We start from the raw sequence: 72,089 nt of genomic DNA, 5'->3' as shown, positions 1-72,089 counted from the left end.
CAGTGACATCAGTGAGACGACTTGATGTGGAGCACAATGCATTCTGGGTAGCAAAAGACACAAAGCTAAGAAGTACAAGAGAAAGCTTTAGAAACTGTCTGGCGGTCAGACGGAGTGGTGAGGAAGAGCAGGGTCAGAGGACTGGATGACCTGGGGGGCTGCTTGCTGGCTATGGAGGCGGGACTTCCGGTTTCATCCAGATCAATCAAATGAGCCAGTTTTCTTCTTGTTCAGGCTTTACTCTCTGTCTGGACACTCTTCCTTTTGGGTGGCAGCTGCTGCAATGGCACGCTGTCCAGACGCTTGGTTTGATCTCAAAAGTGCAGTCTGAAAGTAAGCAGAACCGCATGAAAATAAAAGACCTCAATATATGGAATGCTATCCCAATATATATATATTTAATACGGTGGGCGGAATTCAGTTCCTGCTTAAATGTAATTATAAAACAGAGAAAATCCCCCTGAGCTCTCTGATTTCCACGAGCAGGCGCTGCTCTCCTGGAGGCTGATCTACAACCAGCTGCTCTCTGGAGCAATGAAAACATCACACACTAAAACAAAAATCTGTTTTTCAAAACCTGGTTTGATGATGGAATTATCTGAGCAAATCAAATAATAAACGAACAAGGAGCTGTAACGAATTAATCATTCAGCACAAAATCTCACTTCCACAAATAGAACATAACATTATTGTGTCAGGGATTCCAAAAGGCTTGACTCATCTATTAAAAGGATCCAAATTCAACCCACAAACTCAGAACATTGAAAATCAGATATTAATAAATAGAATGGATATAAATAAATTTTCAAATAAATTGATCAGAAACAACATTGGGCCCACAGGTGGAGCTGCAGCAGCGTCCTGCTGGAGCTCCAGGTCCGGGGGAACAGCCTGGAACCAGGCCTGGAGGCTGGAGGACAGTTCTCCGTCAAGAACAAAATCAAAGAAACAACCTTTAAAATCCTTCATAATATTGATCCAGCTAAAAAAAGCGTTGCAAAGATTTAAGTGAGACACAGACTACCACTGCTGTTTCTGTGCAAGTGAGATGAAACAATACAACACCTCTTCTGTCAGTGCTGCTTCAGTAAAGCTTTCTGGACTAAAGCTGGAGGTTTTTTTTTTATTATTATTATTATTTATCCAATAGAACCAAAGGAAGCATCGCCTCCAGGTGATCCACATTCTTTTAACATCAACTTCCACCAAAATAAGGAAACAACTTTATTAACCCAGCTAATAATACTGCTGGCGAGATTCCACATCCTCTAAACGAAACCAGACTGGAACCACTTCCTGGAAGAGACAGACTTTACATAAAAAGCTTAACATTGAGGCTGTAAAGATGACGGCTTTAATGGAGAAGTTCTGCTCCCATCTGGGCCCAGTATTTCAAACATAATCATTGGATTAAACCCAGATCTGATCCTGCTCTGGGTATTTCAAACAGCATTTAATCTTGATCATTTAAATCCAGATTAGGAAATCCAATCCTGCCTTAATCCAGATCTGAGCCTGTGTTGGGTATTTCAAAACTTCAGTCCCAGAGCTGGATCAGTTTCATCCTGAAAAACAGCGTTAAATTCCTCCTCAGGGTCGGATCAGAGTCTGATCCAGGTATCAGTCCCACAGAGACTCATCCACAGAGAGCTGTTACTGGCATGTCTCGCAATCATTAGTATAGAAAGATATTTTTAATAAATTAAACCTCTTCATGTAAAGTTTTTTTTTTTTTTGTTGAACAGAAAAAAATCCAGATTTCACAGTCGTCAGAAAAGTAATTCAAACAAAAATTTCCTCAACCCAAAATCGTAACACTAAACTTAAAGGTGTAATACAACATTTTGATTTCCGGGTGGATCACCTAAATAACTGGTGGGTCTGTTTGTCAATCATTCTGACGAGCTGCTTTCGTAAGGCGGTTCTCCGTGCTCGCGCCCAATCAGCTTCTCCCTTTTGCGCATTCAGAGTGTTTCTGTAGCCGTGAGCTTCTGAGCTAGTACTGACCGATGGCGAGTCTGACATCATGAAACTGTAGCTGTTTCGGAAAAAAAGCTTTATTTATGAGCGAGGCGGATCGCAGAAACTGTACAGAGCCGTGCACGCCGGAGAAGAGGAGATCGCGCTCGCACGCTTCCGCGTTTCCTGGGAGAAGCAGGAGAGCCGGGCGATGGTCTGGAGCATGGCGTTGTTCAAACAGTGAGTAACAGACGTGGGGCTTCGTCTTTTCGAGAAAATGGTGTATTAGACCTTTAAAGTTTTCACACTACTTCTCCACTTGGTTTTCCAGTAATTGTATTTTTAACTTGATGTGTTCCTGCTGAAGCTCGGTGAGTTTTATTGGTTCCTCAGTAGAACCTGCTGCTGTCGCTCAGTTTCCATCTTCTTCCTCCACCTTCACCACATCTGCCTGATGAAGCAGCGGGGAGAGCGGTCAGAAGAGCTTCGGCTGAGTTGGATTTTTCCTAGAAGTTCTAGGAATACTTTTGTTTTCCCTTTATGTTCAGTAAAGCTACTGGATGTCTCACATTTGTCTCATGTTTTTATTTTATTACACCAGTCTGTAATGTCCTTTTATAAAATGCATCACAAAATATGAAGGTCAGTGACAAGACAGCTGCTTAGACAGAGAACTGAAGTGAACATTGACTCCATGCAACAGGACATATTCTGAATGACTTTTGCTTTTGGTACATTCATTTATGAAAGATCTCTGTAGCCTTGAGATCTACACACACACATTCTGTCTCCTGTCTGTGACCCTGAGGGCGGCTGATCTGAGGGGCGGGACGGATTTGAAAATCTCAATCCGAGAGGATCAGGATTATTCTGATCCAATCGAGCAAAGTTTTTTTTTGTTTCAGAATAGCATTTACAACCAGATCTGAAAACAACGATTTCACCAGCAGTGGCACGAACACTGGAAATGATTCAGTTTCTATGTTTGGCCAGTGAGATGGTACTATTTTTTGTTTTTAGAATCAAACCCCACACACACACACACACACACACACACACACACACACACACACACACACACACACACACACGCGCTACAGAGAATAATACACTCTAAACAGTAACCATGGAGAACTCATACATTCATATCCACAGAACTTGGATTGTCATCAAGGTGACTGTTAGATCTAAAACCACCGATTCCAGGAGAATCTGGACTGGACCCTTAACCGGGATAGTATAGACTGGGAGCAGGACCAGGAGAATCTGGACTGGACCCTTAACCGGGATAGTATAGACTGGGAGCAGGACCAGGAGAATCTGGATGTGGACCCATCACCAGGACCAGGAGCACCATGTCTGCAGACTGAGCTCTGAGTGTTTCTGGAGAGTCGTTCTCTAACGTTTCCATGGAGACTGAGCCTTTTTCAAAAAGTTGTTTCCAGTTTTCAGCCACGCTCAGCCAGTTCTGGAATCACTGCGGAACGAAGCGGTCTCCACACTTCTGCTCCTGCTGGTTTGTCCCGCTCCGTGGCACAGCTGACCACGGTGTCTCATGAGGACGGCCTGTCTTCTTGTTTGTCCAGGACCTAATCAGAATGTGTTTATCCAGGAGAGGACGGGGGACGGAGGGGAGATGTTTATCCAGGAGAGGACGGGGGACGGAGGGGACATTAACCTGAGGCTGTCCCCAGCAGAGGGAGGAAACGTCACAGACACACTGAGTGTGAACTGGAGAGCTCTGCTGCTCCCAGTCCTTCCATTAAGGAGAAATACCTGCTGTGTGGAGAAACGACCTGCAGGACAACGCCCCTCTGATTAACACATTTACGATTTGTTTCAAACATTTAGTCAGAGAAACGTGTGTGTGATCCTCTTTAGCCATGCTGTGGGTTTCAGGCTCGCTTCACCTCACACACACTTTCCATAAATGGCAGGATCATTACTGGACACGTGTCTAAAGAGCTGGACACAAAAGGTGTCTGACTGTCCTTCAGTTTTGACCTTTCACCCCTGCTGCTCCCACCGGCCTGGCCCAAGGACCGCCTCCCTCCTCCCCCTGCTCTCCCTGATGGATGGAGCTCTGGTCCAGAGTCAGTGGAGGGTGGAGAGGTCAGGGGGTCGCAGTGCTCCGTCACCGTCCATCACTGTTCACAAAACCATCAAAAATAAAAGCCTAACTCTAACCCTGAACCTGACCTGAACCTAACGCCGGGAACGCACTGGACGCGGAAGCGTAGCGGAGGCGCCGCGCGCGCCGCGCGCGTCTCCGCGCCGGCGCTTGGCTGTTCGCACTGGAGGCGTATCTGCTGCCTGCGCTCTCCGCGCTGGTCACACATCGGCTGCACTCGGCTGGATTCGTCAGCTCTCAGTTTTCACATTTGTTCCCTCTGTCTCGCTCTGCCAGTATGGATGTGTGTGTTTTGGTGACCTGTGGAGAGACTTTTTCTCCTCCTGTCCTCTTTTTTTCTGCATCGCGTGAATGTCTGTCGCTGTATGTGTGTGTGTGTGTGTGTGTGTGTGTGTGTGTGTGTTTGGGTGCGTACATGCGTATGTCTGTTTGTGTGTCCATCTGTCTTGTGATTAGACCCAAGTGACAAATTATAGACGGACGAGCAACACCGCCCGTAACTAATCGTCATTTAATTTATTTTATTTTGAAAATTGACCGGATTCTCTTGCCTTTTATGTTTCCGACTTCCTGTCTGGTCCGATCTGCTTGATCCAGCTTGACATATGGCGCTCCCTGCGCTCGCGGCTCGCGTGAAAAATAGAACGAAGCGGAGCGGGCGCACTGCAGAGCGCGAGCCGCGGCGCGCGCGGCGCTCCACTGCGCGTTCGGTGCGGCCGGTCAGATAGGTTAACACGGGAGGCGATCAGAAGCGCCGTGGGTGGCGCTACTGCGCGCGGCGCTTCCGCGTCCAGTGCGTTCGGGCCGTTACTCAGTTTTACGCTTTTGATAAAAACCCGAGAGAGCCAATACCGGAGAGGAGAGATGGCGGCCAGCTGTTCAAAGAGCTCTGTGGCCGCGTGGTAGACCACCAGCGGACCGCCAAGACTGGCAGCGTGGAAGGCCGGCTAGCGGTGTGGATCCTGCAGGGCGGAGCCGGCCGGCCGGGGGAGGGGCTCTCTGAGCAGCGTCTCGTGGAGATGAAGGAACATTATTGATCAGACAGAAAAACTGTGAGCAGAGCCACAGACCAGGGGCCTCACCTATAAAACTCTGCGGGAAAATCTGACAATAATGGTGCGTGGGAACGCAACGCAAACTTCTGTCGCAAAAAAAATTCAGGAGCCAAAAAAAAGTCCGCCGCACAGCTGTTCGCAATTTCCAAGTCACGGTTTCAAATCCTGCGGAGAACGTGTTGGTGGCCGATCACACCCACAATCCCGCCCCAACTCCACCCCTTGGCACCATATATGGGTATGCAAATGAACCCATGAATGAAATTTGGGTATATTAGACGGCAGGGCCGGCCCGGGCTTCAGAGGCGCCCTAGGCGAGCCCGAGACGAGCGCCCCTTGGGAGCGTGTTTTTCGAGCGGTCCTGACATTTGTTGAGCGGGTGGGGGGGGGGGGTGCGCGCTGAGGAGCGATGCCGAACAATACCGATCAGTGCCGGGCAGCGCCGTGGACGAGGAGCGCAGTGCGTCGTACCGCTGCACAGCGGGGCACACGGAACACAGAGCGTCGTGGCGCCCCTTGTACGACCGCCGCGCCCCCCTCGGGACGTGGCGCCCTAGGCGGGCCGCCTAGTTCGCCTATGCCTAGAGCTGGCCCTGTTAGACGGTGAGGCGCACGCGCGGAGCCTGCAGATAATCGCAGATCAGGCGGATGAAGTGTCGAAAAATTAAGATTTTAATGACATTCGGGCGGGTTGTGTTGAAGCACTCAAATAAAAAAAAAAAAGCAACATTTTAAATCTTATTCCAAACATAAAGAAACGAACGAAAACGATAGAAAAACACTTTATGATCAGCCAAATGAGCAAAAGTGTGCATAATCATGGCATTTACAATTTAATCGCACATTCAGCAGAGGACACCGCAGCTTTTCCTTTTCAAGGCGATCAGCGTCTCGCTGCAGAACACAAGTGTCGCCGGCAGGTGAGACGCGCCGCATGCAGGCGGTGGATCTGCTGCTGTGGAGGACTGAGGTGATGCTGCTGCCGTTATTGGTGAGGTGGAGAGCCGGTCTGCTGTCCTCTCTGGAGGACACAGCAGTGGAGGGACAGAGTGGAGCAGGTGACCACAACCTGGTCAGAGCCATCGGGCCACTACTGCTGAAGTGAAAGAAGTGGTCCGACTTGAAGGTGAGTTGTCATAATTCATAGTCTCAACATTGCGGAAACACCTTTAAAAAAAAGGAAAAAAAAAAAACTTAACATAAAAATGTAGTGGAAATGGTTGCACAATATGATTGTGCGTCCAGGCATTATCTAGATTGTTTTGCCTCTGGAGTCAACAGGATTTAATGCGCTGCAGCATAGAGGCTGTGAACCCGGGATGATTCGGGGTTCAGACGTCAGATATGGCCATGGCTAAATAGCAAACATTTTTTGTGTCAATTTGCCATTTAATTGTGAACAATTTGAAGTGTGTATCATGAGAAAAATTGTCATACAAGGGACAGTCGGTATTTGTAAGTGCAGAGACAAAGACATTGTACATGTTTATATGTGATGTGTCTGATTGCTCCCTGTGAACTATTTATTTTGTGTTTATTTTAGAAGATGCAGAAAGGAGATGGAACAGGATGGAAACATTCCAAAGCCACTGAACATGACTTCCTCAAAGTGTCTCCCCTCATGTGCTCATCACCACTCACTGTCTGTCTTAAATGTATATTTAAATTATATCGAACTTATGTCTGTTATTTATTTCGTTATATCTGTCTTGGATCTTGGTGTAAATTATGTTTGATTTATATCTGTCGGCTTCTATCTATTATTTAATTAAATGTGTCTTCCGATTTATTTCCGTTATTAATTCAACTTAAATAATTAGTTGTGTCGGTCAGTATATTCCTGTTATGCAATTATATCTAATTTTACATACAAACTATATTTAACTTTTCCTTGTATGGTTGGGCTTTGTATTTTTCTACTTTTCTTTCTACGTTTCTTGCCGCTGCAGCCCTGCAGTTTCCCCATGCGGGACAAATAAAGGCTTTTCAATTCCGTTTCCTTCTGCTTAGTCGTCTCCACGTAGTTTTTCTGAATTGTGCGGTCCCGTACGGCACCTACTTTGTTGGCGGTGAGGACCGCAAAGTCACGCGCATTTTTTCCCTTCGCAAAATGTATATAGGTACCTGCTTTGGCGCAGAGGGGCGGCACCGCAAGGTTTGGGGCTCGTTTTGTGCGCCGCAAGCTTTATAGGTAAGGCCCCAGAACCTGAACAGTCCCCGAGAGAGCCGAGGAGCTGGTCTCAGACATGTGGTCCATTTGGGGCCCACGCACTTACACACACACACACACACACACACACACACACACACACACACACACACAGGTCACACGTGGACCAGACTGGTTGGAGTGTACTGAATAATAAATGACGTCTTGTCTGGTTCTTCTCAGGTCAAACTGCTGAACAAACAGTGAGAGAAGATTAATCTGAGACCAGCTCCCGGCCCCCTCTCACTCCTGCTCTCACTCCTGCTCACCTGGCCTCCTCTCACTCCTGCTCTCACTCCTGCTCACCTGGCCCCCTCTCACTCCTGCTCTCACCCCTGCTCACCTGGCCTCCTCTCACTCCTGCTCTCACCCCTGCTCACCTGGCCTCCTCTCACCCCTGCTCACCTGGCCCCCTCTCACTCCTGCTCACTCCTGCTCACCTGGCCTCCTCTCACCCCTGCTCACCTGGCCCCCTCTCACTCCTGCTCACTCCTGCTCACCTGGCCTCCTCTCACTCCTGCTCACTCCTGCTCACCTGGCCTCCTCTCACTCCTGCAGGACTCACCCCATCAGTCACACTGACGTCTTTCTCATCAGGCGAGTTTCGGGGGCTGCAGATCCTCTTGTGGTTCCTTCAGGGTGAAGCGTGGACCTTGCCGTCCAGCGGTGGAGCAGTGTAGGGGTGTGTGTGTGTGTGTCTGTGTGTGTGTGTGTGTGTGTGGGGTGGGGGGGGGGGTGAATAATGATATAAAAACATGATCTGGCCCCGCCCTCAGGGCTTTGGGGGTTCTGCTGCTTGACGGTGGAAGGAAACTCATCACCCTCCATTTTAAATCACATCCACTTCAAACAGAAAGACACACCCATCACCCATCCATGCCACCGTCAGGAAGGAACAAATCATTAGCATACATAAAAAATAAAAAAAACAAGCACAACAGCAAGGAGTCCTTGCCGTTAAAATGGGTGGAGCTGATAAAGCAGCTGCACTGAGCGTTTCATTGAGAGCCTGTGAATTCATGAAGCGTTCAGCGTGGATGGAAAGGAGAAAACAGCAAAACCTCCCAGAATTCAAATAGGAAATAAGATGAGGACTGAGAATCAAAACAGGTCAATGAATCACCTGAAAAGGAGAATAGGATCAACATAACAAAGAAGATCAGAAAATAATCAGTGACAATAAACAACAGACCAGACAGACAGTTCTAGAACCCAAATTTGAGAAGGGAATTCATGGAATAAATCTGAAATCCAGCCTGGAACATGAAAAACACACAAAACAAAATCAGTAAAATAAAAAACAACCCTAAAAAACAAAACATAAATTAATAGAAATGAAAGGGGAAAAAATCTAGTAAAAAATGAAATGATCAAAAAAACATCTGTTAAAGGAATGTGTTGTTGTCAGGGTTCATGCTTTGTGTGTCTGTTTCAGAACGGTGGAAACATGGAGCAACGCTTCATTCACCGTTTCTATGGAGAACCCACGTTCCTCTGTGCTGCTGGCTCCTGAGGAGAGTTCCTGAGCTGCAGCTCGCTTCACAGGCTTTGAAAAACAGTTTGTGGGAAAACATTGAGGAAAAAAAAGACTTTATATCGTGTGTCACCGTCCAGATGGACGGATGGATGGATGGATGATGGATGGATGGATGGATGGATGGATGATGGATGGACGGATGGATGGATGATGGATGGACAGATGGAGGACGGATGGATGGATGGATGATGGATGGATGGATGGATGGATGGATGGATGATGGATGGATGATGGATGGATGATGGATGGATGGATGATGGATGGATGGATGGATGATGGATGGATGGATGATGGATGGACAGATGGAGGACGGATGGATGGATGGATGATGGATGGACAGATGGAGGACGGATGGATGGATGGATGATGGATGGATGGATGGATGGATGGATGATGGATGATGGATGGATGATGGATGGATGGATGATGGATGGATGGATGGATGATGGATGGATGATGGATGGATGGATGGATGATGGATGATGGATGGATGATGGATGGATGGATGGATGGATGGATGATGGATGGATGGATGGATGATGGATGATGGATGGATGATGGATGGATGATGGATGGATGATGGATGGATGGATGATGGATGGATGATGGATGGATGGATGGATGATGGATGATGGATGGATGATGGATGGATGGATGGACTCTGTCATTAGCCTGTTAGGAACTTGGATTCAGTCAGTGATCGCGGTATTCTAGCTGCTTTGTGCTTCTCAGGGTCATGGGGGCTGGAGCCAGTCCCAGCTGACGGGGGTCCACCTGGACAGCTCTCCGGTCTGTCTCAGGACGGGGTCCTCCTGGACAGGGCTCCGGTCTGTCTCAGGACGGGGTCCTCCTGGACAGGGCTCCGGTCTGTCTCAGGACGGGGTCCTCCTGGACAGCTCTCCGGTCTGTCTCAGGACGGGGTCCTCCTGGACAGGGCTCCGGTCTGTCTCAGGACGGGGTCCTCCTGGACAGGGCTCCGGTCTGTCTCAGGACGGGGGTCCACCTGGACAGGGCTCCGGTCTGTCTCAGGACGGGGGTCCACCTGGACAGGGCTCCGGTCTGTCTCAGGACGGGGTCCTCCTGGACAGGGCTCCGGTCTGTCTCAGGACGGGGTCCTCCTGGACAGCTCTCCGGTCTGTCTCAGGACGGGGTCCTCCTGGACAGGGCTCCGGTCTGTCTCAGGACGGGGTCCTCCTGGACAGGTCTCCGGTCTGTCTCACATATCGACAAACAGCCATTTGCTCACAGCCACCCCTCGGGGTAACTCATGGCCACCAGTGAACCTGACATGTGTGCTTGTGGACCGTGGAGGAAGCTGGAGAACCTGGAGGGAACCCGCTCACACTCAGGGAGAACATGCAGAGAAAGTCCCCCGAGCCTCCTGCCTCGCTGCGTCACTGTGAGGCCTGATTGAGATGATATGATGTTTGTCTCTTCTTGCTAGCATGTTCACTGTTTTGACTCGTGACAGATAACTTCCTGTTTAGCAGATAACTTCCTGTTTAGCAGATAACTTCCTGTTTAGCAGATAACTTCCTGTTTAGCAGAAACAACGCCGCGACTCTCAACCTTCCATTCATACTCAGAGGACATGCTCCCTCAGTCACCTTCCCATCACTCCCTCCTCCTTTCATTTGTCTACAGCTGACAGCCACGGCCATGTTGGATGGGCATTAAATGCAGCTGTGACAACCACTTATGTGTGATTAATGGAGGAGGCCGGGCCTCGTGGGGAGAACCGAGGTGGAAATGACATCCGGTCCAGTGCGCGTCACTGCAATTAGTCCTTCAGGGTGTGTTTCCAAATGATTAAAACAGTCTCAGGTATAGCTGTCACGGCTCACTCAGCCCAGTCTGGTGAACAGAGGGAGGAGACGCCATCGCTCCGTCTTCTGCTGAGATGCTGGCTGTGCTGGACGAGGCCCTCCTCCCCTCAGAGCAGATCTACAGCAACAGTGAAGACATCGGTCAGTCAGCAGACACGGGACGGTCCGCCATCCCAGTCCTCAGCCGCTGACCCAGTACCAGGAGGCAGCAGCTGCAGATTCAGGCATCTCACATGCACGCACACACGCACACACACACACACACACGCATGCACGCACTTTATTAGTTTCAAACATCACAATCAAATGTGTTTGTTTTTTTTATCAAATGTTTCTGTTTAACTCAACAAACCAAGACGACAGAGATGTACAATGATTCACACACAACCAGAAGAACGCCGCTGCCCCGCCGCACCATGCTGTGATGACCAGAACCGAAGGACGCAGACACACAGCGAGAACGTCAGGAAACCCAATCAGAGTGCTTGGTGGGGGCGGAGGTGGGGGGTTCAATCCCCCGGCTGTTCTAATCCTGTATGAGTATTGCAGCAAACTGGTGTCTCACACAGACACACGTGGACCAGACGGGGCCTGGCCTCACTGCTGGAGCCTGTCCACACATCGGACTGTCCTTCAGGAGACACGAGACAGAAATCTGCCACGGTCATGTTCTCGCTGGGAAAGAGAGGACTTTAAAAGAAAACAGATGAGGGACTTTGATTTATTGCTCCATCTCAGCAAGAGAGATTAATACCTGAATGTAATTATTACTTGGGTGGCGATTACCGGGCGGTGAGAAGGAATCCTCGGTGTCAGGAAAGGCCGCCGAGTGAGACGCAGGTATCTCATTACAGCTTCAGCCAGATTGAAGAGGAGGCGTCACTTCGGAGGAGAACTCATTCAGGACGAACAAGTGGAGCGGGGGGGAGAGGGGTCACCGAGCCGGGTCTAACACGGACCTTTTAGCTCCTGTACCACGGGCTGGTGGCCTCCACATCCGTAACCCCAGAAGCTTTCTTCACCGGAACAATAAACAAGCCGGTGCCTAATTTGATTTAAAATGCTTACCGCACCATACGTGTTAAAAATGAGAGGTTTCGCCTGGACTGAGCAGCCACATGCCTCTCAGCTGTAGCAGTGTTCCCCCCTCAGGAGACCCAGCAGCCCCGGCATCGCTCTGGAGATGAGAGCTGAGCGCTGCAGTCCGTCTGCCTTCAGGCCACGGCATGGCGGTGAAGCCCCTCCCGCAGGGAGGAGGTGGTCTCTCCAGGCCGCCTGCCGTCCTCCCGGGGTGGGGGTGTCAGCAGCGGGGCTCCAGGGTCCAGTCGTCTGGAAAAGGTCATGTTTCAGACCTTTGTTACATTCTGGCAGCTCTGTCCTGATAGTCTCAGCTGTTCAGTCCCTGACCCGACCGGATGACCGGATGACCGGATGACCCCCCCCCCCCCCCCCTCCACTCTGGACTCTTCCTGACACTGACCAACTATGTTTCCATCAAAACATCTGAGCTGCCATCCTTACACCTGTCCCTGGTGTGTGTGTGAGTGTGTGTGTGTGTGCTCATGGCGTGTCCTCCCAGCTGGACGTCCTCCCGGCTCTGCTGGTTGAGAGGCTGACAGCGGTGCAGGTGGGTTCTACAGGGCGGCGCTGGATTCGGTCTCTCGGCTGAACCACCTGCAGCTCAGCGATGAAGGTGAGGAAGACCAAGGACCTGGCTGTGGGCATGAGGAGGACTAAGGTGGACACTGCCGTCTCTAGGAGGGGCAGAGTCGCCTCTGTTCTCTGAGGCCACTGAGGTCCTTCAGGACCCGCAGGACGATGCTCAGGACCTTCTCTGGTCTGAGGTGGCCGGCGCCGTCCTGTACGCCGTGGTGAGCCCTGACCACAGACCGACGCCGGCAGACCGACCCGCAGAGCCAGAGACCTGGTGGGAGTGAAGCTGGACTCTGACGGAGGGCTGAGAGGACGATGCTGTCCAAGCTGCAGGTCATGTTGGACAATGTGTCCCTTCCATTCCAGGCACCTGCAGCGAAAGGCCGTTTCCCGTCGGGCGCCACTCCAGTATGTCTGACTCTGGTTGTGAACGTTGCTGTCTCTGCTGGCAGCCTCACCTCCTCCGGCCTGCAGTGATAAATAAGGTCATTTTAGAAGTACTGGGCAACGTGAATGTCATGACTGACAGAAATAAAACTGTCAAATGCAAGTTTTTCTGAATATCCAGAGACAAAGGGAAATGACGCTTTTTTAAGAACACTACAGGCAAAACAGAAGTTACATCTTATCTTCTAGGGATATCCCCCAAGACCATCCAGGAATTCAAGAAACTCAGTTTTGACCTTACTGGGCAAAATAAGCACTGTCACATTGAGAAAGGTCAGGAGACACGAAGAAGACGGAATAAAAGCAACAGCTTTAGAAGAGCTGAATCTCTCCAGGACTACTGCCACTGTCTGCAGTGCTGCTGCTGCTTGTATCTTGGCTGATTACTGTAAGTTAAACATACATTTATACATTTTATACAACGCATATACAGTAACTTCTGTGTTATATTTACATTTCATGTCGCTGCACATTTTTCTCACTAGACATCACGCACTGCTGCCGAGCCGTGGAACAAACGTTCCCGCTCTACAGACCTACTGCATCCATGAATGGAAATGAAGCTGTTCCAGTCTCTCTGAGCTTATTTCAGAAAGAGGAGCCAGAGTGTTGCTCCTTACCCCCGGCACTCTGAGGAGCTCGCTCCGCCCGGCCACGGCGCTGGGCGGACCGGAGGAAAAGAACAAGAGTCTGATCTGGTTTACAGCTCACATCGTCACGGACGGAGGGGGGATTGATCTGATAAAGAAAGGTGTTTCAGATTAAATTCATTTCTACCTGTGATTTAGAGAGGAAGACACCTGGACTGTACACTGGACGACGTTATTTCACACCATCAAAGAACCTCTGAGCCTGGTCCTGCAGAAAGTCTCCTCCCAGCCGCATCCTGTCCTCAGTGGATCCTCAGTGGATCCTCAGTGATCCAGAACACACAGACCCACCCAGGCTTCATGCACTGGAGCGGTCAGGCACATCGTCTCACTCCTGTTCAGCCCAGCTGACCTTCAACTGCTGAGTCCTAGTCCTCTTTATGGAAGACAGATATTGAGCATTGTATTTAAAGACTGATCAACAACCTGAATGAAAGTGTCCGTCATTCAGGATTTGACCTCCAGGAACTGTGAACATCAGACGTTCCGAGCAGAGTGCCACTTCATCCACAGTGTGATTTTACAACGAATTATTAACTAAACTAACTAAAGTTTGAGATGTGGCTCAGAAATATCAAATCAAAATAATTACAAAACTCACCACACGTGAAACGTGCAGCTTGAAGTTGTTTTTTTTCTATTTAACTTACAACTTTAATTTCCCCCTTAGCTAAATACGTATTGTCCTTAAATAACAGAGTCACAGACCAGCGAACAGAAAGCCAGTCTTAACTGTGCAGAGTCCTGCTGCAGCTCGCCAGAGGGTCTGCAGACGTGTCAGCGTCCGGTGCATCAGGCGTTCACTGGGTCAGAGTCAAACTTCATTTATTGGAGGATCTCATCCCTATCTGCCGGCCTCCTCGCTCGGCTCATGTTCTGTCAGGTTTAATGAGCTTGTTGAAGGTTGAGTGATGGACCACAGCAGAGCAGCAGGGAGCCTGCTTGATCCAGCTCCAATGTTAAACAGCCTCAGACGGACCGGAATAATAAAAGTTTCAGAAAAATGTAATTGAACATTGCTTATAACACCGTGAGTCAACAGTGATCCTGATGTGAAGAAAAGTCATCCAGTGGAAAGAGACGGCTTCTGCATAAACTACCAACACCGGCCAGGTTCACATGGGCCCAAAACCCTCCTGACTGGACCGGAGGTGAAGCGGACTGTAAAGGTTCATATAAACACTGAGATGATCCGCTTCACTCGGAGCGGATTGGATTTCCAATTCGATTGTACGAGGTGGTCTACACAATCATATATCATCAATATATCAATAATCCACTCCGTGTCTCATAAACAGAGGAGCCGATTAAAAGGGATTATTGGTTCTGCCATGTGTTCCCTCGTACAGACTGATGTGACAGGAAACAGGAAGCAGGAAGTAGGAAAGTCAAAAACCAGCAGAAGAGCTGGACGGTGGCTGAGAAACACTTTTTAATAAAAACCCTGAGAGAACAAACCCTGGAGGAGAGATGGAGCCAGTAGTTGAAAGAGCTCGGTGGTAGACTACCAGCGTGTTCTGGAGTAACTGGTTCCCATGGTAACAACTGACGGATTCCTGTAAACACATGCTGGAAGCAGCAGATGTTAAAATCAGACTCGCTAAAGACTCTAAACTGATAAATTTCCTGGAACTGTAGAAAACCGACGTTCACTAGAACCTCTACAACTTTCAGCCTGTCTTCAACATCTGTTGGTCACAAGTCAACACGGACACCAGATCACTGGAAACACCGGCAGCCCCGGTGCTCTACACCGGGACGTGGCGCCGGCCGGGGGAGGAGCTCTCTGAGCAGCGTCTCATGGAGACGGTGGAACATTATTGATCAGATACAACTCCGCTGGGCTCTGAGGACGGCTGCTGCAGAGACAAAGACCTGGAAGTTCCCTGAGAGACGTTGTCCTCATGTCGCAGAACGCCGTATAATCCGCTTCACCAGCATCCTGCTGAACCAGGACTGATCCTGGATCGCTTTGTCTGCCGTCCATATGTACAAATGGGTTTAACATGATTGTCTCCAATTGGATTGATAAAAACATCCATGGAAACTGGGCCAGCGACTGCAAAGACAGATGATCGAGAAAGCACCACAGCTAAAAGAGTAACAGACATGCAGTATGAGAGAGAGAGACGTGATGAGCCTGATACAGGTGTGCATGCTGTTGATGTGAAGCGCTGGTGATCATTATCTGTGAAATCATCTTAGAGACTGATGATAAAATACTGCTTCTGTCGTACATTTGGATGTCTGAAACGCTCCAAGGCAAAATCTCAGAGTATAAACATACAATATTCCCACTTTAGAGGCTGCTGGTTGGAGATGAAGTGGTTTCAGAGCTGTTTTCACGCTGATATCTGTATCTTCAGAGGCGTGGGAGTGCTTCTGGCCCTTTGTTCCGTCCATCTTTGCTGCTCCGGCTCCTGTCTTCCTTTTCGACCGAGCATCACTGTCTGTTGGCTCTCCGGTGGTTGATTTATGACTTACTGTTGTTGCTGTGTGATATTGTTGAGCACAGCGCGGAGTGTGCGCTCCCCTTGCCACTCTGTACCCGGACTGTCACTGCTCGGCCCCCTGAGGACTTTACATGCTCTCTAATTGGTTTGGGAAGGATTTGCCAGCCTTTGAACTGTCGGCAGACAGAGGAACGCGAGGAGTGAAGCAGAGAGACGGAAACAAAGACAAAACGCAGGAAGAGGATGACGAAGAGACGGTTTTCTTGGCCGATCTTTATACTGATTCCTGTTGAAAAAAATGCCCCCCCCCCCCCTTCGATGGGGGGCATGCAGCAATGCCACCGACATATCAAAACAGTTTGCATTTTACTCTTGAATAAACACTGTTGACATGCGCAGTAATGCATGTTGCATGCAAAGTGCCTCTCAAATTGGACATATTGGGGTGGAGGGAAACATTCACATGCGGACATAAAAGGCGCAGATAAAACATGTCAGACGGACAGAAAACTGTCAATTAAAAATGATCTCTGAAAGCTGAGTCAATTTTGAAGTCAGGCTACTACACTCTCCCAATGTCTGATGAGCAGACTTAGTGATGAGACACAAATCTACTTTATCTCTGGACCCTTTGAAGACACGTACGCTCAATAACAATTAGTCAAACTGCCTCACAGCAGCGTCTTTAATAGAGTCCAGAGGTTCTCCATGTGGAATGCAGCTGCCGGTTCTAAGAGGCTCACTCAGGATTCACTCTTAAAACACATTTACACGTTTTTATGCACTGGCTTTAACTCAGCCTGAGACTCTGCCCTTGGTTTTTTAGTGTTTATTTAAATGTCTCTTTTTTGCTGTTGGTTTTGTTTTCTTTGTTTTTATTGTATTTTATTTCTGCACTTCACTTATATATTTTCTGACTCTGTACAGCACTTTGTGTCAGCCGTGGTTGTTTTAAAGTGCTATAGAAGTGAAGTTGAGCTGAGTTGAGGATGCGTCTGTAAAGTTCCTCCTCCAGTCAGCTGCAGGGAAAGTCGCCGTCATGTTAAGACTTTCCTTTGAGATTCAAAAACTTCCTGAACACGTTTAAGACAGACGATGGATTTTCTTCAAGGTAAACGATAAAAAGCAGTACCGAAATCCTTTCACACTGTTCCACTCGGGCCTCTGCAGACCACTGGTGGAGTGTGTACTGCGGGAGTCGTTCTCTGTCGGTCGCTGTTGGTGATGAGCCTCTGACCACAGATCAGTTCTCGGCACAGCGTATGCCACTACTCCAGATGTTAAACTGAACCCCACGTCTGTATGTTAACAACAACGGCAGAGAAAAACGAGAAAGGAAGAAGCACAAAGATAATATATTCATTTAAGATTCCACTGAGAGCATATTAAATATGAGCCAAGAGCTGCTGACCAACGTCTGGTCGAGCTCTGCTTAATGGGCTCTATGCACAACTCAGCCACTTCCTGAACTTCAGGAGGCTCCTCGTTTCCTGTCTTTCATGATAGGATGAGCTGATTAATGCAGGTGTGTCTGACCATTACTGTTGTGGTGACAGAGGTCAGGACACCTGGATTAATCAGCCCGTCCTGTCATGAAAGACAGGAAACAAGGAGCCTCCTGAAGTTCAGGAAGTGGCTGAGTTGTGCATAGAGTCCATGACCATCAAGATTCCTGATTCTGGACCTGGTGCTGTCAGGGTCCCCTTCTCTCCCTGCTCCTCCCTCCCCCTGGGTTCTGTGTTCTATAGAGCTGGGGAGACCATGTGACTATCACGCAATGCATGATGGACGGGGCAGGCCGGGAAATGTAAACAAAAAATGGAACGCTATCACCTGGAAGCTGACTACGATGTAATTACAGCATACTGCCCAATTCAGCGATTTAAAACACACAGAAGGACGTCTGGGTGCTAGAAAAAAATATCTACAAAGCGAGAGAGAGAGCTCTGCAGGACCCTACAGAGGAAAACTGGCAGAAAGGGCGAAGAAACGGAACGAGGAAAAGGCACAAACCTGAATGGAGTGGAGCCGCACTCCGACTGGACACAAGACATCAGCTTTCAACACACACATCTGAACTCTTAATCTGAGTGACTCCTTTGACAAGATCGTTGATCAACTGTTTATTTTTCCTTTGAATGCTCTCTGCGCTGCAAAAGGATCGCTATAATATTTATTCAAGGTATCCCAAGCGTGAGAGCAGCTTCCTCATCGAACAGATGTAAATTAGTCCATGGCTAACTCTGGCATATTTACACTACTACTGGAAAAAAAGTGTTGATCAATGTGTTGTCCCTGATAGATAGATAAATAGATAAATAAATAAATAAATAAATAAATCGTCGTGGAAGAAAGTTCCTTCTAACACACCAAGAGCTTCTCCACTTGATATATCTTTTCAGATGGTCAGTCTGTAACGACTCCTGTCTTTTCCAGAGCGAATCACGGCGGATAAACACCTCACAGCAGGGTGATTAACAAACAGACCAGAAACATTAAAGTGAGTCCAAACACGACATTTATTTTACCAAGAAACCCCCAACAGAAAACCAGCCACTCGCCGCTGCAGCGCTGCTCCTAATAACTTTAACAGAAAATGCCGCATGTGTATAAATGTGCATAAATGTAAACATGCTGCATCGTTCTGCACTGTGAAAAATGTGTGAAAATATATGTTACATATTATGTATATTTTATTTCATACACTTTTTTCTTTGCTTTTTGATTACTTGCCTCTGAAAACATATTTTGTTCACTTGTATTTAGAAAAAGAATTAATTAAAAGCCCCCCCCCCAAAAAAAAAAAAAAAGCTGCAAAATGCGGAAAATCATAAAATAAACCTGAAATGTTCCTCAATGTCCACTCAATGTCCAAAGTTTCGCCCCCACAGTCTGAGGCGCACGTCCCTGCAAGACTGAATGGGCCAGCGGCAGATAGTTACTCGCAGCCTGTAAACACCCACAGTCCTCCGGTCCTCTGGTCGACGCTGCGTCTCCTGTCCAGCCCGGCAGCGCCGTGGAAAATTAATCCAGCGATTCCAAAAAACGCAACAAAGTTATAATCCCTCAGGCTCAGATCCCACCGCCAAACACTCCGGGCTGTTACCTGATAGTAACATGCAAACCGGCCTGCCCTCCCCGTCTCTTTGCGGCCCAGCTCCATTCAGTCTTCCTGTTAACCCGTCGTGCCTCACCTCCCCCTCCTGGTGGGTTTGGTCTTCCCTGTCCGTCTGCTCATTGCTAGATAACCGTCTTCCCAGCGTGTTTGCTTCTCTGGACTCGGGCTGTCTGTTTCTCTGCCCGCTTTGACATCGGTCAACTGCTTGAACCTGTCAAAGGGCCTTTGTCTGCTTCTGGGTTCTTCCTGGTCCTCATAGGAATGCTTTACCAACGCTGGGTTCATAACAGGCTCATCCACACATCGTGCATGAGAACAGTTCTCTCAATCGACTCGACAGTTTCTACCAAAGACCCTCCAGCAGAACAATGTCAAACGTTTGGTCACCATCCTCAGCATCTGGCCTACATTCTGAACATCTGGCCTCTGTTGGCAACATCTGGAAGATTGTAAACATCTGGCCTCCATTGTCAGCATGGAGGCCTCCAGGACCAGGACCAGAAGAATCTGCACTGAAACCAGGACCAGGAGAATCTGCACTGAAACCAGGACCAGGAGAATCTGCACTGGGAGTCAAGACACTGGAGTAAAACATTGTCCCTATTGTCCGCTACTGAGCATGTGCAGAACTACTCTTTCCTATGGCTGCAGATTGCAAGACCTGGACCAGGACCAGCAGCAAGACCAGGAGCAAGACCAGGAGCAGGAACAGGAGCAGGACTTCTGTTCTCCACACAGACTGAGCATAAATGTTTCTCAGAAGTCTTGTTCTTCCCGTTTACACAGCGACAGAGTCCGAGCATTTTGAAAAGTTCCACCATGGGAGCTGTTATCAAAAGTTGAGTTATCATTGACTCCAAGCTCTGCTGCCGTGAAAACAACAGCCTGGAACACTGGAGTGGTCGAGCCAGTCTCCAGACCAGGACCCCTGGTCCCCTGGTTTATATATATATGTATAAAGGATGAATCTGTAATTTAGAAGCACGAAAAAGTTATATATTTACATATATATATATATATATATATATACGTATATATATATATATATATATATATATATATTAAGGCTGTGACTTTAACGCGTTAGTTACGATTAATTAATTACAGAAATTTTAACGCGATAAAAAAATTATCGCAAATTGTCGCGGAACGTTTGTCACCGGACGAGTTTCACCCGGACATATTTCGCTGTGACACCACAACGAAACAGCTCCCGACTTGGTGACTTTCTCGTTAAATCTGGCGACTTTCCAAAGCCTCCTGCCGACTTTTTTTGTCAAAAGCGACTAGCAACAAATTTAGCGACTTTTTCTGGAGCTCTGGAGACGTGACAGGACGTCTCGTTCTGCAGCTGCTGTCCTCAATGAGCTGCGGTGCTGCGTGAGCCCCTCCCCCGTCCCAAAGCACTCACAGGCGGCCAGTCTCATGCAGCGCCCCCTGCTGCAGTCAGAGCAGAGAGGAGACCCACACCACTCCTCCACACTTTGCTTCTCCCATGACGTTATTCCTCTCTCCTACAGCGTCCATTACAATTACATGCAAATTGCAAATTAGGTAACGACCTCATCTAGCAACTTCTGGCGACTTTTAGGACAGCCAATAGGGACTTTCCTTACTGGGGAGTTGGCAACACTGCTCCCGACGACAGCGCACTACTTGGTCTCGTGCACAGAAAATTTAGATTTAAAAAGCCAGTGGATGGCAGCGTGGATAAAACCAAAGCTGTATGCACATTGTGCAGCAAAGAATTTGCATACCATCGCAGCACATCGAGCCTGCTATATCATCTGAATGCTAAGCCTGTCGCAGCAGCGGCCAACACGCAAGCCTCGCATACAGCTAGAGTTGAAGAGGATGTCACTCCGACTACTTCCAGGACCCTCGCCCAGCCCAACAAAAGTTGCACTAATCAATGTGTATTGGTTTATTTGTCTTGGTTAAATTCCTCCTTCCCTGCTGAAAAAATGAACAGTGTTTTGTTGCTTAAGCTTATGTATCACTATATTGATTCACTACCAAAATCCATTAGAAAAAGAAAGGTTCTCACTGATCTCGGGTCAAATATCGATATGCGATTAATTGAGATTAATTAATTACAAAGGCCCTAATTAATTAGATTAATTTTTTTAATCGAGTCCCACCCCTAATATATATATATATATATATATATATACATATGTATAAAGGATGAATCTGTAATTTAGAAGCACGAAAAAGTTATATATATATATATATATATATATATATATATATATATATATATATATATATATATGTATATATATAAGGCTCACTGGATTAATAGGCGCACAGTCAATGAACTGCTTTTATTTAAAAAAAATTCATACATGGGGCGCACCACATTTTCAGGCTCATAGGATGTATAGAATAGTATGAGAGAAACACATACTGGCAGTCTCGGTGGTTACATTCTCGGTTGAAATGTGTGAGTAAAGCGACATATCAGAGCCAGTCTGACTGAGGATCGCTCCTCTTCACGGATGTGCAGCTCAGAGCGGCCACGACTGGTGGAACTCGCTCGGTCACCGGGGTTCAGCCAGCTGCCGTCTCCTGAGTGAAGCCCCCCACCGACAGCTCAGCCGCAGCCGGCCGGCCGCAGCCGGGCAGCGCCGCAGCCGGGCAGCCGGCCAGCCGCAGGCGTCCCGGCGGGTGGGCTGCCGGGCGGGGTCCGGCCGTTCTCGGAGTCGCAGTGTGCAGGCTGCCGCCCGGCGGAGACTGCCTGAGGCTTCATGTTTGCCATTCTGTTTAAACTAGCTAGCTTAGCAGTTTAGCAAGCAGGTTGTTTGCTCATGTGATCAGGGTGATTACCGTAATTCCCGCAAAAAAGGCGCATTGGATTTTAAGGCCCTATGTTGGGTTTTGAGAAAATTACAGGCTTTTACGTGCACCTTATAGTGTATAGTATATATATATATATATATACTTTTTTTTTTTTTAATAAATCGTTAAATAAATTTATCATTCTTCTTCTGTGTAATTTATTAAAGCTGTGGTACTTGATTTTTTTTTCTTGTTTTTGAGTAAATTTGGCTTTACTGTCATACAGTGTGATGTAATAGTTGTCATTTAGTTCAAAAACCCTCATTGGTGAGCTCTCTCAGCTTTATAAATAAGTATTTTAACCTGGGGAAACCCAGAAGACGAAGTCTCCTTGTCTTAGCACGGTCGGGGTCCTGATCCGCCAATCAAATTTGAAGGTGAGGAGGGGCGGGCTTAGCACAGGCAAAGCCAACCCCAAGCTTCCTCTACAAAGAGTGTACACGCGAGCCGCCAGAGAAAAAAAAGTCAAATTAAACTTTGACACTAAATAAAAACAGACTGACAATGTATGTGCCGCATTTTCTGTCAATAATTTGGAATGTCTGGAGCAACAGGAAAGCTCCCCGAGTATGCGTGATTCCGTGTGCATGGAATGCACACTGTGTGTGTGTGTCTGTGTGTGTGTGTGTGTTCCATTGCTAAAACCTCTGATAAAGCGGTAAATACGGTGTTTCAAATGAACTGGTTTCCTTGTTAACTGGTGACTGACTTCCTTTAGCACTTCCTACTGCTGCTGCTGCTGCAGCAGATGTTGAAATCAGACTCATTAAAGGTCTGAACGGCTTTTTGTCTGGTTTTTAACATCTATCAGGAACAAGAGACGTGAAAGAAACCCAGTCGCCAGTAAAGGGAAACTAGTTATTCCAGAACACCGGCTACGCTCCGGGTTCTACATACTCCTCCTCCGCTAGCTAGCTGCTGCGTTCAGGTGACTGGAGCTGCTGTGGAAAACTGAAACTTGGTTGTTCACATGAAGGCAGCGGTGGCAGCTGGACTCAGGAGACACTCAGGAGACACTCAGGAGACACATGAAGGAAAAGTGGACAATTTGCACAAAGGAACGGCTCTCAGACAGCTGTGAACTGGCTCTCGTCGTTCACTTAAAAGAGCCGTTCAAACAAACGGCTCGTTCATTGAACGTCACAGCACTAATGCGCACCTTGCTATCTCCAAATCTTCGTACGCAAATGAGCGTTACAGTGTTTCATCAGGTACGCATTTTTTAATTTGGTAGCGCATGCGCACCAGCGCACCGCTTATGTGCACCCCTGTTTATAACGCACTTTACTTTTAAAACCAAATCGGGGACCGCCGGGGTCCCCGGCCGGGGCTTTCCTCTGCCCCATGTCTGAACCGGAGCGGGGGCGTCTGCCTGGGGGAGGGGCTTGGATCCGGGCTCTGGGATGACCGCCGGCTGTCTGGGCTCTGAGGGCCTCTCTGGCCTGCTTCTGGCCTTCTCAGGGGTCAGAGGTCATATATGCATGATCACTATCACCATCATATTTGCATGATCACGCTGATCTTTAATCACTCTTCACATACTGGGTTACCTTGTCTTCTTGTGGTGGTGAGACTAATGGTGATTTGTAGTAGCCCTCTCTTGATGCACGCCCCGAGTTTACTACTAGTTACTGCTAGTTACTACTAGTTACTGCTAGTTACTAGTCTGTTCACTACTATGGTTTATCAGGGGGAAGAAAAAAAAATTATATAAATATATGTATGGTTCTGTCAGTTTTTGTGTTGGTTGTCGGCTCTGTTTTGGTGTTGTCTAGATTGGGGTTTGGGATTGTTCTTGGTTGCGTGTGGTGCGTCGACAACACTGTTTTGCATTTGTTGTGAATTTGTACATAGGTTGTGCCCCCCCCCCCCCCTCCCTGTTCCCCCTCCCTTTATTTCTCTCTCTTTCTGTCTCTTGCTCTCTGAGCGTTTCCGTCCCGGTCCTGTCCTCAGCCATGCCGGGACCTGCTGCTAACATTAAAATCTGTTCGGATAGTAAAAGGCTACAATCATACAATATTGCACGCCCCAGCTGCTGAACAGGACAAGGGGAAAAAAAAAAAAAAAAAAAAAATTAAAACCAAATCTCAAAGTGCTACAATGGGCACAAGGTTAAAAACTAGGGCTGTCAAATGATTAAGATTTTTAATCAGATTAATCACAGCTTAAAAATTAATTAATCATGATTAATCACAAATAATCGCAATTTCCACCTATGTCTGAAATATACCCTTTTCTCCTGTATTGCATTAACAACAAAACGACAGGACATGATTATATATTTAAAACGTGAAGTGTTTTTTATTTAAGGCTCCAAATAAAATAAATATTCAAAAAACTAAAACATGCACACCAGAGCATAATGTCTGTGTGTGTAGTGTATTTGTACGTGCTCCGCGCGTCACCACGCCGCGCCGCTCCGTGCATTGCCGCACCACGCGTCAACGCACCGCTCCGCGCGCTGCACGCCGTGCTGCACTGCACGCCGTGCTGCACGGCGTGCCGCTTCGCGCATCACCAGACTGCTCCGCGCATCCCCGCACCGCTCCGCGCGCTGCACGCCTTGCTGCACGCCACGCCGCTTCGCGCATCACTGCGCCGCACCGCTCCGCACGTCACCAGACTGCTCCGCGCGTCACCAGACCGCTCCGTGCGCTGCACGCCGCGCCACTTGTCATGATGCGCATGCGTTAAACTGCGTTAAAAATTTTAATGAGATTGATTACATAAATTTATTAATGCCATTAACGCGTTATTTTTGACAGCCCTAATAAAAACATTACAATACAGCATACTTTAAAAGCAACATTAGCGCTGGTATGCCTTTCTAAAAAGGAAGGTCTTCAGTCCTTTTTGAAAAGCTTCCACCGTTAGGTTATTACAGATCATAACAGGTTAGAAGTTATTGCAGTTCATTACAGATTATAACAGCTTATTCCAGGTTGTTAAAGGTCACTACAAATCACCACAGGTTATTGCAGGTGATGTTATTGTTCCTGTTATATTAATGCCATTGCAGTCGTCTGCTGGCGGCTGGTCCTGAGCAGAGGGAAACAGTCGTCCGCTGCTTTGCCTGTGCGCTGGGTGTGAGCCGCCGTGTGTGTCTGGGTGTGTGCAGCCGGTTGTGTGAGGAGGGGAGTGGAGAGAGAGTAGGGGTGGGGCAGGACCCGGTGATGGATGGCAAAGCCCCGCTGAGCATATTGCTCCCTTAATGAAAGCTGCCCTGCAAGCCACACAGAGCTCAGGGTGTATTTTCTCTGTGCGACTCCCGCTGCCCTCCTCACTCCACTATCATTTTTAAGAGTGAAAACTGGTTTAGGTGTCAGAGAGAATGATGCCTCTCGTCAGACTGCGAGTCGCCGCTGAGCTGTATCAGGGTGAGATTCACGCCGTGAGGGTCCGTGCCGGTGGCCGCTCCCCTTCTTTCATTCTCCGTTTTACCAAGGGCCCAATGCAAACTGAAAAGACAGAGACATTCATCTGATGACTTCAGGTCTGAGATGATGTCCAGGCTTTATTTGGCTGTTAGGAGAGAGAGAGAGAGAGAGAGAGAGAGAGAGAGAGAGAGAGAGAGAACTGCAGCTCAGTCTGGGAAATAATATAGCGCCAGTAGGTTGTCATGAACCAAAAAGATTCATAGTTTTTATGAGCGTGGGACCTGGGCACTGCGCCGCTGTCAGCGCAACAAGTCCTAATCCTGACATATTCTGCCCTTTTCCTCCAGCATCCATTACAGCGCCGGCGCCTGCAGGAGCCTTCAGTTACTCTGGAGGATGAATGTTAGCGGCGTACGGCAGATCCTCTTTAGAGCTCTTTGACTGCTAATTAGCAGCTGCTAGAACCGAAGTCAGGAAACAGCAGCCTCACGTAGGAGTCCTGGTTCTGCATGTGAGGGCACAACCAACACCCGGCCTGGTCCTGATGAGAGTCCTCAGCCACATGCGTGGTCTGCTTCTGCCTCAGGACCCAGGTGAGAGCATGGAGGCTCAGGGACGACTGTGGCTGTCTGGAGGCCTGACAGGACTCTTGCCTGGTGAAGATGTCCTCCAGGAGCTCAGACAGCTGGAGTGCACAGTCCACCAGAACCCAGAACCCTGTCTGGAACTCCTACAGGTCCCAAAGCCTTCTGGGGTTTTATCCTCACTGATGACTGCACAGCAAATTTTCCAGTGTTGAATTAACTCTGAAAGTGTTAGAGTGGTCTCATATATACACTTCTGTAGTGTTAAAATCTCAACACTGACCAGTGTTAATTTTCTAATGCTGACACTCTGTAGAGTTATATTAATATTCCTCTCTGTTGACCAGTGTTCCTATTTAACTCTATACAGTGTTAATTCTTAGAATCAACACTTTAAAGTGTATATTTTAACACTTACATTTAACACTACAACAGTGTATATATGAGACCACTCTAACACTTTCAGAGTTAATTCAACACTGGAAAATTTGCTGTGTGGGGACTGTTGTTGCTTCTGGGTGTCTGTTTTGTCTTTGAGTGTCTGTTTCTGTCTCCTGCGTGTCTGTTTTGTCTCCTGGGTGTCTGTTTTGTCTCCTGCATGTCTGTTTTGTCTCCTGGTTGTTTGTTTTGTCTCCTGGGTGTCTGTTTTGTCTCCTGAGTGTCTTTTTCTGTCTCCTGGGTGTCTGCTTTGTCTCCTGGGTGTCTGCTTTGTCTCTTGGGTGTCTGCTTTGTCTCCTTGGTGTCTCTTTTGTCTCCTGGTTGTCTGTTTTGTCTCCTGCTTGTCTGTTTTGTCTGTTTCTGTCTCCTGGGAGTCTGTTTTGTACTTTGAGTGTCTGTTTTGTCTCCTGGGTGTCTGTTTTGTCTCCTGAGTGTCTGTTTCTGTCTCCTGGGTGTCTGCTTTGTCTCTTGGGTGTCTGCTTTGTCTCCTTGGTGTCTCTTTTGTCTCCTGGTTGTCTGTTTTGTCTCCTGCTTGTCTGTTTTGTCTGTTTCTGTCTCCTGGGAGTCTGTTTTGTACTTTGAGTGTCTGTTTTGTCTCCTGGGTGTCTGTTTTGTCTCCTGAGTGTCTGTTTCTGTCTCCTGGGTGTCTGCTTTGTCTCTTGGGTGTCTGCTTTGTCTCCTTGGTGTCTCTTTTGTCTCCTGGTTGTCTGTTTTGTCTCCTGCTTGTCTGTTTTGTCTGTTTCTGTCTCCTGGGAGTCTGTTTTGTACTTTGAGTGTCTGTTTTGTCTCCTGGGTGTCTGTTTTGTCTCCTGAGTGTCTGTTTCTGTCTCCTGGGTGTCTGCTTTGTCTCTTGGGTGTCTGCTTTGTCTCCTTGGTGTCTGTTTTGTCTCCTGCTTGTCTGTTTTGTCTGTTTCTGTCTCCTGGGAGTCTGTTTTGTCTTCTGGGTGTCTATTTCTGTCTCCTGGGTGTCTGCTTTGTCTTCTGGGTGTCTGTTTTGTCTCCTGGTTGTTTATTTTGTCTCCTGGGTGTCTGTTTTGTCTCCTGGGTGTCAGTTTTGTCTCCTGGGTGTCTGTTTTGTCTCCTGGTTGTTTGTTTTGTCTCCTGGGTGTCTGCTTTGTCTTCTAGGTGTCTGTTTTGTCTCCTTTGTGTCTGTTTGTCTCCTGGTTGTCTGTTTTGTCTCCTGGGTGTCTGTTTCTGTCTCCTAGGTGTCTGTTTTGTCTCCTTTGTGTCTGTTTGTCTCCTGGTTGTCTGTTTTGTCTCCTGAGTGTCTTTTTGTCTCCTGGTTGTCTGTTTTGTCTCCTGGTTGTCTGTTTTGTCTCCTGAGTGTCTTTCTGTCTCCTGGGTGTCTCTTTCTGTCTCCTGGGTGTCTCTTTCTGTCTCCTGGGTGTCTCTTTCTGTATCCCGAGTGTCTTTCTGTCTCCTGGGTGTCTGTTTCTGTCTCCTGGGTGTCTCTTTCTGTCTCCTGGGTGTCTGTTTCTGTCTCCTGGTTGTCTGTTTTGTCTCCTGAGTGTCTTTCTGTCTCCTGGGTGTCTCTTTCTGTCTCCTGGGTGTCTGTTTCTGTCTCCTGGGTGTCTGTTTCTGTCTCCTGGGTGTCTGTTTCTGTCTCCTGGGTGTCTGTTTCTGTCTCCTGGTTGTCTGTTTTGTCTCCTGAGTGTCTTTCTGTCTCCTGGGTGTCTCTTTCTGTCTCCTGGGTGTCTGTTTCTGTCTCCTGGGTGTCTGCTTTGTCTCCTGGGTGTCTGCTTTGTCTCCTGGGTGTCTGCTTTGTCTCTTGGGTGTCTGCTTTGTCTCCTTGGTGTCTCTTTTGTCTCCTGGTTGTCTCTTTCTGTCTCCTGGGTGTCTGTTTTGAAGCGAGCCCCCGTTACATGTGCAGCTCTGGCGGAGTGTGAATTCCTCAGGCGGATCTTGAGGGCAGGATTTCAAAGCGTCCGTCACCACAGAGTCCTTCATGCAGCTTCGTTTCAGTAAATGCAGTGTCGCCCTCTACTGGCTTAACAAAGACCTGCTGGTCTAATGAAGATGGTGCTGTTGAGTGAAATAAGCAAGTCTGTTTACCAGTTTCCATTTACTGCAATCAGTTTGAACTAAGAAACTATTTTTTGTCAGATGTGATCAAACCGTGATTGATTCCTGATGAAGCCCTTGTTCATCTTTTTTTAATTCAGTCCCACCTATAGGTTTAACATTTCTTATATTTTTATTTGTCAGCCAATAAAATTGACGAAGAGGTCAATCACAGCAGTCAATGTCACAGCTCTGATCTTACAGTGAGAAGATGATGAACGTACAGTAGAACACAGTAAATCAATCAATCAATCAATCAATGTATTTTTGTATAGCCCAGTATCACAACAGCAGCTGCCTCAGAGGCTTCAAGATGTTACATTGGTTGGTAAAAATAAAAACAGTGAGTAAGCATAATGTTAATATGTCAAATTCACAGTAACGAGACAAAACGAAGCAACCACCGCCTTCGACCCTCACATCCGGCAAGAAAAAACACCAGAAACCCAGTGGGGGAAGAAGAGATCTTGGGGAGAACCACAGTATGGAGGGATCCCTCTCCCAGGGACGGACAGCTTTGGCAACAGCTAGCATGAGACAATAAGAAGTAAAGCCTAGGACTATGTTGAGGACAGTCCGTTGGATGGTAAATAAAGTCTTAAAATAAATAAAGTTCTTCACAAAGACACGAATGAATGTCTGTGTTCTCCACTGTTAATGTTTAGAGTGTATTGTTCTCCGTGTTCTCCAGTGTTATTGTTTAGAGCAGGGGTCGGCAACCCTTGGCACGTGGCACTAACACTGGGCACGTTTACATGCCACCCATATAATGGCTTATAAGGCAGAGCGGATGTGTCATGTGGACGTCCGAGTGGATCTGCTTCACTCTGAGCGGATTGTATTTCGGAGCCGATTGTACGAGGTGGTGTAGACCGATCGATAACCCGCTCCGTGTCTCATATAAAAGCTGCCTGACAGCGGAGCGAAAAAAACGGGGGATTATTTGTTCCGCATGCGCGCCCCCGTACGTAGTGACGTGACGACGTGCGCAGTAAACGGGAAACAGGACTGTCAAAAACAAGCAGAAAAACATCTTTTTCATAAAAACCCTGAGAGAAAAAACACTGGAGAGAAGAAATGGAAGCAAATCGCGCTACAGCGAGTTGTTTAAAGAGCTCCATAGCAAAAAACGAGCGATCGCCCCGCCGGTGTTATGGATTAACTGGTTCCCGTGTTAACGAGTGACGGCGGACTTCTGTGTAAACACATGCTGATAACAGCAGCTGTTAAAGTAAGACTCATAAAAGAGTCTTACTTATACAAACTTATACATTCACTGTAACTGTAGAAAACTGACGTTCGCTAGATCGACTTCAAGTCTCATTCATCTATTGGTCACAAGTTAACACGGGCACCAGTTAATTCGAAACATGAGCATGCAGAGCACAAAACACAAAGTTTATGAAAGCACTTTTTGGAGTAACAGAAAAAATATCTTTAAAGATATGTTTGTATCTGCTTTATCTGAATGGAATACATTTCCAGGTATGTTGGAAATCTTTTTGTATTTTGTGTTAACTTGCGTTTTAGTTGATAATGGCACACACACTGATGAGAAAATTTTAAACTGGCACTCCATGACAAAAAGGTTGCCGACCCCTGGTTTAGAGTGTATCATTTGAAGAAGAGCGCTCACTAGTGGCCCAGCATGTTAACATGTGAACGGGGGGGGGGGGGTTGGCCTATGTACAAATTCACAGTACAAAACCGTACAAAACGACGCACCACATGCAACCAAGAAGATTCCCAAACCCCAATCTAGACAACACCAAAACCGAGCCAACAACCAACACAACAACTGAGAGAACCAGAAGCGATATGTGTGTGTGTGTGTGTGTGTGTGTATATATATATATATAAATATATGTGTGTGTGTGTGTATATATATGTATATATATGTATATACATATATATATATATATATATATATATATATATATATATATATATATATATATATATATATATACACGTATATGCACATGTATACAAACCCACATACATATAACATACATATTCATACATACACATACACAAACACATATACACAATTTTTTTTCCCCCTGATGAACCATAGTAGTGAACAGACCAGGCCACATCAACAAAATGAGGTGTAGGGAAGGAAGGAAAGGCAAGGACACCACAAACCTTTTTTTTTTCTTTTTGAGAATATAGCTAGTAGTAACTAGTAGTAACTAGTAGTAACTAGTAATAACTAGTAGTAAAGTCGGGGCGTGCATCAAGAGAGGTCTGCTACAGATCACCATTAGTCTAACCACCACAAGAAGACAAGGTAACCGAGTATGTGAAGAGTGATTAAAGATCCGCGTTTAAAGATCAGCGTGATCATGCAAATATGTTGGTGACAGTGATGGTGATAGTGATCATGCATATATGACCTCTGACCCCTGAGAAGGCCAGAAGCAGGCCAGAGAGGCCCTCAGAGCCCAGACAGCCGGCGGTCATCCCAGAGTCCCGGATCCAAGCCGCCCCCCCAGGCAGACGCCCCCGCTCCGGTTCAGACATGGGGCAGAGGAAAGCCCCGGCCGGGGACCCCGGCAGTCCCGGGGCCCGGGCCCCACGGAGCCACGACCGGCAGGAGCCGGTCCACCCCGGGCGCCGGATGCCCGGGGCGGGCAGAGCCGAGAGCCCAAGAGCCCAAGAGCCGACCCCCCACACAGGCCATGACCCCCCCGGGAGAATCGGCCACGCACCCTGAGATCCAGGGCATTACAACCCTAGCTAACAAGCGCGTGTGCGTGCGCACACACACACACACACACACACACACACACAGTCCACCCTAACCCCCACAGGGCACCACACTCTCTCCTCACATACATACCTCCAATCGCCCACACATATACACCCACACATACAGACATACATACATACTTACAGATACACACCCACACACACATACATACATGCTCACAGATACATACCCACACATACATACACACTTACACATACACAGTCACACACACATACATACATATCCAGATACACACCCACACACTCACATACACATACATACATACCCACTCATACAAAAACATGCATACATACTCACACATACACACCCACACACACATACACGCACACCCACCTTCCCCATCCCCCTAACCCCCACAGCCCGCCACCACCACCCCCCTATCTACACCCCCATCCACCCCACCCCCGTCCCCCACCACCCACCCCCCCACCCATCCACCCCACCCATCCACCCCACCCCCCTGTCCCCCACCATCACAACCACCCACCCTGATGCCTGGGATTCTGGGGCAGCAACCAGACCCCAGGGCCAGCGGCAGCACGCCCAAGCCGTCCGGCCCCCCCAGCCGGGCCGACCCCCCCACCCTAATGGAAGGGGACAGCGCCCAGCCACACCCGCCACAGGACACCCCGGCCACCTGGACATGAACCGGCACCCACCGACCCAGGCCCCCCGGAGCCCCCGCCCCACCGCCGCCAGACAGCCCCAACAACCGGCGCCCCCCCCCACCCCCAATCCAAACCAAACACGAAGACAGCCCTGACTTTAATATCTTTCACTCATGTGGTTATAGAGTGGTAAACCGAAGCAGGAAGGAGACGTGGAGAGGTGATATCGTTGATGAGTCGTCCTTTAATGCAGCAGGTTTAGTAGAACAAATACACACACAGTCACACAGTCACACAAATACACACACAGTCACACAGTCACACAAATACACACACAGTTACACAGCAATCCCCTAAGAACACAGTTCACTCTGTCTGATTTTCAACACCTTGTGTCTCATTTCAACATGAGAGAGGCTCTTTCGTTCTTCTTTCTTTCCTTGTCTTAGTTTCTGTCAAACAGCCAGCTGTGTGGACCTGTGACCTGTCGAGCTGTCCCGAGCTGTCCTGGGCTGTCCCGAGCTGTCCTGAACTGTCCCGGGCTGTCCTGGGCTGTCCCGGGCTGTCCCGGGCTGTCCTGGGCTGGGCTGTCCCGAGCTGTCCCGGGCTGTCCTGAGCTGTCCCGAGCTGTCCCGGGCTGTCCTGGGCTGGGCTGTCCCGAGCTGTCCCGGGCTGTCCTGGGCTGGGCTGTCCTGAGCTGTCCCGAGCTGTCCCGGGCTGTCCCGAGCTGTCCCGAGCTGTCCCGGGCTGTCCCGGGCTGTCCCGGGCTGTCCTGGGCTGGGCTGTCCCGAGCTGTCCCGGGCTGTCCCGGGCTGTCCTGGGCTGTCCTGGGCTGGGCTGTCCTGGGCTGTCCTGGGCTGTCCTGGGCTGTCCTGGGCTGTCCTGAGCTGTCCTGAGCTGTCCCGAGCTGTTCTGAGCTGTCCTGAGCTGCCCCGAGCTGTCCCGGGCTGTCCCGGGCTGTCCTGGGCTGGGCTGTCCCGAGCTGTCCCGGGCTGTCCTGGGCTGGGCTGTCCCGAGCTGTCCCGGGCTGTCCCGAGCTGTCCCGGGCTGTCCCGAGCTGTCCCGGGCTGTCCCGGGCTGTCCTGGGCTGGGCTGTCCCGAGCTGTCCCGGGCTATCCTGGGCTGGGCTGTCCCGGGCTGTCCTGGGCTGGGCTGTCCCGAGCTGTCCCGGGCTGTCCTGGGCTGTCCCGGGCTGTCCTGGGCTGTCCTGGGCTGTCCTGGGCTGGGCTGTCCCGAGCTGTCCCGGGCTGTCCTGGGCTGTCCCGGGCTGTCCTGGGCTGTCCTGGGCTGTCCTGGGCTGTCCTGGGCTGTCCTGGGCTGTCCTGGGCTGTCCTGGGCTGTCCTGGGCTGTCCCGGGCTGTCCTGGGCTGTCCTGGGCTGGGCTGTCCTGGGCTGTCCTGGGCTGTCCTGGGCTGTCCTGGGCTGTCCTGGGCTGTCCTGGGCTGTCCTGGGCTGGGCTGTCCCGGGCTGTCCTGGGCTGGGCTGTCCCGGGCTGCTGTGAGCACCTCAGAGTTCTGCTGGAACCAACGGAGCAACATCGCCTCACGATCACATGGCCAAGGGCTCGTCCCCGTTTCCTCTGGTCCATCACCGCAGTGTCTTCCAGCGGAGTGTGTGCTTGTGTGTGTGAGACTAATAATGTCAAAGCTGCAGAAGCTGATTGATAAGTTGCGCAATTTACTATTCTGAAGTTTCATTTCTTGTGAAACGGCTCATGAAGTGTAAAAGACTGGAGTGATGCCGGTACAGCAGCACCCTGCAGCCGGTGTGTGTGGAGCCTCAGTCAGTAGACGTCACAGTTAGCCGAGGAGCGCTGCGTGCACAGGAAGTCACTGGTCACCTCTTTATAGCCTCTGGATTCCGTCAGACCACTTCCTGTTTACAACGAGCAGAAACATCCAGACAGACAACACGTTAACTGCCATCATGGAAACACTTCAGCACACATGGACTTCACTGGGTCTGAAAGAATGGCAACGAACAATGAATTCCAGCATGCTGAGTTCTTCTCTTGTTCTGTCTTGTATGTCCTGAAAATGTAAATCCATTCATTCATGTTTTCACGAGCAGGAAGACAAACTGAGCAGTCAGGCCCAGGAGTGTGTTTCTGTGTGAGTCTGAACTCTCAGAGTGTGGGGGACGTTTCCCGTCTGTTTCTCTTTAGCTGTGTAGTCTGGATGTAGTGTTTAGTCAAACAGAATGTATTTATTATCTTTATTATGCATGTTCCAGCTGGATTGAGAACTAAAGAAAAGCCGTGCAGAGGTGATGGTTTGCTGTTGTCACCTTCCACCAGGTTGTAGAGGTTGCAGTAGTTGCGTCCGTGGTCTTTGACGGCGTACCACGCTTCAGAGACGGACATGGCCTGCAGACGAAGGAGTCACATTGACATGCTCACACAGGGAGAACCAGACCACAGGGGTCCACAGCAGACCCAGGAGCTGCAGGGACTCGGCCCATGGGCTCCAGTCAGGCCTCGGAGCGAATGGATCCTTTTCAAATCATTTCATGAAAGCAGGGTTTGGTTTTTATGTTAGCTGAGAAGCACCATGAGCTCTGACTTCTGGATTAACTTCACCTTCTTCATTTAACACAGTCTTCTTCCCTCCCTCCACCTGAAAGCCCCCTCCAGGTGTGATCATCAACCACTGCTGACCCCCTGTGGAGTAAAGCGGTATGACCCTTGATGGTCACCACTCCACCCTGGGAGCTGAGCTGCAGTGACAGCTAGCTACCTGGCTAGCTGCTATCAAACTAGCCTAAAAGCCCTGCTGCCAGGAGGCTTCAGTCTACATTTAATTCACTTATAACCCAAATTTACTCCGTTCAAGTGTTGACTTCAGAAGTGTCAGCAGCAGGAATAGGTCAAGGTAAAGATGGAGACGAAGTGAGAGAAAGAATTACACAGATTGTGGCTTCCTCGAAGCGATGGACCAAATCAGAAACAAGTAACTGAGTTACAGTTTGAAACGTCAACCTGAGATGAATCCAGTCCACCAAACTCCCCGAGACGGGGTTTAAACCCAAACAGTTCATCCTCAGAGGATGGAACTCACCGGTCCAGAACAGAACATGAACCTGGAGTTCACGTTATGAAGTTCCTTTAACTTATTTTAACAGCACAGCAGGTGGACAGGGGTCAGGGGTCATCGAGTCACTGGTTAAACTTAGGTCCCTCAAGAAGGCTGGGACAGAATCCACAGTCAGCTCTGAAAAAGAGACGACCTACCGAGACGTGGCAGCGGGTGAAGAGCTGGGAGGACACCAGTCTGAAGCTCAGGTCCTCCACCAGCCGGCTCCACGGCGCCGTGTGTTTGGCCGCGATGAAGTGGACCGAGGCGGAGCGCAGCTGTGGACGGACACACAACGGACAACAGCTGGTCCAGTCCACATCACGCCGTTAAAACCAACAGGTTTATCAGTCAATCAGTCAGTCAGTCAATCAATCAATCAATCAATCAATCAATCAATCAATCAATCAATCTTTATCTATGACGTGCTTTTCATATCACAAAAAACAGTAACACTAAAACAAAAATTAGTATTTAACAAAATAAAAACACAGCCACACCTTCACCAAAATTGCACACATACACACACACACACACACACACACACACACACACACACACGGAACTAGGCAGCAGTGACCAGTGAGTGTCTGATCACCTCACTACTCTTATCAATAAGGAAGAATCCACTCTGATTGTTTTGACACTACATGCTACATGCTACACGCTACACATGCTTCATGCCACACTCTCATGCTACATGCTACACACTACATGCTACACACTACATGCTATACATGTGGTGTGTAGCATGTAGCATGTGGTGTGTAGCATGTAGTGTGTAGGATGTAGCATGTAGTGTGTAGCATGTAGCATGTAGAATGTAGCATGTAGTGTGTAGCATGTAGTATGTACCATGTAGTGTGTAGCATGTAGCATGTAGTGTGTAGCATGTAGCATGTGGTATGTAGCATGTGGTGTGTAGCATGTAAGATGTAGCGTGTAGCATGTAGCATGTAGCACGTAGCGTGTAGCATGTAGCTTGTCACATATAGTGTGTAGCATGTAGCGTGCAGAATGTAGGCGCAGTCATAGTCACCCATCCATCCATCCGTCCATCCGTCCATTTTCTACCGCTTATCCGGGGCCGGGTCGCAGGGGAGGCAGTCTCAGCAGGGATGCCCAGACTTCCTGTCCCCAGACTTCCCTGTCCCCAGACTTCCTGTCCCCAGACTTCCCTGTCCCCAGACTTCCTGTCCCCAGACTTCCCTGTCCCCAGACTTCCTGTCCCCAGACTTCCCTGTCCCCAGACTTCCTGTCCCCAGACTCTTCCTCCAGCTCCTCTGGGAGGATCCCGAGGCGTTCCCAGGCCAGCCGAGAGACGTTTCTGGACCCGTGTCCGAGGTCTTCCCCGGGGTCTCCTCCCGGTGGGACATGCCCGGAACTCCTCCCCAGGGACGCGTCCAGGAGGCGTCCTAACCAGATGCTGAGCCTCCTCAGCTGCCCCTCTGGATGTGGAGGAGTAGCAGCTCTACTTCAAGTTCCTCCCTGGTGACTGAGCTCCTCCCCCTGTCTCTAAGGGAGTCCAGCCCTCCTACGGAGGAAGCTCACTTCAGCCGCTTGTATCCGGGATCTTGTCCTTTCGGTCATGACCCAAAACTCATGACCATAGGTGAGGGTGGGAACGTAGATTGACCGGTAAATCAAGAGCTTTGCCTTTCGGCTCAGCTCCCTCTTCACCACAACGGACCGATACAACGACCGCATCACTACAGCCGCTGCACCGATCCGCCTGTCAATCTCACCTCCATCCGTCCCCCACTGTGAACAAGACCCCAAGATACTTAAACTCCTCCACATGAGCCAGAGTCTCTCAACCCACCTGGAGAGGACAGGCCACCTTCCTCCGGTCAAGGACTATGACCTCGGACCACAGCTCCGGGCAGCTGCTTCCACAATGGAGGTGGAGAACATGGTCCACTCAGACTCCATGTCCCCAGCCTCCCTCGGGACATGAGAGAAGCTCTCCCAGAGGTGGGAGTTGAAAACCCTGCTGACAGAGGGTTCCACCAGATGTTCCCAGCAGACCCTCACAACACGTTTGGGTCTGCCAAGTCTGTCTGGTTTCCTCCTCCGCCAGCGAATCCAACTCACCACCAGGTGGAGATCGGTCCACAGCTCTGCTCCTCTCTTCACCCGAGTGTCCAAAACACGAGGTCAGAGGTCAGATGACACGACCACAAAGTCTATCATCGACCTCCGCCCTAGGGTGTCCTGGTGCCAAGTGCACTTATGGACCCCCCTGTGCTCCACCATGGTGTTTGTTATGGACAAACTGTGACTAGCACAGAAGTCCAATAACAGAACACCACTGGGTTCAGATGAGGGAGGCGTGCGATCCAATCACCCCCCTCCAGGTCTCACTGTCACTGCCCACGTGGGCGCTGAAGTCCCCCAGTAGAACCATGGAGTCCCCAGTTGGAGCACTGTCCAGCACCCCTCCCAGGGACTCCAGGAAGGCCGGGTACTCTGCACTGCTGTCCGGCCCGTAAGCCGAGACCACAGTGAGGAACCTGTCCCCGACCCGGAGGACCAGAGATGTGACCCTCTGGTTCACTGGGGAGAACTCCAACACATGGCGCTGAGCTGGGGGGCTATAAGCAAACACACACCAGCCTGCCACCTCTCACCACGGGCAACGCCAGAGAAGTGGAGAGTCCGGCCCTTCTCCAGAGGTTGGGTTCCAAAGTTAGTTACGTTGCCCGGTATGGCACAGCCGGGGCCCCACCCTGGAGCCAGGCCTGGGGTTGGGGCTCGTAAGCGAGCGCCTGGTGTCCGGGCCTTTGCCCAAGAGGCCCAGCCAGGCTCAGCCTGAAGGGGCGACGTGGGCCAACCGTAGGGGGCGGGTGCAGTGTGGACTGGGTGGCAGCCGACGGCAGGGTGCCCGGCGACCTGGTCCTCAGACACAGAGACTGTCTCTAGGGACATGGAATGTCACCTCGTTCGGGGGAAGGAGCCTGAGCTTGTGAGAGAGGTTGAGAGGTAGCAGCTAGTCAGACTCACCTCCACACACAGTCACCCACCATGTGGTAATTAGCAGAGCATGCCACAGAGCCCATCCCTGAGTGCTGATTGGCTGCTCTGGCCTCTGGAGAGTCAGCCTTCCTCTCTTCTCCATACAGTGACTGGATGTGGTGTGATTACAGCACCCCCTGCAGGACTGCAAAGGACTTGCTACCACAACGACATGAATACTGGATCTCCTCCACGTCAGTGAAAAACATAATATCAATAAGAACTGTTTTCACTGTTAGATTTAGCCATTGTAAAGTCATTATTAACTATTTTACTGTCAATTCTTCTTCTTCTTCTTGTTATTGATATAACGGTAGTAGTAGTAGTAGTAGTAGTAGTAGTAGTAGTAGTAACAGTAGTAGTATTGATAGTATGCATAGTGTAAATGTGTGTTTCTGAACCTCAGCTGCTATTGTCTGATATCAGTTAATACTGTTGTTATATTCTACATTCTATTCTACATGTAAATGTGTCGTATTGACTGAATAATAACAGTGATACTTTATCATCAGACTGATTTAACAATTCTTAATTACAGACAAGCTCTCACATGGGTCATGTGGATCATTGCATGCGCACACACACACACACACACACACACACACACACACACACACACACACACACACACACACACATACACACATACACACAAACACACAAACACACACACACACACACATATACACACACACACACACACACACACACACACACACACACACACACACACACACACACACACACACACACACACACACACACCTTGTACAGGCACCTCTGTCCTCCCATGGTGCAGCCCGTCATGCTCCTCCACCTCTTGATCTGGGACACCAGGGACTCATAAACCACCTGACACGAAGTCCCAAAGTACCTGCACAGAGAAACGGCCTCCAGCCTCATTTTGAACCCCAGTGTTTGGCTTCAGCCATCATCTGAGATCAAATGGCGCCATCTTCTGGAGAGTAGCTCTGCGTACAGGACACTCCAGCAGGGATCTGAGCAGAATGTGCTTCCAATCCTACAGACTGTTGATGCAGGTCTGGTCACTGACAGTCACACAGTAAATCTCATAGTAAATCCAGAACTGCAGAGGCTCCATCTGACCAAACAGAACACTTCAAACAGACATGAATTCAAGGTCCCCAAAGGAAAAGTCCTGACTGGAGACAAGGCAAGAACGAGAGAAGAAGCCAGGCGTACGTACCACTGCACTTTACACTGAGCATGGAGAGGGCCGGCCCCGCACTGACAGCAGCAGAGCAGCAGGGAAGCCGTGAAGAACCAGGCGGCTGGAGGCATTCTGTCCCACACTGAGACTCGTCCAGTCCACAGGCAAGAGACAGAACTCCAGGAATCACAAGATCATCATGTGCTTCCTTTGAACAGGAAAACGACTCAATTAAATTAGCTTCAATTGAAAGAACACAGCTTCCAGCGACCCTGCACAACTGTTCTAATGCACTGTTACACCCTGCACAACTGTTCTAATGCACTGTTACACCCTGCACAACTGTTCTAATGCACTGTTACACCCTGCACAACTGTTCTAATGCACTGTTACAGCCCTCAAGACTGTCGCGTCCTCTGTGTCCGGTTCTCCAGGCATGTCAGCTCTACAAGATGAGTTCAGATCAAAATGTCTTCTCAGAATTCACAGACAGAAACTAAGTGAGAAAGCTGCAGACATGGCAGAGGCCTTTAGGGAGGAGGAGGAGGAGGAGGTGGGGGTGTGAGGAGGAGTGGGAGAGGGGTGAAGAGGAGGTGGGGGGGAGGGGTGAAGAGGAGGTGGGGGGGGTGGGGGGGTGAAGAGGAGGTGGGGGGGAGGGGTGAAGAGGAGGTGGAGGTGGGGGGGAGGGGTGAAGAGGAGGTGGAGGTGGGGGGGAGGGGTGAAGAGGAGGTGGGGGGGAGGGGTGAAGAGGAGGTGGAGGGGGGGTGGGGGGGTGAAGAGGAGGTGGAGGGGGTGGGGGGGTGAAGAGGAGGTGGGGTGGGGGGGTGAAGAGGACGTGGAGGGGGAGGAGGAGGAGCAGGAGGCGGCTTGATGAAGTGACGACTGAGCACAGCAAGCTTTAGTTGCAGGGAGCAGCTCCAAGGTTACAGCCGGTCCAGAGGGAGGAGTGTGTTTGCTGCTCTGCTCAGTGTGATCTGTCTCAGGAAAACTGAAGAGAACCAGCAGCCACCATGACAGAACCAGCATCCAGAAAACAAGGATTCAAAAAGTGTCGGAGTGCCACTTTCAGCATTGATGGCTTCAGCTTCACCATTGGTAAACTGTGTGTGTGTGTGTGTGTGTGTGTGTGTGTGTGTGTGTGTGTGTGTGTGTGTGTGTGTGTGTGTGTGTTCTTGTACATACCCAAAAGTAAGGACCAAAATTTGTTTTTCACCAACCGAGTGAGGACATTTTTGGAAACTGAGGACATTTTTGCCCCCTTTTCGACAGGCCTTTTATGACCTTTTTGAGGGTTCAGACTTGGTTTTTGGTTTAGGGTTACATTTAGGTTTTGGTTAGGTTTAGGGCATAGGTTAGGGTTAGGCATTTATTTTTGATGGTTAGGCTTAAGGTAAGGGGCTAGGAAATGCATTATGTCAATGAATGTCCTCACAACGATATAAGTACAAACGTGTGTGTGTGTGTGTGTGTGTGTGTGTGTGTGTGTGTGTGTGTGTGTGTGTGTGTGTGTGTGTGTGTGTGTTTGAGAACAGGATATGTTCATTCACCTGTAATATCTTTCTATACCTGCCATCTGCAGCTTCCTTCCTCGTAGAACACATTCCTGATGTGTTCTCTGTTCCCATCAAGACTTTACTTTCTTGCAGTGTAGCTACATTGGATTTATCTTTGCGTTTACCACCAGGCTGGAACCCAAACGTTAATGTCTGTAAGGAGACCAGGGTGCAGCGATCCTTCTGGAACCTTTGAGCGTTCCAGTGATTTATTAAAATCAAACGTGGCTTTCTCTCTGAAGCGCCTCCATATTACCGTGTCTTCAGTGGCGCCTTCTCAACAAATACAGTGGAATGGACACCCAGACTGATCACATGTTCCTCCCTAAGCACCGGGCCTGGATTCCTGCTTAAGATCTTGAGAAAATCTGAATTTACTCAGTAAAGTGATCAGATAACTTGATTTTAGTTAGGATTTAAAAATCCGATGAGAGGCTGAACAGCCTGCCAGGCAGCAGAGCTTTCAGCGCCGGGCCCTCCTCTCTGCTTATGACACTGAATCAGATCAGCCACAGACACCTCAAACATGACAAAACCTCTGAAATAGTTTCGAAACTGATCTGTAGTTTTCTATTTTGATGACATTCTGTCAGCTTTCATTAGCTCCTCCCAAACAGGAAGTCACTTCAGGAAGGAGGCGGGGCTTCCACATTCTAAGTGTGACTTTCTGGCAGAGAAGTGAACACATCCCGCAGATTTCATCGTATGTGGAGCCGATTGCACCAAATGACGGTCCCCCGCTGAGTGTCCTGATGGACACTGAGTCCCTGGAGGACAGCAGACAGGACTGAGTGGAGTCACACAGATGAGATCCTGACGGAACACAGAACCACACCCTGAGGTTCCAGCTTCCTGGGATAAGAGGGAGGAACTTCACTTCCTGAGGACTTTAGGGGGGAACCACGGTCTGTGACCTTTAACCTCTCAGAGCCTTCATGAGCTGTCTGGAGTCTGGGGGAGCCAGTCCAGCTGTGATGTGGTCTCCACAGCGGGGGGTTCTCCTGGAGGGGGGTCTTGTTCTCTGCGTGCTCTGTACAGAGAACACTTTGAACGCTCTCACCGCGGTGTCCATGCTGCTACTGACTGAAGGCGACAGGAAGTGAAATACTGAGTAATAAATCCTGAGTGGACAAAAGACAAAAGTGACGTTGGAGACACCAGAGAGACATGACAGGTGAAGCGTCTCAGGTCTCCGGAGACAGAGACACTAATGAGACAAGGCAAAGTGGAAACATCAGAATGAAGACACATGAGCACACAGCAGTGTGGACCTGAGGTCTCAGAGGACGAGCAGAGCAGAGACCCGGACCCTGAAGACCAGCAGTCAGCATGAGTCCTCCTGAGACAGCAGGACTGATGCGTCCCTCACTTCACCTCGCTGAGGCTGAAGAGTTCTGGCCTGGATGGTTCTCAGAAGTTCCTGCTGGCTGTGGAGGACATCGCTGGGATGGATTTGTCTGAAGAGACACTTCTTTCAGAGACGGACAGATTCAGAGAAGACAGCTGGACTGTAGTCCTCTAATGTCCAACAATCCGTCTCTTTGGCCCGTGTGGAACCTTCCCAGGTGTCACATCTGCACACAGCAGCCGGACCAGATGTGATGAGGGTCAGGTCATGGAGCTGTGGAGGACATGCAGGGACAGGGACCATCAGGTCCAAGTTTATACCAACATGGACCTGATGGTCCTGGGCTGATGGTGATCACACACGCCTCACACACACCTCACATACGCCTCACACACTCCTCACACACTCCTCACACACTCCTCACACACTCCTCACACACTCCTCACACACGCCTCACACACACCTCACACACTCCTCACACACACCTCACACACGCCTCACACACACCTCACACACGCCTCACACACACCTCACACACACCTCACACACTCCTCACACACGCCTCACACACTCCTCACACACTCCTCACACACTCCTCCAGAGAACACCAGAGAGAGGACCTTCACCACAAGCTGGAGGCTTCACATCTCAACACAATGAAACACACACACACACACACACACACACACACACACACACACACACACACACACACACATCTGGCAGATTTCAAACAAACTGGACTGTGTGCGTGTGTGTGTGTGTGTGTGTGTGTGTGTGTGTGTGTAAACTGACTGCAGTCTCTATGGAAACCAGATGTGATGGGAAAGTGTGTGAAGCGATGATGACTGGTGGAAATCAGTGTGAACTGAGAATGATGGTCACTAATGAAGTGTGAGGTGGCTCCTCCCCCCTCCTCCTCCTCTTCTTCCTCCTCCTCCCCCTCCTCCTCCTCCTGCTCCTCCTCTTTATCCCCCCCCCCCCCCCTCAGTCCTCCACTGCACCTCCTGTCACACCCCTCCGCCGCTGACCAGGACCTTCACCATGGTGTATGAGAGAAACAGTCTGTACCAGAGAACAGCTGATCACGGTCTGTTGGTTCAGATCTGAGGCCGGCCTCGCCGTCGTCCAGCTGTTCCTCTCTGCCTGCAGATGTGCAGCAGTAAACTGGAGTGTTTGTCTGAGGCTGGTTTGGATTGATGGTTTACTGTCAGATCTTTTTGAACATCTTCAAACATCTCAGTCACTGTATCATGTCTTTCCTCCACAGTCGCCAATGAAACCAAAGAGAACGTCCCTCGTCCTCTGGCTCGCTTCTCACGTGAGTCCTCACGTGGGGGGGGGGGGGGGGGGGGGGGGGGGTCCTCCCACAGGACATGACGGTTGGATGATGTGGGAATGTGAGTGTGTTTGGGGTAGGGTTGACTTTGTGTGTGTGTGTGTTTGGGTGTGTGTGTGTGTGTGTGTGTGTGTACGTGCTTGCTAGCGTGTGTGTGTGAGTGTGTCAGAATGTGAGTGTGCTTGGTTTAGGGATGAGTGTATGCGTGTGTGAGTGTGTGTGTGTGTCAGTGTGAGTGAGTGGGTGTGAGTGTTGGGTTGGGAGGTGGGAGAGGACAGGGTGGGAGGGGTGGGTCGGGGGCCGGGGGGAGGGGGGGGGGGGGGGGGTGTTGTGTGATGCCCTGGATCTCGGGGTGCGTGGCCGGAGCGCTGGGGGGGGTACTGGCCTGGGGTGGGTAGCCGCCCGTGTGGGCCGGTTCTCCCGGGGGGGTCATGGCCCTCCGCCTGTGTGGGGGGTCAGCTCTTGGGCTCTTGGGCCTTGGGCTCTCGGCTCTGACCGGCTCCTGCCGGTCGTGGCTCCGCGGGGCCCGGGCCCCGGGACCGCCGGGGTCCCCGGCCGGGGCTTCCCTCTGCCCCATGTCTGAACCGGAGCGGGGGCGTCTGCCTGGGGGGGCGGCTTGGATCCGGGACTCTGGGATGACCGCCGGCTGTCTGGGCTCTGAGGGCCTCTCTGGCCTGCTTCTGGCCTTCTCAGGGGTCAGAGGTCATATATGCATGATCACTATCACCATCATATTTGCATGATCACGCTGATCTTTAATCACTCTTCACATACTGGGTTACCTTGTCTTCTTGTGGTGGTGAGACTAATGGTGATCTGTAGTAGCCCTCTCTTGATGCACGCCCCGAGTTTACTACTAGTTACTACTAGTTACTACTAGTTACTAGTCTGTTCACTACTATGGTTCGTCAGGGGGGGAGAAAAAAAAAAGATTGTATATATGTATATGTATGGTTCTGTCAGTTTTTGTGTTGGTTGTCGGCTCTGTTTTGGTGTTGTCTAGATTGGGGTTTGGGATGGTTCTTGGTTGCGTGTGGTGCGTCGACAACACTGTTTTGTACTGTGAATTTGTACATAGGTTGTGCCCCCCCCCCCTCTTTATCTTTCTCTTATTCTGTCCCTGCTCTCTGAGCGTCTCCGTCCCAGTCCTGTCCTCAGCCATGCCGGATGCCATATTTAAATAAAGGCAGCAGCAGGAGGAGATTCAGTCTCGTCCTGCTGCTAACATTAAAATCTGTTTGGATAGTAAAAGGCTACAATCATACAATATTGCACGCCCCAGCTGCTGAACCGGACAAGGGAGGAAAAAAAAAAAGGCTTCTTGGTGGAATGATCCAGATCGGGGAGGACATCCCTGGTCCTGGAAGACCTTGTTCCTGGTCCTGGAAGGCTGCAGTCCTATTGGAGGGGGGCCGGGTTCCTCGCTTCAACAGACCTCGTACTAGACTGGTTCATCCTCAGGTTCTCAGGCTCTGCTGAGCTCCATGAAGTGTTCACTAAATTCAGGCGAGTTGGAGCAGGGAGCATCGAAAACATAGAGGACTGCAGCCCTCCAGGACCAGGACCAGGACAGCAGCCCTCCAGGACCAGGACCATGGCCCTCTGGGAGCTGTTTTCAGAAGCTGCATCTTCCCTGGCTCCAGCTCCACTGTCAGATAAACACACTCCTGAAATGGCATGAACGTTTAGCATTTTCACTGGAAATGGTTGTCATGGAAACGGGCGTCCAGAGTTTGGAGACATCGGCTGTTCAGCCCCAGACCGAGAGACCCCCGGTTCTCCGGGCAGTCCCTGTGTCTTCAGTCAGTCAGCACGGCTGTGATGTGGTGTGGCGAGGAGGATTCTGGGACTGCTTCTGTTCTGAGGTGCAGCTCAGGACTGGAATCAGTCTCAGGTTTTAACAGGAAAACCGTTTCCGTCCTGGAACACCCAGTCTGGTCCAGACTCCTGCTGTTTCTCCTCTCCTCCAACATGAATGTATTTTCTGGGACAAAATCAGGCAGTAACGTTTTCGCCTTGTGTTGGGTCCTCAGGTTCTCGCTCCCAGAATGCACTGGGCACTGCCGTCACAGCTGTGGCCGGACTCGCGGACCGGAAACCTCCCGCGGACCCCCGCAGTGCGGAGGAGATCCTGGACGAGGAGCTGCCGGGTCCTGATGCTGCCGACGCCCTGGAGAAGGCTGCAGTCAGGCAGGAGCTCAGCGCTGGACGCTTTTACCTCTTCTTACCGCAGAGAGAACGAAAAACTGAGAGGAAAAGCCTGAGGTGGAGCAGTGGAGAGGTCCTTCATCCCCCGATGAAGAGCTTCGCTGAGGGTTTATCCAGACTCTGCCTGAATCTTTGGCAGCAGTTTTCTCTCTCTCTCCTGTTTCAGATTTCACAGTGCTGTTCTGTCCTGATCTGAGGAGAACGGTCCTTCTGTTCAAACAGCTGAATGAGATGCTTCCAGGAAGCAGGACGACTGAGCTGATGAGTTTCCTCTTGTGCAGTGTGGAAACAGACGAGATGAGTGCCTGGATTCCTGATTGCTGAGAGCCCTTAGAGCTCAGGACAGGGTGGAAGCCGTTACCCAGCATGCACCAGCACACTTTACAGGCTATTATCAGTTTCTTCAGGGTTCAGCTTGATTTAGTTCATCTCTGATCTGATTGAACGTTTAATGTCACATCAGCTGAAGGTCACATGACTGCTCGTCCAGACGAAGAGGAAACCCTCCATAGTGCCCCAGCAGTGGACAGACGGCACGAGCAGTGCTGTTCTGATGTGATATGGGGCATCAGGGGCATCAGGGGCATCAGGGCCATCAGGGGCATCAGGGACATCAGGGACATCAGGGGCATCAGGGGCATCAGGGACATCAGGGACATCAGGGACATCAGGGCCATCAGGGGCATCGGGGACATCAGGGCCATCAGGGCCATCAGGGGCATCAGGGACATCAGGGACATCAGGGACATCAGGGGCATCAGGGGCATCAGGGGCATCAGGGACATCAGGGACATCAGGGACATCAGGGACATCAGGGCCATCAGGGGCATCGGGGACATCAGGGGCATCGAGGACATCAGGGGCATCAGGGGCATCAGGGGCATCGAGGACATCAGGGGCATCAGGGGCATCGGGGACATCAGGGGCATCAGTGGCATCGGGGACATCAGGGACATCAGGGACATCAGGGACATACACTCTGAACATTAAAGCGATACTTCAACATTTTGGCAAATTGGCCCATTTACCGCATTTCCTTAGTCATTTAGAACAGCATACTTACTTTTTCTTGTGAGGGCGAGCTGTTGTTTATCCAGAGGTGAGTCGGGGAAGGTTTTCGGGACGGACACAATGGAAGTGGATGGTATTTTTGTTCCCCCTCGTCAAACTCATCAAATACACAATCCAACAACCCCAAAACACTTTGGTGGACACGTTATAATCCACACATTCACTACGCTGTGAAACACCAACAAATAATATTGTAGCGTTACGACACTGAAGCAAATACTGGGAACTACTTTTTCTTTTGAAATCACTACGCCCAGACGCCATGTTTAGTAAGTAGTTCCGTCTTAGCAATCTTCGCATAAACAACTCAATCTGGTCATTTTGCATTAATATTTCACAGCGTAGTGAATGTGTGGATTATAACGTGTCCACCAAAGTGTTTTGGGGTTGTTGGATTGTGTATTTGATGAGTTTGATGAGGAGAACCAAAAATGCCATTCACTTCCATCGTGTCTGTCCTGAAAACCTTCCCCGACTCACCTCTGGATAGACAACAGCAACCCTCACAAAAACAGTCAGTATGCTGTTCAAATGACTAAGGAATTGCGCTAAATGGGCCAATTTGCCAAAAAGTTGAAGTATCGCTTTAACAGCTCTCCTTGAATCCGTGGCCATATCAACGCTCTGAGTGGACGGTGTAAAAACATACAGGAACCAGAAGTACAGCAACTGAAACGCCACAACTCCAGTGCTGCTCCTGTGAATCTGGCCAGAGACAGACCACCACCAGCGTTTCAGCTGTTTCCAACGGATCTGTTCTAAAGATGCCTCCTACCCCTGACCAGAGAGTTCACCTCCTCCCCCCCGATGATTCAGACGTCCCAGATGTCAGGCTACACACTGAAGGAACAGCTTCATTCCTGCTGTTCTTTCTTTTTTAAATACGTTTCAGTGCAGCTGAGTTTTAGTTCTTATCTCAGTATTTATCAGAAGCTTGGTCTGGTTTTAGTTACTTATCATCTCTTTGTGCTTTAATGGGATTTTACATTCCGCATTTTGCATTTGAATGTTTCTTTCATTTCGTTCTTTATTTATTGACTTTAGGTGAGTCAGTGAACCTGTGACTTCCTCTCCAGGTCTGGCCCTTCGATGTCCTGTTTGTTAAATGACTGTGTTGTTGGATGGCCTCTCCTTCAACTGTAAATCTACCTTCAACCAGGCAGAAGACAGTCACAGTTTATTCTTAAAGACAGTAATCTGATTATTTTTTACCCTAAATTTTTCAAAATGAATCAGAACATGCATTGTACTTATAATATTCATATATTAATCAAAGCTGTTTTTAAGAGAGGTGGCGTTCCAGTAGCTGCCTGTGTTTTCAGAGCATGGCGTCCGGATGTGTTGCAGGTTGCGGTGTCTGGTGAAGCAGCTGGACCGCGGAGAGGCGTCGGTGGCGGAGCTGAAGAAGAGCCTGGAGTACGCTGCATCCGTCTTCGAGTCTCTGTACATGGAGGAGAGCAGGTCAGCTTTCGGCGTGATTCAGTACGAACACTCACTGTGAAGAAGTGGAGGCAAACATTCTACTGTCAAATCCTGTCTGAGCGACTTGATCCAGAGGAAATTCTCCGGTATTCGATGATCAGTGTATTGAAGAGTCGCTCGATGCCCTTCTGTATGAGCCGACACTAAATATCGCTGGCGTTACTTTTTGACTCCGTTGTTGGGATGACGGTAGAAATGGACGAGGTTTTCAGAATGTTAAAACACTGAACGTTGAAGAAAGCGGCCATCATCTCATTTCCCATCATTCCAAAACAAACATGTCCCGTGAGTGTGAATGTGACTGAGCCTTCAGTCCAGCTGTTGAGGTTCCGGGGAGGATGCCCCTCAGGCGCCCTGCCGCGGAGCTTTGAGAGCTGGAGTGACGCGGGTCTCCTCCTGCAGGCGGCTGGCGGATCCCGAGGACGAGCTGAGCGACATCCAGTCGGACTCCGTGCCGGTGGAAGTCCGTGACTGGCTGGCTTCAACATTCACCCGCCAGAGGGGTTTGGTGGTGCGCCGCAACGAGGACAAGCCACGCTTCCGCAGCATCGTCCACGTCGTGCAGGCTGGGATTTTTGTGGAGAGGTTTGGACTGACTTTTATTTTTTAATCGACGTCAACCAACACATTCTGAAGCCACGCTGCAGTTTACGTTGGAGGGATTTGTGATTCTATTCTGCATTTAACAGGAAGGAACTAGTGCATGGCTTTGAAAGAAAGCAGTCCTGCAGACTTTTTTAATGTTGGAGTCAGCCAAGGTCAGGCCGTCCTCTCAGACGCCATGACAGACAAGAGGCTGAATCAGAATGACAATACTGGACCAAACAAGCCTCAATGCAGCTTCACAGCAAAGGACCAGCTCCAAAACACAAACTTAATAACTCACTCTCATCTCATCTATCAAGACTGTTTATGAAACAGATTTATTCTGAATGTGGTGAAAAGTCACAGAAATCGTTGGCACAGCAGTTCATTGAAGGACAGGCTGTGGGGCATTTGGCAAGTCTCATGAAGAAATAGGGTTTTACCAAGAACTGAGCCCCGTTCAGTCCAGCGCCATCCCTGCTCCATGCTGACGCTCCCGAACCCGGCGCTGAAGCAGGACGACCAGCAGGAGCTGAAGAACAATATTGACTCCCTGAACAATGGAAAAAGAGCCGGGGCCTCGTTTATGTGGGCGTGCACTGACAACGAGCGGGATTTATTAACTGGTACTTATAGATGTTTATAAGTTTAAGCAGGACCCAGGTGTACCTGACCAGGAGTCCACTCCAAATCTAGAGGTAGATCAGAAACTACCAACAGAACCACGGAGAGAGTCACAGCAGGTGGAGCGCAGTGTCTGATTGCTTCGATTAAAAATGAGTTCCAGTTACTTTGCTAAATATTATCACCTATAACTTGCATTGAAAACCTGGTGCTCTGGTGTTTTTACATCGGTTCCCTTGTTTTGAATGTTTGGTTATTTTGACTTCAGCCCTCGGTGTGAAGAGTCACAGAGGCAGACCAGGACAGCAGGAGTGCCCTTGACACAGATTATTAGATCACCTGGCAGACTAACCAATCCATCAGGGTGGAGGCTGAGGCCACAACAGGATACCTGACAGACCGGCAGAGGAGGAACCAGAGGTGGAACCACAGGGAGAACCGACACACAGGAGGACAGGGAGGCTGACGGTCTGACACTGTGCTCTGCTGTGTGTTTGTCCACAGGATGTACAGACGGACATCCCATAATGCCTGTCTCAGTTACCCTCCAAATGCCATTGCTGTCCTCAAGGTACCGACGTCTTCTTCTTTTATTTCCATTTCATTTTACTGATTTTTCTGTACACTCATTGACCTGCCTCATGTATGAGTAACGCCACAGATCAGCGTTGAGCCCAGAGGCAGCAGGATGGACTGATAGATCATCTCTGTTCCTCTGATGTAACACACACTTATGCAATAAAATGGAAATCAATTTTTAAATATCACACAATGTCATTTTCTGAACTTTCACTTTGGATTCCAAATTTCACAATTGAAGTGTATTGATGATGAAAATGACGGACTTCACATCCTGGGAAAACCTGCCGAATCAGCAGCGTATCGAACACCTGTTCTCCCCTGCACACCTGATCCTTCCCTGATAAGTGTTCATGTGAAGCAGGTTATCAGTCCTGCAGTCCAAAGCAGGGTTTTCCAGTGCTGCTCAGAGCAGGTCCACATCAAGAGGTGGACTTGCTGCTGCTGCTGAGGTAAAAGCCAGGAAGGAACGCCGACAGAAAATAGTTGACTATGTTAATATGTAACTAACTACATAAACTGTAAAATATGAAGTGATGGGACAATCTAAGCAGACAAACTCTGATCACTGAGTTTCTCTTTATTCCACAGCTCTGGAGCAGAACTTCCTCAGTGTCCTGTAGTTCAGAGCAGAACTTCCTCAGTGTCCTGTAGTTCAGAGCAGAACTTCCTCAGTGTCCTTTAGTTCAGAGCAGAACGTCCTCAGTGTTCTCTAATCCAGAACATAACATGATTTATCGAAGATGTTCTCCCCAATTCTCCCACTGTTCACTTCTTCCAGTGGGAGAACACAGAAGAATACACTCTAATATTAACAATGGAGAACACGGAGAACAATGTAAACCTTACCCGTGGCTAGTGTGATTTCTTTTGACAGGAGTCACTGCTGACCTTTGTGTTGCAGCATGCAGACACCTGGTGCTTCGATGTGTTCGCTCTGAATGACGCCAGTGGAGACCACGCTCTGAAATTTGTTTTTTATGAGCTTCTCACAAGATACGACGTCATAAATCATTTCAAGGTGAGTTCAGAGGTCACCTCCAGATGACACACACACACACACACACACACACACGCACACACACACGCACAATAGCAAGGTAATGTCACATATTTCACAGTCTTGTGAGATGAACTGGAATCTGACCATAGAACCACATCAGTCCTACTGAACGTGTTGTTAAGATGATGATGAAGCGTATCCATGTGGAAATGATGAAGGTCTGGAGTGATCCCTCTCACTGGATCGTTGGACCAGGTGACAGTGACTGGCCGTGATTCTGATTGTGGGAGAATTCTGAGACCGACTCGTCGTATCCAAAGTTCCACATTCTATGCATCCAACCCTACAACAGTCGGTGGAGTCCCTGAAGCAGGGCTTGTTCAGGAGGCAGCGGCACACATTTTGTCCAGGGGTCCCCCCGTCAGGGCGGACCCAGGTGTGGACACCACTCTGGTGGAGTGGCAGCACTCGTCCAGCATCTGCTGACAGTCCAGCCAGATAAAACTCACTGCAACCAGCCAGATCGGCCCGGTTGTAGCTCGTGGAAACCTTTCTGAAAGAGGAGAGATCCAGTCTGGGTCTGGTCTGGAGATCCTCCTCATGCTGGGGAGACGGCGTGCAGCGGCCGATCAGCTGTGTCTCCCAGGAAGGAAGATGCATTGAAGGGAAGAGAGGATGTGTAGATCCACGTGGAAGGCGCCCTCAGGCTCTGGTCCTGGTCTGATGGGAGGATTTGGTGGTCTGGGGTGAGGTTTTACAGCTGCAGTTCTGCTGACATGGTGACCTCAGCCTCCAGTCGGCACCTGACCAACCACAGTGCATGTTCAGAGCTTCCCTGCTGTGGGGGGGGGGGGGGGGGGGGGGGGGGAGAGTAATAATGAACCCCTTCAGTTCACTCCTCATCTTCCGATGGATGACTGTGTCTTTTCTTTTCTTGTCTTTTCGCCCAGCGTCTGTTCCAGGGAGATGTGCAGTGACTCTTCACAGTGAAGTAATCCTGTCTGACTCCATGCTGACTTCCTGTCATGCTGCTCCCTTGTATTCTTGTATTTGCAGGTCCCAGTTTCTGCTCTGCTGTCATTTGTGGACTCGTTGGAGGTCGGCTACAGTAAACACAGGAATCCCTACCATAACCTGGTGCATGCGGCAGACGTCACTCAGACCATCCACTACCTACTGCTCAAGACCGGCATGGTGGTAGGTACCGCTACGCTCATGAAGAAGAAGAGCCGGCAGACACTGGTGCAGCTCAGAGCACATCCTGGGAAGCGCCTCCAGCATTCCACTCATGCTGTTTGATATGGATAAACTTCTCACTCTGACATCTCTGATGATGTTGATTCATTTATGAAGACTTTCAGGAGCCATGGCTTGACTCTTTCCAGCACTGTGGCAGCTACTAAAGAAAACTGGAGGGACGCAGAGAAAAAGCTTGTCCGTGGATAAATGGTATCATCTGTGCTTTTAGGAGATGCTGCAAGAAAGATGAAGATCTGTGGGAAACCACTAAATGAGAGGAGAACAGACTCCACCTGAAAGAAAGGATCACAGAGTGGAATGAAATGATAAAGCAGCCTAAGCTTCCGGCTTCACTAATCTTATTTGTTGCGATAAGAAAAACCCTCTCATCCTGTTTAACACCGCGGAGGCTCTCATAGCATCTTCAGCTCCTCAGGTTCATGTGTTCACGCCAGAGGAGTGGAATCACCTCCTCAGCTTCTTTATGAACAAAGTGCAGTAAAGCAGGACTAAAATCAAATCTCCATGAAAGAGTGTATCCTGGTGCTCCTCCTCTCCTGTCGGCCTGCAGGATGATCCCTCATCAAGCCCTGCTCACACTGTGTCTACTCCACTTTCACCACGTTGTCTGTGACACTGCTGTTCTTTAGATTATAACCAATAGAACTCGGCCCCCAGACATGCTGTGGTCAACCCCATTCTTCAAAACCCCAACTCGGATCCTTAAAAACTACAGGTCCATTTCACAACTTTTTTTATGTCCAAAATCCTGGAAAAAGCGGCGGCTAACCAGCTAACCAACCAGCTGACTTCATTTTTGAAGCAGCACAATCTATATGAGTCAAACCAATCAGAACCTTGGATCGTTGCCCCTCCACATCAGAACCCACGTGGTTCTCCTCAGGAAGCTCGGGGTTCGAAGCTCGCTGTCAGCTGACCAGAAACCGTTTTTATCATCTGACAAATCTCTCTGCGGTCAGAAGACTGCAAGTCCGCCCTGGAACTGATCATTCATGCTTTCATTTCCTCCCGTTTGTACTTTTGTAATTTTCTTTTTACAACACCCACATCACGCTGTCCTGTCCCGTCTTCACTGGCTTCCTGTCTGACCCATCCTGATTCTCCTCCACCTCAGCCCCGACAGGATCCATTTCCAGCTCCGAAAAGTTTCTTTTTTCCAAAATTGCTCCTTTTCTGTGTTTGCCCTCAGTGGGCGGATTCTGAACCATGAATGTTTTGGGGCGTAACATGTTAGTGATCGATTTCAGCCTCCGCATTTATCAACACCCAACGCTGCGGTGGGTGAGGTCTGAACGTTTGGTAAACTCCCGTCGCACGGCGAGCTCAGGGCTCAGATTTGCAGTAGTTTCAAAGAGAGAGTGATAGACGAGGGCCAATGAGAATTTTTTGTTCTTTTATGCTGTGAATGTGAAACAATATTTTTAAAGAGTTTAAGCCGTGTTTGAAATGCAGTTCAAGTGTTTTCAAAAGGTAAATCTCTCTCTGTCCTCGTCTCTCTGCCCCCACCCCCTCCTCAGCACTGGCTAACAGAGCTGGAGATCTTTGCGATTATTTTTGCAGCTGCCATCCATGACTACGAGCACACTGGGACCACCAATAACTTCCACATACAGACCAGGTAATTTCTTACAGCAAGACTCAGACCTTCATAAATAAAGCAAAAAATAATCCATTAAACCGTGTGAATCCCTCAGTGTGTTTTCAAATGTTCATCTTAAACATTATCAAATGTATTCTAATATATAGGCTGATATTAATACTGGTGTCGTTATACTGGCACTGTCTAATCCTCAGCTGCTCCCGCACACGAGACAACAAGCAAAACACCTCTCTCAGTTTGAGTCATGTCTGCATGTTCTACACAGTAACAGGAGGTTTTGTCTGCATGGTGTCCTCAGGTCACATGAAGCCCTGCTGTACAACGACCGCGCTGTCCTGGAGAACCACCATGTGAGCGCCGCGTATCGTCTTCTGCAAGAGGACGACATGAATATGCTGTCTAATCTTTCCAGAGATGACTGGAGGTGAGAGGAGACACTGTTTCCAGCTTTTACGTTGGCTCTGCAGCAAGACTAGAATGAATCACGATGCTCCATTCGAGTTCCACTCAGCGGGAATCTTTCAGGGAACTGCGGAACCTGGTGGTGGAGATGGTGCTAGCCACTGACATGTCCTGCCACTTCCAGCAGATTAAAGCCATGAAGAACTATCTGCAACAGCCTGAGTCGTGAGTACAGCTGCAGCCCCACTCAAGCCACAACACTTCATCTGAAAACACAATGATGTATATTCCATTCAGAAAACTTTACCTGTATGGCAACAATCTGACGACGACGTCTGTTCACACAGAAACCTGAAAACCATGCAGTTCTCATGTTGGTCCACTAGTTGGTGCTGTTTTAGTATAGCTCTGATTGTCGATTCAACGGCAAGTCTTGACGTGATCCATTGCGTTTTATTCTGGATAGTCATCTCATAATAGTTGCTCTAGATGCAGTTCAATACTGGGGTTTTCTGTTCAAAAGGGATAATTTTTCTGTGACAACATGACAAATAAAGATGTTTCAAATATCAATTGTTAAAGTATACTGACCCAAACAAGTGCTAAAGTGATTAATTGAAGCCAAGTATTGTTACAGTATGAAGAAAAATCAAATTAGATAAGTGGCTGTTTTTGGTCCCATGTGTGTAAACTTGATATAATGATACCAAACCAATGTCATGGTCATTTAGAAAAAGGGGAAAACTAAAATGATGACCTGTGTCGTGGAATTTTATTTAAAAAAGTATCCTAGGCCAGTCACGGTGCAAAAAACCCCACAAACATATATTCCAGAAAAAACGTAGAATCCTCAAGTATATCCACTCTTGGTTCTTGAAGTCTTCCATCGTAGTTCTCCTCAGAAAAATCAGGCAGAGTCAGAGTCAGAATGCAAAAGGAGGACTTTATTCCCAAAAACACCTCCTGGCAGCCAGGCCGACCAAAGAACTGACGCGCCGATCGCTCTCCGCTCCATCTATTTATACTATTTCTTGTGAGTTCGTTGCTGCTTAATTAATTCTTCGTCAAGACACAATTGTTCAAACCATTCGTTGAGTCTTAGTTGAGTCTTCGTCAAGACACAATTGCTCCCCCCTCCCTACAAAGGTCAATGTCCGTGACCCCTTGGGAGGCCCTCTCTGCCTCAATCAGGTCTCCATTAAGTCTTCCCAAATGCCAGGTGTTGTGCAACAAATCAGTGTCACATTTCTTGTCCAGTGAGCCTCATTTACACCAGAGGGAGACAGAGAGACAATTGACCTAAAGTCTTAGCTTTAAAAAAACAAACTGTCCAGCTGCCAAGAGGCTGCCGTAAAAATGAAACATGGCAGGCTGGGGAACAGAAAAAGGATACATGTCTTTTCTACGCCTGTGTCTACTAGCATACTATAACTCACAGAGACATGCATTACATGAACAATAGTAAATAACATAATATAATAAGCATGATGTAAAGAATATTATAAAATTATTCTACACCTGTACGGATAACAAACAACATATGAAAAGGATAATTCAAATATTTAATCAGAAAAAAAAATCAATTTGAAAACATACAGCAAAGAAACCCTCGTCCAGAACAAAATCACATTGAAAATGAACACAGGTCCATTTGGACCCCATTTGAATCCCCTCCCATTTTATGGGATGCCATCGAGGATGTTCTGAGAGGGAAAATTATAGCAATATCCTCCAATTAAAAAAAGATGAGAAGCAAGAAATTGGGAGAATTACCAAATAAATGAAAGGAATTACAGAAAGAACGTTAAAAAGAAAATAGCACAGGATTTATTGGAGGAAATGATGAAAACGAGAAACAAATGAATATTTTGACCATGTATGAAATTAAGAAAAATCTAAAGTTTCTTCAGCAATAAAGGTGGATCTAAATCAATGAAAGTTCTGTTTTGGAAACTAAAAAGAAATCAGCACAAAACAAAATTCACAAAATTAAAGATCCAGTGACAAAAACATCAAAAGTAAACGAAGCAAACCACTGGGAGCACTGGAAACATTTGACCAGACTCTAAGACAGATGAGTGCAGCACAGCTGGGACAGATCATTTTTTGGATTCTATGAAATCACGAATGTTAAATGAGGAACAGAATAATAATGATTGAAGGCACAACATGAAAATATAATAAAGAGTGATTGACCGATAACAGAGAGAGAATTAAAAACCGCAATAGGAAAACTCAAATGAACGAAATCACCAGGATCTGATGGTGATTCGGCAGAATGGCATCAGGAGCTGAAAGAAGAGTGAATGAAATTCCATCTAACTAGAGGACCAGAGGAGGTGCTGATCGGCATTGGGTTGGATCTTTGCCTAAAGTGTGTGTGTGTGTGTGTGTGTGTGTGTGTGTGTGTGTGTGTCTGTGTGTCTGTGTGTGTGTGTCTGTGTGTGTGTGTGTGTGTGTGTGTGTGTGTGTGTGTGTGTGTGTGTGTGTGTTTGTGTGTGTGTGTGTGTAGCATTGACAAACCCAAGGCCTTGTCCCTGCTGCTTCACACTGCTGATATCAGCCACCCTGCCAAACGCTGGGAGCTGCACCACCGCTGGACGGCCTCTCTGCTGGAGGAGTTCTTCAGACAGGTACCGCTCTGCCCTCACTAGGGTGTGTCCCAGAAATCACACAGCTCAACAATTTCCCAATGAAAGTCCAGGAGACGGAGTTTGAGGCCATTTAAAGGAGAATTATTGTAAAACAGTAATACAGAAATCAGAGGGCTTAAGGTCACAGTCTGAATTACATCCACCTTCAACATTAAAATGCTCAACAATGATTAACAATGAAAGGCACATTTAACAATCACTGTATACAATCAGAACGCAAACGTATAAATGCACAAACTACAGGCAGAAGCAGACTAGCTCAATGCTATATGGAAAATCTGAAAGACACATAAGCCTCATTTCATACTTAAAGGGCAACGATTTAGCCACACTTACCGGAGGCCACGGCAATGGAGCTTTAGCACGGGACATAATCTCTAGTCAGCTGACCCACCTGAAGACAGTAGACGAGCTGACTTTATGATAACACTGGCGATGGATGAAGAAATACAGCTGAAATGGGGTGATTTTGCAGAGATTATGTCCCACGCTGAAACTCCCTTGCCGGCTAAATCAGTTGGATCTAAATAACTTCTGAAGGACTCCGAGCTGCACCATGTCTGTCTGAGTGAGTATATGAGCAGGACACACCTAGAAATAAGGTCCAGGTGTCAAAAAACCGGAGTTGCCCTTTAAATACTCAAATCAGTGCTAGGAGTTTTAATCGCATTAATCATGATTAATTAAAGGAGGACTGTCATTGATTTTGTTTTTCTTTTAAATGCGTTAAATCACAGTATTAGGGTTAAGGTTATACACTGGCTTGAAGAAAAGGAATAACTCATTTTCCTGTCATTGAGACTTCATAGATTTCCTCCCTGTTCAGTCCAGGGGAGATATGAGGATTAGATTCTTCATCTGAAGCTTGAAAATCTGACAAACATTCTCCTGTTGTTCAGGACTGTTTAACACCGAAAGAGAACCTGGGACTGGCCTTCCTTTGAGCAACTCAACTTCAACTTGTTGGATGGTTCAAATTCCATATTAGTGTTTTCTGATGGGAAACTGCTGCACTTACAATAAAAGATTCACATAAAGACATGTTTGTGCATTAAATTGGTGATTTTGTGTGTTGATTACAAGTTCACAAACGATGCAGTTAATCATGATTATTTAAAGGTGCTGTAGGCAGGATTCTGCATCTCCGCCATCTTGCTTAGGGTTACCTAAGCAAGATGGCGATTTGACCCATCTAAGATGACGATTTGAAATCCAGCACAGCCAATCCTGTCCTGTTTTCTCTGACATCATGCCCTTACGCAAGTTAAGCCCCTCCCACAAGAACGTGTGACGAACGCCCCTCGATCAATCACGGTTAGAGCCTCAGGGGCTCTTCTGATTGGTCAAAAATACCGGGAGCGGTGGAGATTCCTTTTCAGCTCAGAACAGAGACAGATGGAAACGCTGCGCCCTCGCGGTAGAGCAGTTATGCTACACTCCTAAAGGATTATCAATGGATACTCTAACATTTAATCCAAAGAAAACACAGAAACATTAGCATTGACGAGCAAAATCCTGCCTACAGCAGCTTTAAGGTCAGAGTTGTAAGTAATTAGTTTTCTTATACAGATACTAAATTAGCAGCACCAACTCAAACACTAATTTTATCAGCCATGAAGACCCTGGTGGGCAGGTTTAGCATAAGTAACTAGTGCCTACAAGCAGCCTTCTCACTGTTCTACAGGTTCAGCCGAACTCACAGCAGCTGGAGAGACAGGCTGAGCTTAACTTAAGTAACTGGAAGTGTTGAAGTCTTTATGTGGCAAGCCTGAGAGGACATAAAGAAGAGAAACAAACGTCCTGCTGTCCAGAGATTTATCCTCAGTGTTCCCGGCCAGATGTCCCCTGAAAGTGTTCAGACTGACGCTGTGTTTCCACCAGAAGCGCTGAACGCAAATTCATTCACGCGACAAATGAAATCCCACCGCGCTAGACGCTCCAGTTTTATCGCTGGTACATATGCAAAAAGCCCTCGCTGGTCGCCGCGGCATCCCGTCTCTCCGGCCCTGGAGGAGGGCCGTCAGGAGGACGCTGACTGGATGTCCTGGTGCGTCAACAAGCGAATTCGCATGCAAGGTTCAATTATTTCAACTCGAGCGATGCACAGCGAGCAAATTTTCACTGGAAACTCTCGCCGCTCGGCGCCCACCGATCAAGATTAAGCGACAATCGCGTAATTACCTTGACTTTGTATGCAATCGCGTTGCGCGGAAAATTCGCGTCGCGCCCGGAGGAAACACAGCGTAAGGTTTCTGATATTAAACAACCAGACATGTGTCCGGATGCTGCTGGCGCTAGCTGATGTGGTGCTGACTGTATTTTCAGGGGGATAAAGAAGCAGAGCTGGGTCTGCCGTTCTCTCCTCTGTGTGACCGTAAATCCACCATGGTGGCCCAGTCACAGATCGGTAAGCCAACCAAACACAGAGGACCACATGAGGCGGCGTTCGCCTCCGGTGCCACGCAGCGGGGTCCAGGTGGAAGTGTGTGGGCCGTAAAGCCAGGGTCGGCAGCAGCAGATGGATCAAAGAAGCAGGTGTTAGTAGCTTTGAGCGGAGCTGTCTCTGTGCCATCAGGAGTTACTTCTCAGCTATTTGAGCTCATGTCGTTTGAGGAACTGAGGAAGCTTCGTAGCATAAACTGTAAAAGGAAAAGTTTCGAGGTTTGGTCCAACTCTCCAGGGTGAAATCTGAGCTGAACTCTGAATCTGTCCATCACTCTGGCACTCTCCAGGCTTAAAGACAATATGACCTTTGACCCTAGCGAGTTTAAATGAATTCCAGAATGGTTTCAGGCTCGATGAGCCGAACACATAACCTGCTCATCATGCTTGTCGGCTGAGGTCAGCTCGTATCTTCACCTGAGGATTTCTTTCATAAAACTACTCTCAAGTCAAGGGTGAAAGGAAGGTTGAGTTCTCTTGTGGAGAATAAAGAATTTCAGCCTGAGTGTCTCATATTCCGGCCTGTGTTCAGTTTTAAGAGGTATCACTGAAAAAGTGGGCATTGTGAACTAATCTGTTGTGGTTTCTGTCTCCTGCAGGCTTCATTGACTTCATTGTGGAGCCGACATTCACTGTCTTGACAGAAATGATTGAGAAAATTGTGACACCGCTCATTGAGGAGGCATCTCAGGCTGCCGTCAACCAGTCCAGGTGATCTGCCCACACTCCCATTCCTCTGTGACCGTCAGGCAGCAGTCATGGTGCGATGTTCAGGGATGTCAGGTCCAGACTCAGTGATTGGTGGAAGCCTCGGTGCCTGCATCCCTCTTGTAGCGGCTCATTCCACAGCAGGGGTCCGCTCCGCCGCCGGCGGCAGCAAACGCTTTTAATTAATCAGCACCGTTCCACTTCATCCGCTCCATCGCCAATATTTAGATCAAGTCCATTTCCTGATCCGTCAGATCAAATCGTACCAAACAGGAAAAAGAACGCCGGCAACATCCAGATTTTCAAAATAAAATCCAGTGTATCAGTCAAATGTTTACATTCTAAGGCATTTGAAAAGTTTAGAGACATTTGTACATAATACTTATTGCACCAAATAGTTTGTGCAATAATCCTTAATAAACTATTGTCAAACTACAAATATTTGTGCCCCTATATTCAGAGATTTAGTTTTATTTTGAAAGACCTCAAAGGGCTCACATCCAGCCTCATTAACTTGATCCACACGAACAAGCACAGCAATTGATGAAGAGACACTCATCTTTGAAGCTGAAAGCCAAATAATACGTTTTGCTCCTTTCTACGAAGACACCAGCAGAGAAGGGGAGTTGGGCGACATAGCGCCGGTTTTACGGTGGACGGTGAGTTAAACTCACTCACAGGCTTGTGAAGAGTGTTGATCACTGTACTGGCTGGTGTTACCTGGGCATGACACTTCTAAGCTGCACTACAAAACTTTGACTCATGTAAGCCTTGGTCAACATTCTTTTAAGTGTTTTTAGTCTTCTCTGGTCATTTCTTTTTTCTTCAAAAACATGATTTTTTCCTAAAGTTACATAAACATCCACTCCAGTGGACTGCATAAGTCTGAGCACTCAGTATAAAACATTCTGCACATTTGTGTTTTATGAAGTCAGTTTCTGCTTTATTGTAAAAACCTTGAAGCATCAGTTTCAAACTGAACCTTTGTTGATGTTGAATCACCATGGCAGACTGTCAAATTAAACCATGACCTTGTATAACCTAAACAGATTCTTCATCATAATCCAAAAAATAGTGTCAAATTCAACATTATATCCTCGATAAAATGCTACAATCTGTCAGCCAATTTCTTCCCTCTGACATGCTGGAACTTCTGAAATGAGAAAAAAACAAAGTTAGACAATATTTCCATCATCCGTATTCATCATATGTTCTCTCCTTGATGGTGCTGATGGTGGTGTTGGGTTCCAGGATCTCTGTCATCTGCTGGAAAAACTGAGTTCGGTTCAGAGTTAGTGGATTCTTTCTGTCAGTTTCAGTGTTCGTCCTATCATGCTTGGTACATGCCAGTTCAGTTACAAACAAAAAACCAAAACATTTAACATTTACCATCCTATCAGGAGCTGATGGAACATCACCCCATAAAACTGAAAGCTGTGTGCAGCGCAGCACGCCAGCGCTAACAGCAGCACATCCGTCCAACCAACATCTGGATTCCAAACTGTCTGTGACAGTTACAAATTCTTTTCCTGCATTTAAAAAGCAGCACCAGTGTTTCAGATTTCATCAGACTGTGTTGATGCAAATTGTGAAACACTTCGAATATCTTATAGGTCACCACATTATCAGAGCAGGAGCAGGGCTCGGAGGATCACTTTAAAAATGTAATCTGTTACAATTACAAGTTACCTGTCAATCAGGAACTACTAATTACTGTATTTACTGAAATACAAAAGTAATGTGCCAGATCGCTTTCAGTTACTTTTAGATTACTTCACCAGTGAACGTGGTTTGTGCCGTAAAGTATGGCAGTGTCTGGATGGTGCATGTCTGGAATGTTCCATCTGGTTTTCAAATGTAATCCCGCCCAGTCCTCCAAGTTTTTATACCTGCAACCAGATTCTACATTTCTTTATTTACTGTAACAGATTACACTTACTTTTTTTTCTTTGTTTCCTGATTACATGATGCTGTTACATGTAATCCATTACACCCCAACCCTGAGCAGGAGCAGATGTCCCTTGAGTCTTTGGAAAACTGGAGGGTTGGATACTTCACCTGTAGTGCTGCTGTCAGCAGCGTCAGCAGGACCGAGGCGTGGTCGGACGGCTGCCAGGGTTCCTCCTGAGGAACCGTTCAGTTCCCCCGATACAACGAGGAACCATGCAGTTCCCCTGATACAACGAGGAACCATGCAGTTGTCCTGATACGACCATGACAGGCTGTCCGGCTGCGTCTGCCTGCCAGGATTCACTGGGCTCTTCTTGTTCCTCTGGTTTCAGCAGCAGGAGCGGCAGTGAGGGGAAACCTTCCAGCAAGAAGAGCGGCGGCTCGGAGGTCAGCTGCTCGCTGACCACCGTGGACCTCCACAGCTTCAAGGGCACATGGAACCAAGAAATCCAGAAGAACCGAGAGAAGTGGAAAGCCCAGGCCAAAGGTGTGGAATGTAGAGTAGATTCAAATTCAATGAGAACTTTGTAAGGGTTTGCAACGAGTCCTCCTTTCAAATGCAAGCTGAGAAGGACAGCGTGGAACAGGACTGGTTGGTATATTTCTGGCAGATTTGACTCAAAACAACCTGTGGAGAGTCTGAACCTGTTCCCAGGTTATGAGTGAATGCAGTACAGTCGGAAGCGTTGTCAGCGTAGTGTTTTTGTCCTTTGTCCTTAGATGGTTGAATTATTTTCAAACTGAAGTTAAAGGGACTTAAGGCAACTTTACCAAATTTACCTCAGTGCTGCCGCGATAGGCGCTGTGGGGAACTGCAGCCACCAGCCAAGGCGGCACGGGAGCGTGCACTAACACTTCCGGCAAGCCCTAGCGTAGGCGCTGCGTAAGGTGCTACGTACACGGCGTAGGAACGGCGTCGCTGCGACGGGGAAGCATACTGAGGCTTTTACAGACTGTCCGTCTTCACAGCACTGCACCAGGGATGCAGTGTTGGAGTTCGCGTCCACGGCGGCCATGTTCTTCCTGTTCAGTAGCGCGCATACAGCGTCAATTTACATCACATCCCCACGAGGAAATTCGGACCCCGAACTGCAACAAATTGTTTGTCACACAGACTGTATAAGGCAACAGTCAGATACGCGGATTGGCCTGTTATTTAGGTTTTTAATGCTTCACGACCCATTAGCACTGAATAAACTGGAAATGCAGGTGTAGGTTTTCACAAATCTTGCCTTAAGTCCCTTTAAACTAACCGTGCAAAGCAAGTGAAACTCGCATGCATTTCATGTGTGTGTGGTGACAGACCTGGAAGACAATGACAAGAAGGAGCAGAACCAGGAGCAGAACCAGGAGAACCAGCAGCAGAACCAGCAGCAGAACCAGGAGAACCATGACGACTCCCAAAACACAGAACTTGAGAGGATGAAGACAGAAGAGGACGGAGCAGATGAAGTGGAGACAGTGAAGCAGGACCAGCAGCATCAGCTGGACAGGAGCAAAAGTCCAGGTGGGTTTCTGCAGGCATTTGACCTTCACACTGCAGAACTCGTCACCGCGGACTCACTGGAGCAGTGAAAGATCAGGATTCATGTTTCAGGCACAGATCCAGAGCGGTTCTGTTTTCCTGTAGTGTTTGTGGAAACAGGACAGTCTGAATCCTGAACCTCTGCTGTCTCCCTGGCTTCACGTGCATTTTCACCTGTCTTGGTTCCACTTTCTGATCATCGTTTCTTTCCCCAGTTGCTTTGTTTTAGTGTTAGACGATCACTTTCTGGCTGATTGTTGATCTGATCTCTGTAATTCGGAGCTTCTTCACACGTTTGAGAGAACAACGATGTCAAAAAGACTAATTCAAAACCCTGGCTTGTTTCTTCTTTCTGTCTCTGCAGAGCTGAAGCCGGACTGTCCTCTGATCCATTATTACAAGAGACCCAGCTACTGTGCCAGCGCCTACCGGCTCATCAGGTCAAAGGTCACTGAGGCCCGACCTATTGATGCAAGGGCCAGAGCCAGAAAACTGCAGTGCATCTCCCTCCGCCGCAGGAAATGACAGAGCCAGTTATTGAAGCCGTTATTCACGGATTTCATCCCCAGCTCCTCAAGAGGACGTCTGTCTCACCGCTGTGTTCGTCGTTTGCAGCTCAGTGAATCTGTTCTCGTCAGGGTCTGTAATCTGTTCTTTAAAGGTGCTGTAGGCAGGATTACCTTCGCAAGATGGCGATTTGACCCATCCAAGATGGCGATTTGACCCATCCAAGATGGCGATTTGACCCATCCAAGATGGCGATTTGAAACCCGGAGTCGTGCCCACCTCGGGGTGCCGAGTGGGGCCGGCAGAAACTTAAAGCTTCCAGCTTCACTTTCTTTCAAACCTGTGACCTTTTCACGGCGGCCTGGGGTCAAAGCCTTTTTTTAAAAATTGCAGTAGAAACAGACGGTGTCCTCTGTGGTGTTTTGATGATGTTATGTCCGACGAGGCAGGTCAATATGTGGGCCTGGACTTCCTCATGCGCGTTCACGAGAAGCAGAGCTTTGAAGCGCCGCCCCTCGACCAATCAGGATAGAGCCTCAGGGGCCCTTCTGATTGGTCAAAAATACCGGGAGCGGTGGAGATTCCTTTTCAGCTCAGAACAGAGACAGATGGAAACGCTCCGCCCTGGCAGTAGTGCAGTTATACTACACTCCTAAAGGATTATCAATGGATACTCTAACATTTAATCCAAAGAAAACACAGAAACATTAGCACTGACTAGCAAAGTCCTGCCTACAGCAGCTTTAACTGGAGGCTTTCAGTCCTGTGACTCCCCGTCTGTCTGTTGACTCTCTGCTTTGTTTCTTACGTGTTATTGATAAGATTGGAAGTCCAGGCTGGTACAGTAAACAGTAACCCCCCCCCCCCCCCCCCCAACAGCCACAGAACAGCTGGAGGGGCCAACGCTCCACCCAGCAGGCGGAGCGGAGGCAGCAGGCCATGGTGCCAGCTTCTCTTTCCATGGCGGCTCTCAGCATACAGAGCTTCTGCCGGAACCCTTCGACCTGCCAGGGGGGCTGTCAGCTGTCTCCGTATCATAGTGCTGACGTGGAGGACGCCGTGTCCTCCCCCAGACGCCGTGTCCTCCCCAGACGCCGTGTCCTCCCCCACACGCCGTGTCCTCCCCCAGACGCCGTGTCCTCCCTCAGACACCTTGTCCTCCCCCACACGCCGTGTCCTCCCCCAGACGCCGTGTCCTCCCTCAGACGCCGTGTCCTCCCCCAGACGCCGTGTCCTCCCCCACACGCCGTGTCCTCCCCCAGACGCCGTGTCCTCCCCCAGACGCCGTGTCCTCCCCCACACGCCGTGTCCTCCCCCAGATGCCGTGTCCTCCCTCAGACGCCGTGTCCTCCCCCAGCCGCCGTGTCCTCCCCCAGACGCCGTGTCCTCCCCAGCGATCACCATCAGCCAGCAGAGTCTCACATCTGTTCCTTCTGAATTCTACCGACATGGAAATGTGACCACAGTCATTCCAAACTCTTCACAGAACTGTGAGACTCAGTCCAGCATGCAGACCCAGAGTGAAGCGGGACAGACCAGGGGTCAGGGAGGTCAGCATGAGGCTACAGGAAGCAGCAACGGCACTGCAGCACTGTTTGGACGCCACACACTGGGACGTCTTCAGAGAGGCAGCAACACATGATGGGAGGAAGACAGACCGACAGGAAAACAGATTCTGTCATCAGCTACATCAGCAAGTGTAGTGAAGACATAGCAGAGATGCTTTGTGTCTGCCAGAGTTCTGATTGGTTGAAGGAAGAGGGAGGAGCGTTTGGAACCACATGGAAGTTTTATTTTTTCTTTGTGTTCTGTTGAGTGTTCTGGACCTGTTCCAGAGTCCCGAGTGGTGGACTGTGGTGGATCCACTGAGAACCGACTGAACATGGACTGAACGTCTGATCTGGTCCACCACCGGCTGAAGACAGCAGGACTTTTAACCCTTTAAGCCCTAGACTATTTTTGAGAGTCTTCACTTGAAAATGACATACCCAAAATAAAAATAGTAGAAAACTGCAATAACAAGGTCTATGAGTTATTTCTGTCTCATTATAAAATGAACACTTGTAAGATTTGTCCAAATGTGTAAATATCATTTGTTACTGGTTAAGTGTGACTGAAGATGGAACACAGTACAAAAAAAATGTTCAGTCTCGCCTGAAAAAAAAAGACACTTTCAACATGATCATCTCTTTGGAAAAATCCAGCTGCAGCTCTAAACCTCCACCAGATCATAGTCACATATGTGAATATTCTCTCTGCAAAGGCTGACTCTGTGAAAGTGAAGCAGAACAAAATTTGATAGGTTTTAGTACAGACCGCTCAGGCGATGGCACACTTTGGCACAGTGTGGTGCCATCTGAATTTTCTAATCTACCAAATTATATATTTCACTTGTATATCACTACTGATGCCCAGTACATCCAAATGCAGCAGTTTTTGGCTTTTTTTGAAAATTCAGCCAGCCCCCCATATATTTTCCTTCTCAAAAAATAACCACACAATTTGTAAAAGAAAAAAAAAAGAAGTGCAAACACAATAATAGCACCAATAATTTGGCGAGTGGGTTGATTCGGTTGTGAATATAGCTCATAATTCATTTAGTTTATGTCTGAGCTGTGTTTGGGGTGTGAAATAATGACTGATATATTCATGTAGCTCAGGTTCTGCTGTTTACTTTTGAAATGCAGCATCGTAACATTCTATCATGAATAATGCATGTTATTAGACAATACCTGAAATATTTGCTGTCAGGCCCCCAATTGGGGGGCGCTCAGGCTTAATTCCAAGTGTCTATATCTAGCTGACCTTTAAAGCTAGGGTTGGCGATCTTGGAAAACTAGCGTTAGCACGCAGCATCTCCCCAAGGCTCCGCCTAGCTAGCTCCGCCCAGCTCCCACCCCATTGGAGGAGCTCCCGTTGGCAGCGGAGACGCGGAGACGTTCGTGGCGTGTGTGGTGTGTGCAGCGCTTCCGCGTCCAGTGCGTTCCTGGCGTAACCTGTCCTCAGCGCTTCGTTTCTTCATTTTTCTTTATTTGCACAACGCCAAGGTATGGCGCACTGAACGGCGAGTAAACCTCCAAACATTCGTCTCCGCCGTTCTGCAACGACGCTCCATCCTTCTACACGCACTGAACCAGGTTCAGTGCACGCGTACATGTACGCGCAGGGGGCAGGTCGAACGGCGAAGGGATTTGATTGGTTTAAAAAAAGGTGTCCCCTCAAGACTATTGGTTGCTGTTTTTCCGTTTTACTCCTGCTGTAGATAGCGGATATTTTCCAAACCACTTTAAAAACACGCTATGAATTGCTTCCCATCGGGTCATAAAGATCATTTTAACCAGTATTTAAAAAAATGTATCTCATTCAAATCGCCAACCCGAGCTTTAAGAATTATACTCAGAATTATTTTTTGTATTTTTTTTTTTTTGTGCTACTTGGCTCATTTTCACATTACCATAAAGTTAGGGCTCAAAATCATGTCCATATAAATGTACATTTAAATTAATATGTTTGAAATAGTTTGAAATAGTTCATGCCCCCCACCGCTTTCCCCTTAAAGTGGTGGGGGAGTTTGAGCGCCCGTGTGATCCCAGAGCTCTGTTGCCTGGGGCTTTATGCCCCTGGCAGGGTCTCCCATGACACACAGGTCCTGGGGGATGGGCCAGACTAAGGGCAGATCAATAACTCCTGTGAGACAGATTAAATCAAGGTCCGTGACGTCGCCCGGTATGGCGCAGCCGGGGCCCCACCCTGGAGCCGGGTCTGGGGTTGGGGCTCGTAAGCGAGCGCCTGGTGGCCGGGCATTTGCCCATGGGGCCCATGGGGCCCAAAGGGGCGACGTGGGCCAGCCCTCCGGCAGACCCACCACCCACTAAGGGAACCGTAGGGGCCGGGTGCAGTGCAGAGTACCCGGCCTTCCTGGAGTCCCTGGGAGGGGGGCTGGACAGTGCCCCAACTGGGGACTCCATGGTTCTACTGGGGGACTTCAAAGCCCACGTGGGCAGCGACAGTGAGACCTGGAGGGGGGACTGGATCACACGGCCTCCCTGATCTGGTGTTCTGTTACTAGACTTCTGTGCTAGCCACAGTTTGTCCATAACAAACACCATGTTGGAGCACAGGGGGGTCCATAAGTGCACTTGGCACCAGGACACCCTCGGGCGGAGGTCGATGATCGACTTTGTTGTCGTGTCATCTGACCTCTGACTGCATGTCTTGGACACTCGGGTGAAGAGAGGAGCAGAGCTGTGGACCGATCTCCACCTGGTGGTGAGTTGAATTTGCTGATGGAAGAGGAAACCGGACAGACTTGGCAGACCCAAACATGTCGTGAGGGTCTGCTGGGAACATCTGGTGGAACCCTCTGTCAGCCGGCCCCCATGCACATCATCCCCAAACCTAACGGCGGCTGGCGGCCGTGCGGAGACTACCGCCGCCTCAGCGACAAAACAATACCGGACCGCTGCCCAGTCCCTAACATCCAGGACTTTTCAGCACACCTGTCTGGCAAACGGGTTTTCTCAAAGGTGGACCTGGTGGAGGAGTGGGGGGGGGGGGGGGGGGGGGGCCCAGCCGAGGGCTCCAGGGCATTCTTGTCCTGAAACCTACCCAGCCAGGCAAAGCCCCCGCCCCCCCCAAACCCCCAACCCAGGTTGTGGATGAGTGAATGTGGTGCATTAAAAACAGGGGACCTTTCCCCTCCTCCCCCCAGGTGTGATGCATTAAAATTGACGTGTAGCATGTAGCATGTGGATAAAGTGACTGTGTTTGTGATGTATGAGGTGAGGCCCGTGCGGGTCCAGCCCGCCTGACCAGGACCACCAGAGGGTGGGACGCGGCAACTGTCCCCCAGCAAGGCGTGAGCCCAAGCACAGAGAGCAAGAGGTCCAGGAGAGACCCCCGGGAGACAGAACAACCCCCAGTAGGACCACCACTCACGAATCGGACCGAGATGCCGAGCCCGGTCCACCGAACCCAGAGCCGCCCAGGTGACGTCACAGGCCGACCGACCCGCGGAGGAGCCGCCGAGGTGAGGGACCAGGGAAACGCACCGGATGCCCCAGCGACCGACCCCCCGCGACACCGGACCCCCACCACACCAGGGGCGCACCCTGTCAAAACAAAAAAAAAAACCTCCCCTCCCTCCCTCTTAACTCGCCCCAGGCTGATGCCGGCGCCAACCCAAAGAGAGCCAGACCCCCAGCCGCCCCCGCCAGCAGAGGAAGGCCCCCGGCCCCCCGGAGGACAGAAGGACGGAGGCAAGGGAGCAGGCAGCAGAGGACGGAGGGAGCAGGAGAGGACGAGGAGAGGAGAGAGAGGCGTGGGCAGCACGCCCCGGCCCCCACCATCCCTGAGGCCCCGGGGAGGTGGCAAGACCCGGCAGCCCCGCGGGCACAAGACGAGACATCCGGCAGCCCCACGGGCACAAGACGAGACATCCGGGACCCCCGCCACGCAGAAGGGCAACAGATCAGGCAGCCCCAACCAAACCATCGTCCGGACTCTGAGAGTCATTCCTCTGAGAGAAAGAAGAGAAAAATGGAAGATACCATTAAGAAGAATCCTTACATTGAGTTGGGTGATATGTAAATGAATATACACAAATAATCTCAGCTATTTATTAATGATATGCACTAACAGCATTCACTCACAGATTGTTTTTAATCATGTTTATATTTACCATCCATCCATCCATCCATTTTCTACCGCTTATCCGGGGCCGGGTCGCGGGGGCAGCAGTCTCAGCAGGGATGCCCAGACTTCCCTGTCCCCAGACACTTCCTCCAGCTCCTCTGGGAGGATCCCAAGGCGTTCCCAGGCCAGCCGAGAGACATAGTCTCTCCAGCGTGTCCTGGGTCTTCCCCGGGGTCTCCTCCCAGTGGGACATGCCCGGAACACCTCCCTAGGGAGGCGTCCAGGAGGCATCCTAAACAGATGTCCGAGCCACCTCAGCTGGTTCCTCTCGATGTGGAGGAGTAGCGGCTCTACTCCGAGCTCCTCCCTGGTGACTGAGCTCCTCACCCTATCTCTAAGGGAGCCCAGCCACCCTACGGAGGAAGCTCATTTCGGCCGCTTGTATCCGGGATCCTGTCCTTTCGGTCATGACCCAAAGCTCATGACCATAAGTGAGGGTGGGAACGTAGATTGACCGGTAAATCGAGAGCTTCGCCTTTCGGCTCAGCTCCTTCTTCACCACGACGGACCGATACAACGACTGCATCACTGCAGCCGCTGCACCGATCCGCCTGTCAATCTCACGCTCCATCCGTCCCCCACTCGTGAACAAGACCCCAAGATACTTGAACTCCTCCACTTGGGCTAGGGTCTCTCCACCGACCTGGAGAGGGCAAGCCACCTTCCTCCGGTCGAGGACCATGGCCTCGGATTTGGAGGTGCTGATCCTCATCCCTGCCGCTTCACACTCGGCTGCGAACCGCCCCAGTGCATGCTGTAGGTCCGGGTTCGATGAAACCAACAGGACAACATCATCTGCAAAAAGCAGAGATGAAATCCTGTGGTTCCCGAACCGGACCCCCTCCGGCCCCTGGCTGCACCTAGAAATTCTGTCCATGAAGATTATGAACAGAACCGGTGACAAAGGGCAGCCCTGCTGGAGTCCAACATGCACCGGGAACAGGTCCGACTTACTGCCGGCAATGCGGACCAGACTCCTACTCCGGTCATACAAAGACCGGACGGCCCTTAACAAGGGGCCCCGGACTCCGTATTCCTGGAGCACCCCCCACAAGACACCACGAGGGACGCGGTCGAATGCCTTCTCCAAATCCACAAAACACATGTGGACTGGTTGGGCAAACTCCCACGAACCCTCGAGCACCCTATGGAGGGTATAGAGCTGGTCCACTGTTCCACGACCAGGACGAAAACCGCATTGTTCCTCCTGGATCCGAGGTTCGACTATCGGTCGGATCCTCCTCTCCAGTACCCTGGAATAGACTTTCCCGGGGAGGCTGAGGAGTGTAATCCCCCTATAGTTGGAGCACACCCTCCGGTCCCCCTTTTTAAACAGGGGGACCACCACCCCGGTCTGCCAGTCCAGAGGCACCGTCCCCGACCGCCACGCGATGTTGCAGAGACGTGTCAACCAAGACAGTCCCTGCACATCCAGAGACTTAAGGTACTCAGGCCGAATCTCGTCCACCCCCAGTGCCTTGCCACCGAGGAGCTTGCCAACCACCTCAGTGACTTCAGCTTGGGTGATGGACGAGTCCACCTCTGAGACCTCAGCCTCTGCTTCCTCCACGGAAGACGTGGCGACGGGATTGAGGAGGTCCTCAAAGTATTCCTTCCACCGTCCAACAATATCCCCAGTTGAGGTCAGCAGCTCCTCCTCCACTGTAAACAGTGTTGGCGGAGACCTGCTTTCCCCTCCTGAGGCGCCGGACGGTTTGCCAGAATTTCTTCGAGGCCGACCGATAGTCCTCCTCCATGGCCTCCCCGAACTCCTCCCAGACCCGAGTTTTTGCCTCCACAACTGCTCGGTCTGCAGTTCGCTTGGCCTGCCGGTACTCGTCAGCTGCTTCGGGAGTCCCATGAGCCAGCAAGGCTCGATAGGACTCCTTCTTCAGCTTGACGGCAGCCCTTACTTCCGGTGTCCACCACCGGGTTCGGGGGTTGCCGCCACGACAGGCACCGGAGACCTTACGACCACAGCTCCGAGCAGCTGCTTCGACAATGGAGGTGGAGAACATGGTCCACTCGGACTCAATGTCCCCAGCCTCCCTCGGGACATGAGAGAAGCTCTCCCGGAGGTGGGAGTTGAAAGCCATGCTGACAGAGGGTTCCGCCAGACGTTCCCAGCAGACCCTCACAACACGTTTGGGTCTGCCAAGTCTGTCTGGTTTCCTCCTCCGCCAGCGAATCCAACTCACCACCAGGTGGTGATCGGTCGACAGCTCTGCCCCTCTCTTCACCCGAGTGTCCAAAACACGCGGCCGGAGGTCAGATGACACGACAGCAAAGTCGATCATCGACCTCCGACCTAGGGTGTCCTGGTGCCAAGTGCACTTATGGACACCCCTGTGCTCGAACATGGTGTTCGTTATGGACAAACTGTGACTAGCACAGAAGTCCAATAACAGAACACCACTTTATATTTACCTATTATTTATATTTAATGAATCTAAAAATGGTGACCATTTTTCCGTAAAGTTTGTCAGTTGTTGTTTTTTGGTGGAAGCTATTTTCTCCAATAAAATATATTCTATGAGAAGATTTCGCCATTGGTTGATATTGAGGGATTGTTTAT

At 49.3% G+C, this 72,089-nt stretch overlaps 1 protein-coding gene across 1 annotated transcript; it reads left to right on the top strand.

Annotated features, from left to right (window-relative positions):
- The first annotated feature begins 39,990 nt into the window (after window positions 1–39,990).
- LOC115385509 (calcium/calmodulin-dependent 3',5'-cyclic nucleotide phosphodiesterase 1A-like) lies at window positions 39,991–65,711 on the top strand. The gene is made up of 17 exons (XM_030087571.1): window positions 39,991–40,075; window positions 43,152–43,202; window positions 45,254–45,410; window positions 47,847–47,960; window positions 48,384–48,566; window positions 49,695–49,761; window positions 50,674–50,790; window positions 51,829–51,969; window positions 53,550–53,650; window positions 53,931–54,056; window positions 54,158–54,259; window positions 56,547–56,667; window positions 59,014–59,095; window positions 59,730–59,841; window positions 62,121–62,275; window positions 65,026–65,235; window positions 65,656–65,711. Exons 1-17 carry the CDS (start codon window positions 39,991–39,993, stop codon window positions 65,709–65,711), a joined length of 1,980 nt encoding a protein of 659 aa, XP_029943431.1.
- Window positions 65,712–72,089: the final 6,378 nt, after the last annotated feature.

Source organism: Salarias fasciatus, unplaced genomic scaffold (genome assembly GCF_902148845.1).
Source record: "Salarias fasciatus unplaced genomic scaffold, fSalaFa1.1, whole genome shotgun sequence".
In the NCBI taxonomy this organism is placed as follows: Eukaryota; Metazoa; Chordata; class Actinopteri; order Blenniiformes; family Blenniidae; genus Salarias; species Salarias fasciatus.
The sequence above is the reverse complement of the archived record's forward strand: the minus strand, read 5'-3'. Positions and strand labels throughout refer to the sequence as shown.

Excerpts from the sequence above, each read along its gene's own strand:
- LOC115385509 (XM_030087571.1), top strand. The coding sequence starts at position 39,991 with ATGACAGAACCAGCATCCAGAAAACAAGGATTCAAAAAGTGTCGGAGT. Across the intron at positions 56,668-59,013 it reads TGGAGGAGTTCTTCAGACAG|GGGGATAAAGAAGCAGAGCT; the intron begins GTACCGCTCTGC and ends CTGTATTTTCAG. Across the intron at positions 59,096-59,729 it reads GGTGGCCCAGTCACAGATCG|GCTTCATTGACTTCATTGTG; the intron begins GTAAGCCAACCA and ends TGTCTCCTGCAG.